Genomic DNA, 72,089 nt, shown 5'->3' on the forward strand with positions numbered 1-72,089 from the left:
ATATCCCAGGTGTAGACAATTGGGAAGCGGATTATCTCAGTCGCCAAACGTTGCATCCGGGCGAATGGTCTCTTCACCCAGAGGTATTTCTTCAGATTGTTCAAATGTGGGAACTTCCAGAAATAGATCTGATGGCGTCCCATCTAAACAAGAAACTTCCCAGGTATCTGTCCAGATCCCGGGATCCTCAGGCGGAGGCAGTGGATGCATTATCACTTCCTTGGAAGTATCATCCTGCCTATATCTTTCCGCCTCTAGTTCTTCTTCCAAGAGTAATCTCCAAGATTCTGAAGGAATGCTCGTTTGTTCTGCTGGTAGCTCCGGCATGGCCTCACAGGTTTTGGTATGCGGATCTTGTCCGGATGGCCTCTTGCCAACCGTGGACTCTTCCGTTAAGACCAGACCTTCTGTCACAAGGTCCTTTTTTCCATCAGGATCTGAAATCCTTAAATTTAAAGGTATGGAGATTGAACGCTTGATTCTTGGTCAAAGAGGTTTCTCTGACTCTGTGATTAATACTATGTTACAGGCTCGTAAATCTGTATCTCGAGAGATATATTATAGAGTCTGGAAGACTTATATTTCTTGGTGTCTTTCTCATCATTTTTCCTGGCATTCTTTTAGAATACCGAGAATTTTACAGTTCCTTCAGGATGGTTTAGATAAGGGTTTGTCCGCAAGTTCTTTGAAAGGACAAATCTCTGCTCTTTCTGTTCTTTTTCACAGAAAGATTGCTATTCTTCCTGATATTCATTGTTTTGTACAAGCTTTGGTTCGTATAAAACCTGTCATTAAGTCAATTTCTCCTCCTTGGAGTTTGAATTTGGTTCTGGGAGCTCTTCAAGCTCCTCCGTTTGAACCTATGCATTCATTGGACATTAAATTACTTTCTTGGAAAGTTTTGTTCCTTTTGGCCATCTCTTCTGCCAGAAGAGTTTCTGAATTATCTGCTCTTTCTTGTGAGTCTCCTTTTCTGATTTTTCATCAGGATAAGGCGGTGTTGCGAACTTCTTTTGAATTTTTACCTAAAGTTGTGAATTCCAACAACATTAGTAGAGAAATTGTGGTTCCTTCATTATGTCCTAATCCTAAGAATTCTAAGGAGAAATCGTTGCATTCTTTGGATGTTGTTAGAGCTTTGAAATATTATGTTGAAGCTACGAAATCTTTTCGTAAGACTTCTAGTCTATTTGTTATCTTTTCCGGTTCTAGAAAAGGCCAGAAAGCTTCTGCCATTTCTTTGGCATCTTGGTTGAAATCTTTAATTCATCTTGCCTATGTTGAGTCGGGTAAAATTCCGCCTCAGAGGATTACAGCTCATTCTACTAGGTCAGTTTCTACTTCCTGGGCGTTTAGGAATGAAGCTTCGGTTGACCAGATATGCAAAGCAGCGACTTGGTCCTCTTTGCATACTTTTACTAAATTCTACCATTTTGATGTATTTTCTTCTTCTGAAGCAGTTTTTGGTAGAAAAGTACTTCAGGCAGCGGTTTCAGTTTGAATCTTCTGCTTATGTTTTTCGTTAAACTTTATTTTGGGTGTGGATTATTTTCAGCAGGAATTGGCTGTCTTTATTTTATCCCTCCCTCTCTAGTGACTCTTGTGTGGAAAGATCCACTTCTTGGGTAGTCATTATCCCATACGTCACTAGCTCATGGACTCTTGCTAATTACATGAAAGAAAACATAATTTATGTAAGAACTTACCTGATAAATTCATTTCTTTCATATTAGCAAGAGTCCATGAGGCCCGCCCTTTTTTTGTGGTGGTTATGATTTTGTATAAAGCACAATTATTCCAATTCCTTATTTTATATGCTTTTGCACTTTTTTATCACCCCACTTCTTGGCTATCCGTTAAACTGAATTGTGGGTGTGGTGAGGGGTGTATTTGTAGGCATTTTGAGGTTTGGGAAACTTTGCCCCTCCTGGTAGGAATGTATATCCCATACGTCACTAGCTCATGGACTCTTGCTAATATGAAAGAAATGAATTTATCAGGTAAGTTCTTACATAAATTATGTTTTTTCTAGAACGGGAACTATAATGTTTAGCCTTATATGTGGACTTTGCAAATTCCCATTTGAGGATGCAGGTTTATCAAAATGGGCGTTTTTAACACTATGTGCCAGGGTATATGAAGACCTGAATGTGAAGCAAGACTGAAACTTTGCAGTACTTTGCGGCTGCAATATACACTCACCTTTTAACATGCTCTTACAAGTGTATAGTTTAATATTCAGGCAAAGGTATCGTGCAAGTATAGCAAAACAAAAGTTTTAGACTTTAGAACAACTGATTTTTCTTACATGGGAAGATACCTAAATAATGGCTAGATTATGAGTTTTGCGTTATGGGTGAAAAAGCCTCATAACGCTGCTTTTTTACTACCACTGCTATTACGAGTCTTGCAGGTATAGCTGTACCGCACACTTTTTTGTCCATCACGCAACGTAAGTACCGCAGCTTTCAAAAAGTCCTTTTTCAATAGGACTTCCATAGCGCCAGTATTAAGAGTTTGGCTGTCCGTCAAAAAAGTGAGCGGTTTAGCCTATAACTACAAGATCCGTACCGTAAACTGAAAGTCAGTAGTTATGGCTTTTATGTTACAGAGCTGTAACATAAAACTCATAACTAAAGTGCTAAAAAGTACACTAACACCCATAAACTACCTATTAATCCCTAAACCGATGCCCTCCCGCATCGCAATCATAAATAAAATTATTAACCCCTAATCTGCCGCTCCGACATTGCCATCACTATAATAAATATATTAACCCCTAAACCGCTGTACTCCCGCATTGCAAACACTAGTTAAATATTATTAACCCCTAATCTACTGTCCCTAACATCGCCGCAACCTACATTACTGTTATTAACCCCTAATCTGCTGTCCCTAACATCGCCACAACCTACATTACCGTTATTAACCCCTAATCTGCTGCCCCCAAAATCGCCACCACTATACTAAAGTTATTAACCCCTAAACCTAACCCTAAGTGTAACCCTAACAGCCACTAACTTTAATATAATTAAAATGAATCTAAATAAAAATTACTATCATTAACTAAACTATTCCTATTTAAAACTAAATACTTACCTATAAAATAAACCCTAAGCTAGCTACAATATAACTAATAGTTACATTGTATCTATCTTAGGTTTTATTTTTATTTCACAGGCAAGTTTGTCTTTATTTTAACTAGGTAGACTAGTTACTAAATAGTTATTAAATAGTTACTAGCTACCTAGTTAAAATAAATACAAATTTACCTGTAAAATAAAACCTAACCTGTCTTACACTAGCACCTAACCTTACACTACAATTAAATAAATTACATTGATTAAATACAATTGAAGGGCCATAATACCCAAATGCTTAAACACTTGAAAGTGATGCAGCATAGCTGTAAAAAGCTGACTAGAAAATATCTCCTGAATATCTCTATGTAAAAAAGAAAGATATTTTACCTCAAAAGTTCCTCAGTAGCCACCTCCCATTGTAAAGGATTTCTAAGCAGCATTTTAGTGTGTCTGTCCTGGGACATCTTAGGGGCTGAGCATCGTGCACTCTCATATTATTTCACCAATCAGGTAAAGGAAGCTTACTATGAAATCTCATGAGAGTTAAGTCAAATCTCATGAGATCACAGTAAGAGTTCATGACCTCAGCACTGCTGATGCTGATTGGCTGCTGTTCATTTCTTAATTTTTATTTTATTTTTACCTGCAGCTGGCTGCAGCTGAGTATAACTTTTTACACAGGACTTACTCTGCTGAGCTGTGGAAATTGTGAGGTAAAATATCTTCCTTTTTTACATAGAGATGCTCAGATGATATTTTCCTGTCAGCTTTTTACAGTTATACTGCATCAGTTTCAAGTGATTTAGCATATGAGTATTATGTCCCTTTAACTAAATTACAAAAAAAAAAAACCCCCACTAAATTACACAAAATAAAAAAATGATCAAATATTTAAACTAATTACACCAAATCTAATAGCCCTATCAAAAAAATAAAGCCCCCCCCAAAATAAAAAAACCTAGCCTAAATTAAATTGCCAATAGCCCTTAAAAGGGCCTTTTGCTGGGCATTGCCCCGAAGAAATCAGCTCTTTTACCTGTAAAAAAAAAATACAAACAACCCCCAACAGTAAAACCCACCACCCACACAACCAAACCCCCAAATAAAATCATATCTAAAAAACCTAAGCTCCTGTAGGATTGCACCTCAATCCTATTGGCTGATTGCATCAGCCAATAGGAATTTTTCTACCTTAATTCCGATTGACAGTCAATCGGAATATAAGGGACGCCATCTTGGATGACGTCACTTAAAGGAACCTTCATTCGTCGGGTAGTCGTTGGCAGAAGAGGATGCTCGGCGTCGGATGTCTTGAAGATGGACCCGCTCCGCGCCGGATGGATGAAGATAGAAGATGCCGTCTTCTAAGACTTCTAAGACGGTAAGTCGATCTTCAGGGGGTTAGTTTTAGGTTTTTTAAGGGTGTATTGGGTGGGTTTTATTTTTAGGTTAGGGCTTTGGGCCGCAAAAGAGCTAACTGCCCTTTTAAGGGCAATGCCCATCCAAATGCCCTTTTCAGGGCAATGGGGAGCTTAGGTTTTTTTAGTTAGTTTTTTTTTTATAGGAATTTTATTTAGATTTATTTAAATTAGATTTGTTAGGGGTGTTAGGGTTAGACTTAGGTTTAGGGGTTAATAAATTTAATATAGTGGCGGCGACGTTGGGGATGGCAGATTAGGGGTTAATAAGTATAATGTAGGTGGCGGTGGTGTCGTGGGGCAGATTGAGGGTTAATAACATAATGTAGGTGGCGGCGGTGTAGGGGGGCAGATTAGGGGTTAATACATTTATTAGAGTGGCGGTGGGCTCCAGGAGCGGCAGTTTAGGGGTTAATAACTTTATTTAGTTGCTGCGGGGTCCGGGAGCAGCGGGATAGGGGTTAAAACAGTATAGTATAGTGTGGGTGTTTAGTGACAGTATACCAATAAAGCTGGGAAAAAGCCGAAGAGCAGCGAGATCGATGACTGTTAGTTAACAACAGTCCGCTACTCATCGCCCCGTACTTGGTCCACGTTTTTTTTAACAGCTTTTTTGGTAACTTTGGAGAGCGTATTCAGGTCCGCTGGAAAGGGATGTTAGCCGATCTTAGGTGAGCGTATTGGTGCCGTCGAATGCAAGTAAGTTGACGGCTTGATAAGTAGGCCTCATGGAATAAACTTCCATTTGAGGTGGTAAACACAAAGACTGTAAAGGAATTCAAAAATGTCTGGGACATGCATAAGGCTATCCTAAGGAAAAAGTAATGTAATATGGGTAGACTTGATGGGCCTTTTTGGTTCTTATCTACCGTCAGTTTCTATATTTCTATGTTTTACCCAGTTTTATTAATATACTACACATACCTGCTATCCGTTTTGTTCTCTCCTTTTTATCTCTACTGAGCACCATAATTAATAGAATGAGAAGGAGATAGAGGGAACGAGAGTTATAATTTTACATGATTATTTAATCCCTTAAGGACACAGCTTCAGTTTGCTCAATTGTCATTGGTCATTAATGGGTTCAAAAAATATATTTTTTTAAAATGTACCCATTGTGGGCTAGATTGAGATTGGAGCGCAATTTATCGCTGCCACTTACACATTAACTTTGCTAGACGGAGGCTTTTTGCATGCAAAATATTTTCACTACATACACAGTTAAACACTTTATTAAAGGGACAGTCTAGTCCAAAATAAACCTTAATGATTCAGATAGGGCATGTAATTTTAAACAACTTTCCAATTCACTATTATCACCAGTTTTGCTTTGTTCTCTTAGTATTTTTAGTTGAAAGCTAAACCTAGGAGGTTCATATGCTAATTTCTTAGACCTTAAGGCCGCCTCTGATCTGAATACATTTTGACAGTTTTTCACCAGTAGATGGTGTTAGTTAATGTGTGTCATATAGATAACATTGTACTCACGCATGTGGAGTTACCTAGGAGTCAGCACTGATTGGCTTAAATGCAAATCTGTCAAAAGAACTGAAATAAGGGGGCAGTTTGCAGAGGCTTAGATACAAGGTAATCACAGAGGTAAAAAGTGTATTAATAAAATTGCGTTGGTAATGCAAAACTAGGGAACGGGTAATAAAGAGATAATCTATATTTTAAAATAATAAAAATTCTGGTGTAGACTGTCCCTTTAAATATGAACATTGCAAAAGTATGATTTTCATATTTTGAGATATATATATATATATATATATATATATATATATATGTCTATATACAGTATGTGTATACATGTGTACATATGTATTTATGTTAATACATATATAAACATATAAATGCATAAATGCATTGGTATACACACATATATATATATAAATAAATGTGTGTGTGTGTGTAAAAATGCATTTATGTATTTATATGTGTATATACAGTATGTATTTATATGTGTATATACAGTATGTATTTATATGTGTAAAATATACAGTATGTATTTATATGTGTATATACAGTATGTATTTATATGTGTATATACAGTATGTATTTATATGTGTAAATATACAGTATGTATTTATATGTGTATATACAGTATGTATTTATATGTGTATATACAGTATGTATTTATATGTGTATATACAGTATGTATTTATATGTGTATATACAGTATGTATTTATATGTGTATATACAGTATGTATTTTCAATAAATATCATATCTTTGAGCTCATAACTTTTTGTGCAATATTTATCAGACAGTGTTATAATGAGTGTAACTGTTCTGTACAATGTATTTTTTATGTGTTTTGTGCTACTTGTTTGTGTTGCATAACAGTGCGCCACTCGTGGTCTAGTATGTGCAGATTGCATTAGTCTCATTAAATCATATTACCCTTTTGTAGCTGCTTTTACATGGTGATGCTTTCTGCTGCAACACATGACTGAACGTCCATGCCACTATATAATTGGGACGGTTTACACATCCTTTTTATCCGCGCGTTTGTCTCATTAATAACATGGAGCCAGCTCCTCTCCGTGCTCACTGCTAATGGTGGGAGGGCACAACACATTTGCAGAAGGTGCTGTGATATAAACAGTGACGTTATTGGGATGTCAGGCTTTCCTGCAGGAATCAGTGTATAACCAGTGTTTATAGTTATGTGCATGTAATGCCAGCTGTAAATATATCAATGAGCTCCCAGAGTGTCCATTTGCTGTGAATGTCACAAGGACCTTCACTAACACTGCTGCTGAGCCGCATATCCTGTGAACATGAATAGCATAAAACATATAACAGATGTGAGGTTAGTAGAAGGAAATTCCATTCCTTGTTGGGTTTAATTATTGTTGTGCAATGCTTTAATTTGATATAACTTGTTTTTAACTCTCCACTGTGAAGAGTTTACATGGTTTAACTCCTGCAAAGGGTTTAAAGACATAGATAAAGTCCTAATAAAGAGCATCGAAAGTTGAAGCTTAGGGGCTGAACACAGCCGGTGATTGGCAGGGTATGGAGACTGTGCTACCAGTTTTCTCACCAGCTGTATCCTGCTTAGGACTAGCAGTTCACTGCATCTCCTGAGTGGAACTTTATGTGTTGAATCAATTTGTGGGGGTTAAATACATAGGGGTCTATTTAAGAAGCAGCGGATGCTGCCTCTGACCCACTCTGCTTCAGTTCCGACTGAAGCGGAAGTTAAGAAGCAGCGGTCCTAAGACCGCTGCTCCTTAACTCGTCCGCCACCTCTCGATGTGCGGTGGACATGATACGCTATATTGGATCATGTCCATGCACACATTAATAAATGGACCCCCTAGAACTCAATTTATCAAGCTGCAAGGGCAACCCTACAGTGCATGTCTGTTTGCAAGTGTGTACCCTGTTGCAGTTGTTTGTTCACATTACTATGTTATCATTTATTAGGCACCGTGACCTCACACAACTATAGATATTCCTGGCTGGGGACTTTATCCGCCCACATTTAAGTACATATGGCCCATGATCCTGTCTTTGCAGGGCCCCTCAGTAACCTCACAAACTTGTGCAAATCTAGACCAATCAAACAGCGGCGCTATTCACATGTGAATGCTGAAGGACGGCAGTAAGTTACAAACAGTTAATAACTACCATTAGTCTTGCTTGTATACAATCACAACAGAAATGACATGCAGATAATGCTTTCCATGCATAACCAATTGACTCTATACTCTGATATTCTGTATATTTTATTTTTCCCTGTATAATCTTTAAATATATTTCAATAATATTCAGCATTGCCCAAATGTCTCTTTTGTTCTGCAAATTGGTTTTATTCTTAATCCCAGAAGTTTTTTGCTTTAATAGTGAAATTTTTCTGTCCAAACTATTTTTTTTTTTCTAAAATGGTCTAACGTTTTCTTTTAAAGGACATTAAAGTCAGATAAAAAAGCAAAAAGAGAATGTTTTAATGTGTCGAATGTATTGCACTATTGTTTGCATAATTAACTATGAGGTTGGTCATCTTTGGGAATAAAACATTTACTTGTGGATTGTGATAGACCCCTGTGCGTTTAACCCACAGGGGCCGATTAATCAATGTCTGTCCGACACGATATGCTGTAGCGTATCATGTCCACCAGACATTGATGAATGTTGACAGCATATGCTGTCGGCATTTAACATTGCACAAGCAGTTCACTAGAACTGCTTGTGCAATGCCGCCCCCCTGCAGCATAGGAGCCAGCCCATTTTTGGTTCAGCACCTGGGTAGCCCTTTCTGATTGGTGTCTAACTGTAGCCACAAATCACCAAGCACTACCCAGGTGCTGAACCAAAAATGGGCCGACTCCTAAGCTTAAATTCAAATAAAGATAACAAGAGAACAAGGAAGAATTGATAATAGGAGTAAATTAGAAAGTTGCTTAAAATTGCTGCTCTATCTGAATCACGAAAGTATATTTTTGACTTGACTATTCTTTTAAGATATAATAACAGCATTAACTTTTTCTCTGCACGCTTTAAAAACAAACAAAAAGAAAAACATTTATCGCTCCTGTGCTAACCTGGCACCGCATTAGACCTGCAGCACTAAACCCGAAGGTAGTTATTCATTTTCTACATTCCAATTTCTTCACATTGAAGAAAATGTTCTTTTATATATATATATATGTATCACCTGCCCCAACAACACACCTGCAGTTTTTAACCCCTTAATGACCAACGACGTGCAGGGTACGTCCTCCAAAAAAGGGCGTACTGTGTACGTCGTTGGTATTTGAAAGCGGTGGAAGCGATCCTGATTGCTTCTAGCTGCTTTCATGTTATTGCAGTGATGCCTCAATATAGAGGCATCCTGCAATAACTGTTTTAAGCAGTCCGCTGCAGAGAGAGCCACTCTGTGGCCGTCTCTGCATCGGCTATTGATGGCTATGATCGTTGGTGGGTGGGAGCATGTCCAGGGAGGCAAGTGGGCGGCTATCAGTAGAGGAGGGGGGTGGGATTGCGTGTGCGTGTACGTGCACGGGAGCACGTGTGAAAACCGGCCCAAAACATTGAACAAGTGGAAGAGGCACAAGGTGGGACTCAGTGGGAGAGAGGGTGGGAATAAATAATATTAATGATCTGGGAGAGGGTGGGGGGTTCGGTGTTGAGGGGGGGGCAGCTACACTACAGAAAAACTTAAACAAGTTTTTATAAAAATAAACATTTGATTTCAAACTGGGTACTGACAGACAGCTGCCAGTACCCAATATGGTGCACAATAAGGCGGGGGGGGGGGGGTAGAGAGGTGTTTCGTGGGGGGATCAGGGAGGTTGGGGCTAAGGGGGGATCCTACACAGCAGAATTATTATTTAAAAAAAAAAAAAAAAAACTTTTATTTTAGTACGGGCAGACTTTCTGCCAGTACTTAAGATGGCAGGGACAATTGTGGGGTGGGGGAGGGAAGACAGCTGTTTGGGAGGGATCAGGGGGTGTGATGTGTCAGGTGGGAGGCTGATTTCGACACTAAAGCTAAAATTAACTCGGCAAGCTCCCTATAAGCTACCTAATTAACCCCTTAACTGCTAGCCATAATACACGTGTGATGCGCAGCGGCATTTAGCTGCCTTCTAATTACCAAAAAGCAATGCCAAAGCCATATATGTCTGCTATTTCTGAACAAAGGGGATCCTAGAGAAGCATTTACAACCATTTGTGCCATAATTGCACAAGCTGTTTGTAAATGATTTCAGTGAGAAACCTAAAATTGTGAAAAATGTTGTGTTTTTTTTTAATTTGATCGCATTTGGTGGTGAAATGGTGGCATGAAATATATCAGAATTGGCCTAGATCAATACTTGGGGTTGTCTACTGCACTACACTAAAGCTAAAATTGACCCTACAAGCTCCCTACATGCTCCCAAATTAACCCCTTCACTGCTGGGCATAATACAAGTGTGGTGCGCAGCGGCATTTAGCGGCCTTCTAATTACCAAAAAGCAATGCCAAAGCCATATATGTCTCTATTTCTGAACAAAGGGGATCCCAGAGAAGCATTTACAACAATTTAAGCCATAATTGCACAAGTTGTTTGTAAATAATTTCAGTGAGAAACCTAAAGTTTGTGAAAAAATTTGTGAAAAAGTGAACGATTTTTTTTATTTTATCGCATTTGGCGGTGAAATGGTGGCATGAAATATACCAAAATGGGCCTGGATCAATACTTTGGGATGTCTTCAAAAAAAAATATATACATGTCAAGGGATGTCCCAATGTAACTAGCGCTTTGAAAAAAGGGGTTTGGAAATAGCAAAGTACTACTTGTATTTATGGCCCTATAACTTGCAAAAAAGTAAAGAACATGTAAACATTGGGTATTTCTAAACTCAGGACAAAATTTAGAAACTATTTAGCATGGGTGTTTTTTGGTAGTTGTAGATGTGTAACAGATTTTGGGGGTCAAAGTAAGAAAAAGTGTGTTTTTTTCCATTTTTTCCTCATATTTTATAAATCTTTTTATAGTAAATTATAAGATATGAAGAAAATAATGGTATCTTTAGAAAGTCCATTTAATGGCGAGAAAAACGGTATATAATATGTGTGGGTACAGTAAATGAGTAAGAGGAAAGTTATAGCTAAACTCAAACACCGCAAAAATGTAAAAATAGCCTTGGTCCCAAACGGACAAAAAATGGAAAAGTGCTGTGGTCATTAAGGGGTTAAATCCACCAGTTTGTAGAGGTGTTCTCCATTTTTTTTTTGTGATGTTTAGATTAGGAATGAAAATTAATGGGAGAAATAGGTGAACGTAAAGATACAACATTTTGTTAAAAAAAACATATATAGGGGCCGATTTATCAAGCTCAGTGTGCAACTTGATGCCCCTGTTTCCACGAGAGCCTTCAGGCTCGCCGGAAACAGTAGTTATGAAGCAGGGGTCTAAAGACCGCTGATCCATAACTTATCCGCTGCTCTGAGGCCGCGGACAGAAATCAACCTGATTGAATACGACTGGGTTAATTGACACCTCCCGGCCAGTGGCCGATTGGCCGCAAATCTGCAGGGGGCGGTATTGCAATGGTGCAATGATAAATGCTGTCTGCATTTATTGATGTGCAGCTGACATGATAAGCAACATCGTATCATGTACGCTCACATTATGATAAATCTACCCCATAGAATGATTTTTGGTGTAACTATTTATGTGACATTTTGTTAGGTATTTTTGCTGCACTGAGTGAGTTTGCACAAAGTAGGAACTTGCATACATTGCCAAAAAGGGATTAAGCCATCCCTCTGATGAGCAAGGTGAGAATTGCCCCTCCCTGCTGCTGTCCTTCTATGTTTAGCCACGTCTCTGGATCATTTAGCTACACCCAGTCCAACTCATGCACCTGGACAATCTAGTCTTGCCCACAGAACAACACTGACTCCTGCCTCTACTCACCCTGACTCTGTCCAATGGGGCCGTATTATCAAGCTCCGAACAGAGCTTGATGCCCCTGTTTCTCGCACGAGCCTTCAGGTTCATGAAACAGCAGTTATGAAGCAGCAGTCTAAATACCACTGCTCAATAACTTGTCCACCTGCTCTGAGGCTGCGGACATCGATCCGCCCGATCCTTATATGATCGGGCTGATTGACACATTGGCTGCAAATCTGCAGTGGGGTATTGCACAAGCAGTTCACAAAAACTGCTTGTGCAATGATAAATGATAAATGCCGACAGCGTAATTATCAATGTGCGGCGAACATGATACACTACATCGTATCATGTCTCACTAGCACTTTAATAAATCGGCCCCAATTTTCTCCATATTTGGGCCTCCCTCCACTTAGCCCCCAGTTTCCTTGTGGAGCTTTACAGTGTTTGCCCACAAAAAACTGAATTTGTAAAAGCATGAAGCCGTCTTCAGGATGTTTTATATTTCTAGCTTACTGAATTCAGCAATAGCACCACTTCAAATTCCCTAAACCTTTAAAATCCCCATCAATGCCAGAGAGGTTTGAACCTAATTGTAAACAAGAAGCTCTTATACAAATATTAAGGTATCATTGACTTTTATTTAATAGCCAAGGTATGGAAATCATTAAAAAATTAAAAAAATAAAAATAAATTCTGAGAATAGCCATAATTACAGTGAGACCACATTCTTTCCACATTGGTTTTCCTCAATTAATGATTTCATAACATCCCCTATATTTTCTCAATGTTGCTATTATTACACACCTGTCAGAATCAGTTTCCAGCACCCTCTTGCATGCTCCGAAGAGCGACAGCTCCCCTTTTTTAATCAGTTTTTCTAATTATTGGATTTTCTCCATTATCATAAACAACACAGAATGTCTCAAAGGCTTTCAGTGCGTGTAACTGAGACAATTTGCAGCACAAAATTACATACTCTGGTTTATTAAAATATTATAGTACTACATTTAATTTAACGGATGTCTATCCATCTATCTGTTTATGTCCTCAGAAGGAACTGTGCAACATCATCAATACATGACAAAGCACTTGAAGGCACAAGAGGCACCAAAGTTATGCAGTGCATCTCCAAGATCGAGGGCTTTTACAGCGAGTCGTTTCATTATTTGATAACTGGAGAATGATTTATGATGTTGTCAGAAATTAAATTCATAATTCTATGTTGTCTTGTCACATGACAATAAAAAGGCATAGCAAAACTGTTTTCATTGCACAGTGGTTTATGTTTATCCTTCTGTTTAATGTTACTTTTTTTTTTGCTAATACTTTAGAATTCAGCAAAAAAAAAAAAAAAAATTATATATAAATATATATATATATATATATATATATATATATATATATATATATATACAGTATCTCACAAAAGTGAGTACACCCCTCAACATTTTTGTAAATATTTTATTATATCTTTCCATGTGACAACACTGGAGAAATTAAACGTTGCTAGACATGTAAGGTAGGGGAGTAGACAGCATGTAAAACAGTGTAAAATTTACTATCCCCTCAAAATAACTCAACCACAGAATTAATGTCTAAACAAAAGAGAGGTACACCCCTAAGTGAAATGTCCAAGATTGGGCCCAAATTGAGCCATTTTCCCTCCCCTGTGTCACACCTCCAGACGACCACTGCCTTGCTAAAGAAGCTGAGAGTAAAGGTGGATGGACTTGGTCAAGCATGTCTCCAGACTTAAACCCTATTGAGCATCTGTGGGGCATCCTCAAATGGAAGGGCGGGGGACTGCCATGTCTCTAACATCCACCAGCTTTGTGATGTCGTCATGGAGGAGTGGAAGGAGGACAATTTGAAGCTCTGGGTGAGATTCCATGCCCAAGGAGAGGGTTAAGGCAGGTGCTGGAAAATAATGGTTGGCTACACAAAATATTTGACACTTTGAGCCCAATTGGACATTCCACTTAGGGGGTGTACTCACGTTTTGTTGCCAACGGTTTAGACAATTGAATGGCTGTGTTGTTGAGTTATTTTGAGGGACAGAAAATGTACATCGTGTACCAGGCTGTACACTCACTACTTTACATGTAGCAAAGTGTCATTTCTTCAGTGTTGTCACATGAAAAGATATAATAAAATATTACAAAATAGTGAGGGTGGTACTCACTTTTGTGAGATTACTGAAAATGAAGCGTCTAAGTTACATAAAATATACTTTTTTATTGCTAAAGTGATGTAATGAATGACAACGCACAGAAATTGGCTGTCCAACACGCATTTCACAAATAATACATTTTCTCCCCAACACATGTTCAGTTAGCGCATGCATGCACAACTTATTCCTGAAGTCTCCTGCCAGTTTTTCACAACTTCTGATAGCAACTAACCTTGCCACCTAACTTATTGGTAAAACCTCTAGGTTTGATGTCACTTTACCATTAAATTACACCCTCTTTTTAGCAATCATCGCTTGTTCAATTTGTTTGAGTAAGCTCCCATGCTGTAGTTCACAGCTTGGTTTCTTATGACCAGCATTCATAAACAATTTTATACACCTGGGCTCTCTTCAAACTTTAACCTAAAGACAGCATTGGATTGTAAACCTAAAACTTACCTGTCAGCTCACACTGTGGCCTCTAGTTATCAACGTGTCTACTTTACCTGTCTTCGCCGACCCAATACCCCGCCTAGAGCTCGCCTAGCCATCGCCGCCGCAGGACCTGAAAAATCTCGCCAAAGTTATCAATAAATCTTCAAAAAGCCGTGCACCAGTATGGGGCGATGAGCAGCGGAATGTGGAAAGTTATTACTCATCCGATCTCACTGCTCTTCGCTTTTTTGACAGCTTTATGAGAAGCTGTCCTCTAGAGCACCCACACTAACTACACTGTTCTAACCCCCAATAACCGGCGCCCACCGGAGCCCCCAGCCGCAACTAATTAAAGTTATTAACCCCTAACCCCACCGCTCCTAGACCCACCTGCCGCAACTATATATAAATGTATTAACCCCTAAACCGCCGCTCCCGGACATGGCCGCCACCTAGATTATACCTAGTAACCCCTATCCTGCCCCCCTATACCGCCGCCACCTATAATAAAGTTATTAACCCCTATCCTGCGGATCCCGGACCTCGCCGCAACTAAATAAATAGTTTAACCCCTAAACCGCCGCTCCCGGACCCCGCCACAACCTATATTAAACTTATTAACTCCTAATCGGATGGAAAACTTCTTCAGCGCCCCTTGGATGATGACTTCTGCTGCTCCGGATCTCTTCTTCAGTTCCATCGGTGGGTCGTCTGGCTGAAGACGGCTAAAGGTAGGATGCTCTTCAGGGCGGTTGTAATTTTATTTTACAGGCAAAAGTGCTGTTTTCTTTGGGGCATGCCCCGCAAAAGGCCCTTTTAAGGGCTGGTAAGGTAATAGAGCTGGTAATTTTTTAATGTAGAATAGGGTATGGAATTTTTTTATTTTGGGGGGCTTTGTTATTTTATTAGGGGGCTTAGATTAGGTGTAATTAGCTTAAAATTGTTGTAATATTTTTTAAATGTTTGTAACTTATTTTTTTTATTTTCTGTAACTTAGCTTTTTTATTTGTTTGTACTTTAGTTAGTTTATTTAATTGAATTTAATTGTAGTTATTTGTAGGTAATTTATTTAATTAATTTAATGATAGTGTAGTTTTAGGTTAAATGTAACTTAGGTTAGGATTTATTTTACAGGTAATTTTGTATTTCTTTTAGCTAGGTAGTTTTTAAATAGTTAATAACTATTTAATAACAATTCTAACTAGCTAAATAAATACAAAGTTACCTGCAAAATAATTATAAATCCTAAAATAGCTACAATGTAATTATTAATTACATTGTAGCTATCTAGGGTTTATTTTACAGGTAAGTATTTAGTTTTAAATAGGAATAATTATTAAAGTATAGTATAGTGTAGGGTGTACATTGTAACTTAGGTTAGTATTTTATTTTACAGGTAAATTTTCTCTTTATTTTTAACTAGTAGCTATTAAATAGTTAATAACTATTTAATAGCTATTGTACCTAGTTAAAATAAATTGAAAGTTGCCTGTAAAATAAAAATAAATCCTAAGATAGCTACAATATAATTATTATTATTATTATTATAGCTATATTAGGGTTTATTTTAAAGGTAAGTATTTAGTTTTAAATAGGATTTATTTAGTTAATAAGATAAATATTATTTAGATTTATTTAATTAATATTTAATTTGGTGGGTGTTAGGGTTAGTGTTAGACTTAGGTTTTAAAGGGTTAATAATTTTATTACAGTGGCGGCGGTGTAGGGGGGGGCAGGATAGTGGTTAATAAATTTATTATAGGTGGGCGGATGGTGTAGAGGGGGCAGATTAGGGGGTTAATACGTTAATATAGGTGCGGCAGTGTCCGGGAGCGGCAGTTTAGGGGGTTAAACAATTTATTTCGTTGCAGCGGGGTCCGGGATCGGCAGGATAGGGGTTTAATAAATTATTATAGGTGGCGGCGGTATAGGGGGGGCAGGATAGGGGTTAAAAGGTATTATGTAGGTGGCGGCAGGGTCCGGGAGCGGCGGTTTAGGGGTTAATACATATATTATAGTTGCGGCGGGGACCGGGAGCGGCGGTTTAGGGGTTAACATATTTATTATAGAGGCGGTGGGCTTCGGGAGCGGAGGTTTAGGGGGTAATACATTTATTTAGTTGCGGCGGTGTAGGGGGGGACAGATTAGGGGTGTTTAGACTTGGGGTACATGTTAGGGTGTTAGGTGTAGACAGCTCCCATAGGAATCAATGGGATGTCTGGCAGCAGTGAACATGAACTTTCGCTCCCATTGATTCCTATGGGATCCACCACCTCCAGGGCGGCGGTTTGAAAACCAGGTACGCTGGGCCGGAAAAGTGCCGAGCGTACCTGCTAGTTTTTTGATAACTAGCAAAAGTAGTCAGATTGTGCCGAACTTGTGTGCGGAACATCTGGAGTGACGTAAGAATCAATCTGTGTCGGACTGAGTCCTGCGGATCGAAGCTTACGTCACTAAATTCTACTTTTGCCGGTGTCTAGGGCTTGATAACTAAGGCGAACCAGCCTCGCCACAAATACGCTGCAGAATTCCAGCGTATTTGAGGTTGACAACTTGATAACTAGAGGCCTGTGTCTTTGTGACTGCCTTCAATCAAGGATTCCAGTTTCTGCACACTGCCCTCCTCCTCCCAGATCTGAAACAGCATTCCACTAGCTACAGTGTGAAGAATAGCAGGATAGCAGGGGTAAGGATACATGGTAACTGTATTCTATACTGTTACTTGCATATAACACTTTATAGATTAGGTAAACTGGGTTTAGCACACTCCGCTCCACATTAACTGCATTACTCCTTGTATAGCTCTATACTTCTGTTAGAGTTAAAGGAACGATGATGCTACATGTAAAAGTTTATAGTTAACAAAATCTCACAAACTGTTAAGCTGATTCATCAACTATCCATCAGCAGTGGTGGCTCACCATATCATAAGGGGTCTTTGTTACACATAGGTCTTTGGAAGTAACCAGAGTATGTGCCTATGATCCACAGTTTCACAGGCTTTATTTTACGTTACTGCTGCGCTCGCTGAACCTCTTCACTACTGTGGAATCCACTCCAGCTGTTGCGTGTCAGAACTGCAATGGGAGGGGCACATACAAGGCATTTAGTTAAGAGAGACAAACCCAGGTCTCCCACCGTGATTGGACTAATGAGTCCCCACGGTGAGTTGGGAAGGGGGTTGGATTTTATACGAAGATTGGGCGAACAGAAACAAGGATGAAACAAGAAGGTATTTGAGCATTTCTCACACTATACTGAAGTCAGCATTGCTGGGGGAAAATTGCCTTCATATCCCTTTTTTCAGTCCATATAACTTGAAATATGGAGATAAGAGTAGGGGGCTGACAACACACACTTCATTTATTGTGCACTCTTCCATATACACACACACAAAAAAATAACAACAGGTAATGAAAGTTCATAAAACGCCACTAATTTCGACTTAGCACTTGATTGCTATCTGACATAATTTTAGAGTTGGTCCCTCATGGGAAATCAATTATCTTAGGGAAGCAATTCACTTGCGCTATCTAATATTATTTTAGTGCATATTAATTTACCGCTGTCACCTGATAAATTTAAACCATAGGGACTTTTTGATACTAGGAGCATAAATGTAAGCAGTATAGATTGCGCTTCTTTGATATATTAATGTTCCATACTGCTTATATTTTACCACTCCACTGGGTAATATGGCCCTAAGAAGGGTAGACATATCCTTTCTGCATATAATCTAATTTACCAGAGTTATAAAGCTCCATGAGTTAAACTTATAAGGTCTTAGAGGCTCCATTTACCTTCCGTATACATTTACATATGACACACTCCTTGAATACCACCATTTACCAACTTTGCCCTTATGGCGACCTGAAATAATGACGCAACACAATAGGTTTGGCTAAATATGGAAAGGTCACATTTAATAATGTAATTAAATTTCTCATTGGGTAATAACCATACACCAAGATTCAACAAAACTCAAAATGCACCAGCATTTGCACAACCTAAACCTGGATCCCATGTGTCAGGGGGGGAGACCACACCCCCGCCCCCCCCCGTGGCAGAGCCAAAGGGGAGGAGGAGAACCGGCAGCATATACCAACCATTAGATAGACCACCGAATCACTAACTTAGAAGGCTGGGTGATGCGTACAGGATCCCCTCCGCCCCTCGCGTGCCCCGCCTACGTGCCAGATCCCAATTTCACTGCAACATCTATAAAGACTTTTCCTTATTATGGGCTGCTTGCTTCTCTTAACACCTTCAGCTAGCTTAGACGGCTCGAGTCACCCACTAGCTTTCCAGCTGCAGCATTCTTGATCCCTTTATTAGGTGCACGGGCGTCTTACTGCAATCCAACTAAGTAGCGTGGGACATCGTGCCCATAACCGTGTGCCCAAATTCTCTCCATATCTCTGATTGTGACCTCTCCGCGTAGTTGTCTCTACTTGCTTGTTTGAATCTAGGGATGGTGGGAGGGAAACAAAAAAGGTTAGTAATAATACCACTTCCTGCTGTCCTACCTATATATACTCTTTCCACACCCCTTCTTATCAGTTATCCCTTCAATCCCTCCTCTCACTCTTATCTATCACTTCCCTATTTTTTCTAACTCCTAATCCCCTTCCCCCTTTTTATCTCCCCGTCACATTTCCGGCTAGGAGCCCAGCCCTTAAGCCGCTCCAGTCATATTCATTCCTTCTGCTATTTTAAGGTCTTAGAGGCTCCATTTACCTTCTGTATACATTTACATATGACACACTACTTGAATACCACCATTTACCAACCTTGCCCTTATGGCGACCTGAAATAATGACGCAACACAATAGTTTGGCTAAATATGGAAAGGCCACATTTAATAATTTAATTAAATTTCTCATTGGGTAATAACATACCCCAAATTCAACACAACAACTCAAAATGCACAAGCATTTGCACAACCTGAACTTGGATCCCACGTGTCAGGGGGGAGACCACAACCCCCCCCCCCCCTGTGGCAGAGCCAAAGGGGAGGAGAGAACCTGCAGCATATACCAGCCATTAGATAGACCACCGAATCACGACTTAGGCTGGGTATGCTACAGGATCCCCTCCGCCCCTTGCGTGCCCCGCCTATGTGCCAGATCCCAATTTTACCACAACATTTATAAAACTTTTCCTTATTTATGGCTGCTTGCTTCTCTTAACGCCTTCAGCTAGCTTAGACCGCTCAAGTCACTCGCTAGCTTCCAGCTTTCTTGATTCCTTTATTAGGGTGGCACTGGGCAGTCTTACTGCAATCCAACTAAGTGAGCTGACATCGTGCCCATGAACCGTGGCCAAATTCTCTTCCATATCTCTGATTGTGACCTCTCCGTGTAGTTGTCTCTACTTGCTTGTTTGAAACTGAGGGACGGTGGGAGGGAAACAAAAAAGGGGTTAGTAATAATACCACTTCCTGCTGTCCTAGCCTATATATACTCTCTTCCACAGCCCTTCTTATCAGTTATCCCTTCATCCCTCCTCTCACTCTTATCGATCACTCCCTATTTTTTCTAACTCCTAACCCCCTTCCCCCTTTTTTATCTCCCCGTCACCCTTCCGCGAGGAGCCCAGGGCCCTTAAGCCGCTCCAGTCATATTCATTCCCTCTGCTATTTTAAGGGTCTTAGAGGCTCCATTTGACCTTCCGTATACATTTACATATGTACACACTACTTGAATACCACCATTTACCAACCTTGGCCCTTATGGGCGACCTGAAATAATGACGCAACACAATATTTGGCTAAATATGGAAAGGCCAGATTTAATAAATTAATTAAATTTCTCATTTGGGTAATAACATACCCCAAATTCAACACAACAACTCAAAAGTGCACAAGCCATTTGCACAACCTGAACTTGGATCCCACATGTCAGGGGGGAGACCACAAACCCCCCCCTGTGGCAGAGCCGAAGGGGAGGAGATAACCTGCAGCATATACCAGCCATTAGCTAGACCACCGAATCACGACTTAGGCTGGGTATGCTACAGGATCCCATCCGCCCCTCGCGTGCCCCGCCTAAGTGCCAGATCCCAATTTCACGGCCAACAAAGAAATACTCTTTCCGCCAATCACCACTTAGCCTTTCCCGTGACCTTTCCTTACCTTTATCATTTCCTCCAACATCCTCCTGATGTCCTTCAGGAACTGGCCATTACCCTCCTTGTTCGGGTGAACTCCGTCTTGCCTGAATATCTCTTCGCTTTTTGCTGCTTTTAACGGATGCTCCAGCACTACTCCTCCTATCTCCCTTACTGCTTTGGCCGCCACCAGATTAATATTTCGCCTGGCTCTATAGCCCGCCCTTTGTGTGTCAGTATTCCTCCAAACCAATCTTGATATTATGTTTGACCATACTATTTTTACTCCTTGCCATACTATCACCAGCCACCCCATTACACTTTTTATCTTTTCTTCCAATTCCTTTAGCGGGTATTTACCAATATCGTTCCCCCCCCAAGTGTATTATCAATACGTCGGGCGCTCCCATCTTTGCCTTGCCTGCTGTATGGTGCCTACCAACTCTTCCCACCTCATTCCCCTCTTTCCTATCCATCTAACACTGGCTTCAGTGTGCTTAAAACCTAGGTGCGCCCCTTTTGCCAATTCCGTAGCCCTAACTTGTGCCCAGTACACGTATGAGTGTCCCACCACCCATATACTTAAAGCTCTTCCTGTAACAAGATGGAGAAAAACAAACAATTTCATTTAGGTTGGTACATTATTCCAAGATGATTCCTCACCTTTACTAGCAATTAAAGCCCCCTTTTGGTCTGACGTAATACTTGTATGCTGCTGATTTCCACCTCCCCATTTTTTTAATTTGCTCTACTGAGCACCCACTGCTTGCTGCGCTGGCTGCTGCCCCTATTCTGAATGAATGTGGGGCATAGTATGCGTTCGACCAACCTAGCCTTTCTACCACCCTTTCCAATACCTTCCAAAACTGAAAGAACCGTACGCTGGGTAACGTCCTTATGTCTAACGAATTGCAGGCCTACTGCCCACTCTGCTAATATATACTCCTTTACGGCTGCGTACTGGGGCAGGACGCACCTCTTGATAGTCCCATTGACATCCCTAGACTCCGTTACCCTCTGTATCCGTCTTTGATTTTTCTGATCAAAACGAGCACTGGCCTTGCTCCCCATCTTACATCCGCTTTGTCTTACACCACTGTCTGAATCTTTCTTATTCCTCACCAGCAATTCCCTATGCGGCAATACTCCATGAAAAGCCAGAGAGAACGCCAACCTAAATATCAATGCCTCATCCTTATTGAAACATACTTCTTTAAGCATCGCTATCATTTCCGCAAGTCTATCCTCCGTTATTGGTTCCCTTCTATCTCCTTGCTTCCTTTCTCCTGCACCCCATCCTTTTAATACCTTCTTCACGACAAATCTCTTTGTCACATCTTTTTTCCCATATAGCTGCGCAAAATACGACACTCCTGCAATTACTGTACCCAACTGCCCCTTCTTCATGCCTCCCTGTTTTAATACCCATAACCATTCTAGAAAACTTGTTTCCTCCTCCCGACCTACAGTCCTGTTAAATTCATGCCACCGCTCCCAATATTTCTTGTATACGGCCCACATTTTTGGCGCCACGGACTTCTCTACCATTTCCCTGATTCTGTCTATTTGCTGCCAATCTGCCAAAGAAGAACAGGGCAGGGGTCACCTTCCTTTCTTGCCCCTGGAGTGACTTTTCTAAATATTTCCCATTTAAATCGTGAAAGTGCGTCAGCTACAATATTTCTATACCCTAGTTGAAACAAATATTGCACTTCAATACAAAATATCTCAAATATTTAATTACCGGGCCAGATGATGATGACAAATTATTCATTACGTCCACTACTGCCTTGTTATCAGACCAGCATATGATCCTTTTTTTCTCCAATTTTTGGCCCCATAGTTGTATTGCCACTATGATGGGAAATAATTCTAGCAAAATCATGTTCCGTATCCATCCCCTCTCCTTCCATTCAGGAGGCCATTCGCCTGCACTCCACCTACCCTGCAGATATGCCCCAAAACCTGCGCTACCTGCCGCATCCTCCACTGATTTTACCTCCTCCCATATCCTGACCCCATTAAATTTGACTAAAAATTACTCCCACACTCTGAGGTCGTCTTTCATTTCTCTATTCACTCGCACCATATGCTCAGGCAGCTTGGCCCCTTTTGTCCCCATCTCCAACCTTCTTTTAAATAATCTACCTACTGGTATCACTCTGCACGCGAAATTCAAAACTCCCAGCAGTCTCTGCATCTCCCTAAGTATCACTTTACTTCTTTTCAACATTATATTAATCATATGCCTCGCCTTATCAATCTTGTTAGCCGGCAGCTCGCATTGGCCCCGCACCGAATCTATCATGATTCCCAGAAAAACAAGCCTTTTACCCGGCCCTTTTCTGCTGCTACTGGCACCCCCAATTCTTTGAACATAACTTCCAGCTCCCTCTTCCATATTCCACATTCGTCTGCCCCTTTCCTGCCCACAACCAGAAAATCATCTAAGTAATGCGCTATACTCTCGCATCCTGTCTTTTCCGTAAACAACCTATGTAAAAATAAACTAAACTTTTCAAAAACTGAACAAGAAACCGAACACCCCATGGGCAAACACTTATCTATATAGTAACAACCATCAAACTTACAACCCATCAAATGAAAAGGCAACAACCTAAAAGCGGTATCCACGTCAATTTTGGCCATCAACGTTTCCTTCCCTAGCCGCTTTACTATATTCACTGCACTATCAAAGGATTGATACTGCACTGAAGAATCCATTTTATCGATTGCGTCATTGACTGAGTTCCCCCTCGGGTAAGACAGGTGTTGCATCATCCTGTATTTTCCTTTATCTTTTTTAGGTACTACCCCAAGGGGGGACACAATCAAATCAACACAATAAGTGGTCCCGCCATTCTACCCAGCTTTACCTCCTTCTCCAATTTCTCTGCTAACACTTCTGGAAATTCTACTGTGGATTTAAGGTTTCTCACCTGCATTGCCCCTTTAACCTCTGTTTTTACTGGAACCATTAAACCTTCACGCAAACCCTTTGGTCAATAAATTTCTTTCCTCCCTCAGCGGATATAATTCTAATTCCTTAACAATTCTTATCTGTTATCAGTGGTTTTTTGGCCATTCCCACCACTCAATGGCCCATTACTGTTGCTTTCGTGCCCTTAGAAAGGAAAATGTATTGCTGGCGCCAGCATTACCCTTCTACAATCCTCTCTGGCTGAGCACCCGCGCAGTATCTACATGCGTGCTTATATTTACATGCGTTCCCTCTATCGCATCTTTTGTCGTTGAATGCCCAGCACTCCCTTACTACTGCTCTGCGTATTAGATACCTTCATCAACCTTGTCCACATATCCAGTATTTTAACTCCAAAGTCCTTTCTCCCTTTCCTCCCCAGCTGTAAATTCCCCTTCCTGAATTCCCTATTGTAATCCTTCCAGGTGAAACCGCCATATGTGGCATAGCAGTAGGCTATTAAGTGTATGTACCGCAGTACCCCCTTCGCTGTTATAAGCATTCTGCGTATATTAGTATTCCCCTTCACCCATTCTGGGAATGTTTGCCTTGTACTTTTTTCCTTACCGTCCTCCCTCCTTCTAACACCCAAAAACATCTACATATCTTGCCCCTCTGCGCTTTCCTTATCACTCTCGCTTTTAAATGAATAGGGAGGGGTAAAAGCTTGGGTCCCTGCTACCTTCTTCATCCAGATTCACTTCGCTATCGCTGCTCTCCCCGCCATCAGACCCCTCCTTCTTCATTCTGGTTTTTACCTTGCTTTGGCATATATCCTCCTAACAATTTTCAATATTTTTCTGTGCCCGTTCCCCTTACGCCTATCGTCCTCAGAGTCATAATCAGTAGAACTCTCAGATGAATCTGATTTACTACTCCCATCATAATACATTTTCTTACCTTGTTTCTGTTGCTGCATGGGAAACTCCTTCAGCCATTCCTTGTCCACTGCCATTTCTTGTGATGCCGTGCTGTCTCCTTCCTCTTCTTTGTCCTTTGGTCTTTTTGGATCTGCATGCCCCCTGTCTCCCCAGTCTCCCCCCCCCTGTCTCTCCCGTTAGCATAATCCCCCCTTTTATGGTTGCTCTGCATCCCAGGCTTCCGGCCTGACCCTTTACTGATAAATGCCTTCCTATTTTTGCTCTTATGCCCCCCTTCTCTTCTATCTGACTCCACCATTACATAGGTGTTGCCCTCAACATCTCTAATTACCCTGGACCTCTCTGCTCTGCCCCCTACCTGCCTCGCTCTTTTCTTGGGCCTTACGTTCTCTGTCTCCCTATCATACACCTCTACATAGTTTGGGGGCCCCCTGTACCCCTCCCCTCTCTCTTCTGATGATTCCCTCCTGAACCCTTCATAGAAACCTAGGCCTGGACCACCGGGTCCCCAGCCTGGACTTTCCCTGTGAGACCTTGCCTTGTCTGCGCTTATCCTATCCCCCCTTCTCTAATTGGGCCCCTCTCCTATGCGACCCTCCCCGTCCGCTCCCTCCCGGTACCGTTACTACCTTGCTGCCCCCAGATGCCCCTGCCCCTCGTCATCATCAACGCGCAGATGCCCTTCCGGCGTATGCATGCGCAATAAGGATCTGCCTAGTGACGGATGGGGAGCAACGCTGGGGCCCCACCTACCAAATTGGACTGCGCCATCGACATCCCTCGCAATGGGGCTCCTGGATATCGCCCTGACTTGTGCGCAGCTACCCGCCCAGCCCCTGCATCACGGGCTACCGCTCATTGCCTCCCTCACTTTGCGCCCTTCATTCTGGCCTGCCCCCAGCTGCGCGCTGCTCCCTTTATCCTTGCTAGCTGCCCCCTTTGCTGCTACCGCCCGCCCGCTACTGCCCCCCTGCCCCAGGAGGATTACAGGGCTAGATGAGTGGTCAGAGCCGCTGCTAAATAAGGACACGCCTGTACTTACGTCCAACATGGCCCCTTCGTCTGCATCAAGCCCCCTGTTTATACTTACGGTAACTCGCTCGCTCTCGCAGGTGCTATTACCGCACCCCTGCCGGCCTAGACATTCTTTTGCTGACTTTGATTCTCCTTCTGCCTTTTTTCCAACAGCTTCAACCTCTTCTGCGCCCACATCGCTCATGTCTTCCAGAGGGTCTCATCATCGTTAAGGAAACGCCTGGGAATCTTCCTGTTTCTCGTCGCCATCTTCAATCAACTTCTTCTGCACCGCTCAAAACAGCTCCTGAAACAAAAAAGGTTAGTAATAATACCACTTCCTGCTGTCCTACCTATATATATCCTTTCTACACCCAATCTTATCAGCTACCCCTTTAATCCCTCCTCTCACTCTTATCTTTTACTTCCCTATTTTTCTAACTCCTAATCCCCTTCCCCCTTTTTATCTCCCCCTCACCCTTCCGGCTAGAAGCCCAGCCCTTAGGCCGCTCCAGTCATATCCATTCCCTCTGCTATTTTGATGCTAATATTTTAGTACAGATAAGCTGCAAAAAAAATAATATACGTGATCAAATTGGTTTTTATATTCAGGGTTGTTGAATGGAAATAAAATATGTTAATTTTAGCATTTGTCTAAAGATTAATGCACATGTCTAATCTTCAATATATTGTAGCATTTTGTTCTCAGCCGCGTCTTCAGCGGGAACATATAACCTCTTTGCGTCAGACATTCTTTTGTCATTGATACAGTTGCTCCTGTATTTATGTTGTCTTGTTGCTGTATATGTAACATAGCTCTCAAGAGATATCACCTACTGCTGGCGTAAAAAACTGATTGTGTGAATACTGTATGGTTTAAGTGATGGCAAATAAATGTCATCATGTATTAATTACAACTAAACGAAACACAACATCTTGGGAACAAGCTGTGATGTTCTAGATTATGGAAATGTTAATGCTTTATACAGAGAGATGTTTTCCGTTTGGATGAACAACTATGAACATTTTTACTAATATAGCAATTAATTGGAAAATAATTAAAATATGTGAGCAAGTGGGTTCAAATATTTCTTGGAAAATTGGTGTTTTTAAAGTGATGTTGACAGAGGTTGTATTACAAATGCTGTGACTTTGGTATATTTTTATTAAGTTTTTACTAGTGAGTACCGCATGTATTTTGTAAGATTTTAACACGTTCCAAGTTCTTGGGAACCAAGATGCACTTTCTGTAGAAGTGCTATCATCTACAAACAGGCAGAACTGACAGATTTGGCCCTCTTGTACAACTTTAAAGGGATACTAAATACATTTTAATTTTTTACTTCATGATTTAGATAGAGCAGTAATTTTAAGCAACGTTCTAAGTTACTCCTGTTAACAATTTTTCTTTGTTCTCTTGGTATCTTTATTTGAAAAGCAGGAATGTAAAGCTTAGTAACTGGCCCATTTTTTGTTCAGCAGCCTGGGTAGCGCTTGCTGATTGGGGGGGGGGACTAAACGTAGGCCACCAATCAGCAAGCGCTATCTAGGGTACTGAACCAAAAATGGGCCGGCTCGTAAGCTTTACATTGCCACTTTTTTCAAATAAAGATACCAAGAGAAAGGAAGAGAAAACTGATAATAGGTGTAAAAATAGGGGTAAATTAGAAAGTTGCTTAAAATTGCATGCTCTATCCGAATCATGAAAGAAAAAATGTGGGTTTAGTATCCCTTATCTTTCTCTAAAAGTGACATTCTAAAGTAAAACTTGCATGCTTTAATTTGTTAGAGAATGTCATTTTTGCATTACTCAACTCAATATATAATTAAATGGGCAGTGTACTGTCTATTTGTTTTTGCCTTAATGTGTTTTCCAATGACTTTTTATAACAACTGAAAAGCATAGAATGTATGAGAAATTGCTCCTTTAGGGTTTTTTGAAATTGATACAGTTGTATTTGCTCTTTGAAACCATAACCCATCAAAATAGTTTGGGGCTTGCAGGGAAATCAGGTCTTCTTAAGTTATCACTTTCTGTATGCATATTTTCTTATTTATATTATCTCTGTCTGTAAACCAAAGCCCAATACTTAGGGCCTGATATTCAAAACCTTGCCGCTTAGGTGAGAAGATCTAATTAGTTTTGTCGTACGGCAAGGAGGCCCTTAAAATGTTTTAGGAACACAAAATTTTATCTGAGAAAAAGTTTATGTTGCTATGTAGTGTAACTTTGTGTGAAACAGAGACTCCTACATTACAATACAAGGTCTAAAAAAATTCCTAAACATTATTGCTTATCTCTTCTACCTCTTACTGGGACTATCATTTCTTCTGCTGACTATATTTACACAGCTTTTCTTTAGCCTATACTTAAAGAGAATGTCCTACACCAAAATGTTTATTGTTTAAAAAGATAGGATAATCCCTTTATTGTCCATTCCCAAGTTTTGCTTAAGAACACAGTTATATTAAAGGGACAGTCTACTCCAGAATTGTATTGTTTTAAAAAGATAGATAATCCCTCTATTAACACTTCCCTAGTTTTGCGTAACCAACACAGTTATAATACACATTTACCCTTCTGTGATTACCTTGTATCTAAGCTTTTGCAGACTGCCCCCTTATTTCAGTTTTTTGACAGACTTTCACTTTAGCCAATCACGTGCCCTCTCAACTTGTTAAATCCAGGGGGGGCGTGGTCACAATGTTATCTGTATGGCACACATGAACTTATGCCATCTAGCTGTGGAAAACTGTCAAATGCATTGAAATAAGGGGCGGCCTTCAAGGTTTTAGAAATTAGTATATGAGCCTACCATATGTTTAGCTTTGAACAAAGAATACCAAGAGAACAAAGAAAATTTGATGATAAAAGTTGAATTGGAAAGTTGTTTAAAATTGCCTTCCCTATCTGAATCCTGAAACGTTTAATTTTGACTTAGACTGTCCCTTTAATATCCTTTTTACCTATGTGATTACCTTGGCATCTAAGTTTCTGCAGACTGCTCCACTTTTCTCAGTTCTTTTGACAGAGCATTTTAGCCAATCAGTGCTGAATCCTAAATAACTCACCAGAGTGAGCAAAATGGTTACCTGTATGACACACATGAACTAGCAGTGTCTAAACTGTGAAAAACTGTCAAAATGCACTGGATAGAGGCTTAGAATTTAGCATACACGGTCTACTAGATTGAGCTTTCAACAAAGCCATACTAAGAGAACAAAGCAAATTTTTTTGCCCCCTTATTTTCTGTTCTTTTGACAGACTTGCAGTGGCCCCTCCAGTGCTTATATCCAGCCATGGTATTTTTGTGTCTAAACTATCACTTCTCACACTGTATATTGGAAACTATGTACAAATTCTTAATATACAGAGCAGAATTGTGTAATATATTATAATGAAACGTTTAATATTAATCCCATGTTACTCTACCTCTCCCTTTTGCAACACATTTCAAGTAATTGAATTATGCCAGCTGGAGTTGGGGAAAGGGCGTCTTCCTCATTTCTGTTGTCAAACCAGCATACTATTGTAAAATGCATATGCTATAGAGATAACGTGTGTATATATATATTGTTTATTTCAGTGTTGGTCTGATGAAGGGGTGAACACCCCGAAACGTCACTTAAATAAAAATTGTATTGTACACTTGATAAGGAGAGAGTGCTTCGTCCTTCAGCTCTATCTACTACTCTTAACACCCTGCTTGTTAGTGGGAGTGCACTCTATCTCACAAGTTTATATATATATATTATATACCATGTTCCTTAAAGAAGCTAATCTGTTGGCCACCAAGTGAAAACCTATATGTGGACTATCAGTTAACTATTGAAGAAATAGTATGCTGTAAATCTTTTTTCCTTAATGTGTTTCCAAATGACTCATATACCAGGTGCAGAGTATACAATATGAAAAAAAGAATGAAAACTTGTTTCTTTTGGTTTATTTTTGTATATAAAATTTCTGGTTTTGTTCTTTGAAACCACAACCCAATAGACCCAATAAACTTTTAGCAGTGTTGAGTGGTAACATCGCTCAAGGTAAATCAATAGCGTTCCTGTGTTTGCCCTTTATTAGAAGTTTAATGTAAAACATTTTTGCTTGAAAAAAGAATTCCGGCATTCTATACATGTGGAAGGTTGGATAGCACGACCAACCCTAACTCCCTTTCCCCATAGGACTTTCTATGGGGCATGTCTAAAAAAAGCTTTTTTTTCTCTTTTCGCTCGAGCGCTTACCTGAAGGTTTAACTAGGCCAACCGCGCTAAAGCTGAGGTGTCTTAAGAATACTTCAAATACCTACATTCTTCACTTAGAAGAAACTGTTAGATAAAGGTGGGAAGGTACCACATCCCGCCGTGGGGTGGGGGACAGGACCATGGGATAGGTTCCCAGCAGCGGTTGCGGTGCCCGGTATTGATAATGGAAGACACAGCGTGGCAGCGCCCGGGGAAACAATATTGGAAAAAGGAGCGATCAACTCCACATTTACCTAAACTAATGTTATATTTTGTACCGTGGGAATTACTTCATAAATGTACACTTTACAGTGGGAATTACTTCAGAAATGTACACTTTACCGTGGGAATTACTTCAGAAATGTAAACTTTACCGTGGGAATTAACTTCAGAAAGTAGAAATGCACACTTTCCGTGGGAATTACTTCAGAGAAAGTAGAAATGCAACACTTTAACCGTGGGAATTACTTCAGAAAGTAGAAATGTACACTTTACCATGGGAATTACTTCAGAAAGTAGAAATGTACACTTTACAGTGGGAATTACTTCAGAAATGTACACTTTACCGTGGGAATTACTTCAGAAATGTACACTTTACAGTGGAATTACTTCAGAAATGTACACTTTTACCGTGGGGGAATTACTTCTCGAAAATGTACACTTTACCGTGGAATTACTTCAGAAAGTAGAAATGTACACTTTACAGTGGGAATTACTTCAGAAAGGTAATGTGAGGGCGGGGGCATAGATAGGTTCCCAGTGGCGGTTGCGGCGCCCGGGGCAGGGTATTGGAACAGATCGCTCTTTCCAATATCGTTCCCTGGTGCAGCAACGCTCTGTTTCCAATATCAATGCCGGGTGCCGTAACCCCTTGGAAGAGGATGTGGTACCTTCAAACTGGGCGCTGAAATGTATGAATATATAGCCGCTTTACTATAATTCACTGCCACTATCAAAAGGATTGGATACTGCAGCTGAAGAATCCATTTTATCGATTGCGTCATTGACTGAGTTCCCGCCTCGGGTAAGACAGGTGTTGCATCATCCTGTATTTTCCTTTATCTTTTTTAGGTACTACCCCAAGGGGAACACAATCAAATCAACACAATAAGTGGTCCCGCCATTCTACCCAGCTTTACCTCCTCTCCAATTTCTCTGCTAACTCTTCGGGAAATTCTACTGTGGATTTATGGTTTCTCACCTGCATTGCCCCTTTAACCTCTGTTTTTACTGAACATTAAACCTTCACGCAAACCTTTGTCAATAAATTTCTTTCTCCCTCAGCGGATATAATTCTAATTCCTTAACAATTCTATCTGTTATCAGCGTTTTTTTGGCCATTTCCCACCAATCATGGCCCATTACTGTTGCTTTCGTGCCCTTGAAAGGAAAATGTATTGCTGGCGCCAGCATTACCCCTTCTACAATCCACTCCCTGGCTGAGCACCCGCGCAGTATCTACATGCGTGCTTATATTTACATGCGTTCCCTCTATCGCATCTTTTGTCGTTGAATGCCCAGCACTCCCTTACTACTGCTCTGCGTATTAGATACCTTCATCAACCTTGTCCACATATCCAGTATTTTAACTCCAAAGTCCTTTCTCCCTTTCCTCCCCAGCTGTAATTTCCCCTTCCTGAATTCCCTATCGGTAATCCTTTCCAGGTGAAAGCCGCCATATGGTGGCATAGCAGTAGGCTATTAAGTGTAGTACCGCAGTACCCCCTTCGCTGTTTATAAAGCATTCTGCGTATATTAAGTATTCCCTTCACCCATTCTGGGAATGTTTGCCTTGGTACTTTTTCCTTACCAGTCCTCCCTCCTCTACACCCAAAAACATCTACATATCTGCCCCTCTGCACTTTCCTTATCACTCTCGCTTTAAATGAATAGGGAAAGGGTAAAAGCTTGGTCCCTGCTACCTCTTCATCCAGATTCACTTCGCTATCGCTGCTCTCACCCTCGCATCAGAACCCCTCCTTCTCCATTCTGGTTTTTACCCTTGCTTTGCATATATCCTCCTAACAATTTTCAATATTTTTCTGTGCCCGTTCCCCTTATGCCTATCGTCCTCAGAGTCATAATCAGTAGAACTCTCAGATGAATCTGATTTACTACTCCCATCATAATACATTTTCTTACCTTGTTTCTGTTGCTGCATGGGAAACTCCTTCAGCCATTCCTTGTCCACTGCCATTTCTTGTGATGCCGTGCAGTTCTCCTTCCTCTTCTTTGTCCTTTGGTCTTTTTGGATCTGCATGCCCCCTGTCTCCCCAGTCTCCCCCCCCCTGTCGCTCCCGTTAGCATAATCCCCCCTTTTTATGGTTGCTCTGCATCCCAGGCTTCCGGCCTGACCCTTTACTGATAAATGCCTTCCTATTTTTGCTCTTATGCCCCCCTTCTCTTCTATCTGACTCCCACCATTACATAGGTGTTGCCCTCAACATCTCTAATTACCCTGGGACCTCTCTGCTCTGCCCCCTACCTGCCTCACTCTTTTCTTGGGCCTTACGTTCTCTGTCTCCCAATCATACACCTCTACATAGTTGGGGGCCCCCTGGTACCCCACCCCTCTCTCTTCTGATGATTCCCTCCTGAACCCTTCATAGAAAACCTAGGCTGGACCGCCGGGTCCCCAGCCTGGACTTTCCTGTGAGGCCTTGCCTTGTCTGCGCTTATCCTATCCCCCTTCTCTATTGGGCCCCTCTCCTATGCGACCCTCCCCGTCCGCTCCCTCCCGGTACGTTACTTACCTTGCTGCCCCCCATGACGCCCCTGCCCCTCGTCTCATCAACGCGCAGATGCCCTTCCGGCGTATGCATGCGCAATAAGGATCTGCCTAGTGACGGATGGGGAGCAACGCTGGGGCCCCACCTACCAAATTGGACTGCGCCATCGACATCCCTCGCAATGGGGCTCCTGGTTATCGCCCTGACTTGTGCGCAGCTACCCCCCAGCCCCTGCATCGCGGGCTAACCGCTCATTGCCCTCCCTCACTTTGCGCCCGTTCATTCTGGCCCTGCCCCCAGCTGCGCGCTGCTCACCTTTATCCTTGCTAGGCTGCCCCCTTTGCTGCTACCGCCCGCCCGCTACTGCCCCCCTGCCCAGGAGGATTACAGGGCTAGATGAGTGGTCAGAGCCGCTGCTAAATAAGGACACGGCCTGGTACTTACATCCAACATGGCCCCTTCGTCTGCATCAAGCCCCCCTGTTTATACTTACGGTAACTCGCTCGCTCATCGCAGGTGCTATTACCGCATCCCTGCCGGCCTAGGACAATCCTTTGCTGACTTTGATTCTCCTTCTGCCTTTTTTCAACAGCTTCAACCTCTTCTGCGCCCGCATCGCTCAAGTCTTCCAGAGGGTCTCATCATCGTTAAGGAAACGCCTGGGGAATCTTCCTGTTTCTTGTGCTCCATCTTCAATCAACTTCTTCTGCACCGCTCCAAACAGCTCCTGAAACAAAAAAGGTTAGTAATAATACCACTTCCTGCTGTCCTACCTATATATATAGATAAGTGCTATCATCTTACAAACAGGCAGAACTGACAGATTTGCCCTCTTGTACAACTTTAAAGGGATACTAAATACATTTTTAATTTTTTACTTCATGATTTAGATAGAGCAGTAATTTTAAGCAACGTTCTAATTGACTCCTGTTAACAATTTTTCTTTGTTCTCTTGGTATCTTTATTTGAAAAGCAGGAATGTAAGCTTAGTAGACTGGCCCATATTTTTGTTCAGCACGCTGGGTAGCACTTTGCTTGATTGGTGACTAACGTAGCCACCCAATCAGCAAGCGCTATCTAGGGTACTGAGACCAAAAATGGGCCTGCTCGTAAGCTTACATTCACTTTTTTCAAATAAGATACCAAGAGAAAAGAAGAAAAACTGATAATAGGGGTAAATTAGAAAGGTTGCCTTAAAATTGGCATGCTCTATCCGAATCATGAAAGAAAAAATGTGGGTTTAGTATCCCTTATCTTTCTCTAAAAGTGACCATTTCTAAAGTAAAACTTGCATGCTTTAATTTGTTAAGAGATGTCATTTTTGCATTACTCAACTCAATATATAATTAAATGGGCAGTGTACTGTCAATTTGTTTTTGCCTTAATGTGTTTCCAATGACTTTTTATAACAACTGAAAAGCATAGAATGTATGAGAAATTTCTCCTTTAGGGTTTTTTGAAATTGATACAGTTGTATTTGCTCTTTGAAACCATATACCCATTAAAATAGTTTGGGCTTGCAGGGAAATCAGGTCTTCTTATGTTATCACTTTCTGTATGCATATTTTCTTATTATATTATCTCTGTCTGGTAAACCAAAGCCCAATACTTAGGGCCTGATATTCAAAACCTTGCCGCTTAGGTGAGAGAGATCTAATTAGTTTTTGTCGGTACGGCGAGGCCCTTAAAAATGTTTTAGGGAACACAAATTTTATCTTGAGAAAAGTTTAATGTTGCTATGGTAGTGTACTTTGTGTGAAACAGAGACTCCTACATTACAATACAAGGGTCTAAAAAAATCCTAATACATTATTGCTTATCTCTTCTACCTCTTACTGGGACTATCATTTCTTCTGCTGACTAGATTTACACAGCTTTTCTTTAGCCTATACTTAAAGAGGAATGTCTACACCAAAATGTTTATTGTTTAAAAAGATAGATAATCCCTTTATTGTCCATTCCCAAGTTTTGCTTAAGGAACACAGTTATATTAAAGGGACAGTCTACTCCAGAATTGTTATTGTTTTAAAAGAGTAGATAATCCCTCTATTTAACACTTCCTAGTTTTGCGTAACCAACACAGTTATAATTACACACATGTTTACCTCTGTGATTACCTTGTATCTAAGCTTTTGCAGACATGGCCCCCTCTTATTTCAGTTTTTTGACAGACTTTCACTTTAGCCAGATCAGTGCCCTCTCACTTGTAAATCCAGGGGCATGGTCACAATGTTATCTGTATGGCACACAGTGAACTTATGCCTCTAGCTGTGGAAAACTGTCAAATGCATTGAAATAAGGGGCGGCCTTCAAGGTTTTAGAAATTAGTATATGAGCCTACATATGTTTAGCTTTGGAACAAAGATACCAAGAGAACAAAGAAAATTTGATGATTAAATTGAATTGGAAAGTTGTTTAAAAATTGCGCTTCCTATCTGAATCCTGAACGTTTAATTTTGACTAGACTGTCCTTTAATAACCTTTTTACCTATGTGATTACCTTTGCATCTAAGTTTCTGCAGACTGCTCCCTTTTCTCAGTTTCTTTTGACAGAGCATTTAGCCAATCAGTGCTGAATCCTAAATAACTCACCAGAGTGAGCAAAATGTTACCTGTATGACACACATGAAACTAGCAGGTGTCTAACTGTGAAAAACTGTCCAAAATGCACTGGGATATAAGAGGCTTAGAATTTAGCATACACGTCTACCTAGATTGAGCTTTCAACAAAGCATACTAAGAGAACAAAGCAATTATTTTTTGCCCCCTAGATTTCTGTTTCTTTTGACAGACTTGCAGTGGCCCCCTCCAGTGCTTTATATCCAGCCATGTATTTTTGTGTCTAAACTATCACTTCTCACACTGTATATTGGAACTATGTACAAATTCTTTATATACAGAGCAGGAATTGTGTAATATTATAATGAAACTTTTAATATTAATCCCATGTTACTCTACCTCTCCTGTTTGCAACACATTTCAAGTAATTGAATTATTGCAGCTGAGTTGGGAAAGGGAGTCTCTTCCTCATTTCTGTTGTCAACCAGCATACTATTGTAAAATGCATATGCTATAGAGATACACGTGTTGTATATATATATTGTTTATTTCAGTGTTGGGTCTGATGAAGGGTGTGAACACCCCGAAACGTCACTGTAAATAAATTGCATTGTACACTGATAAGGAGAGAGTGCTTCGTCCTTCAGCTCTATCTACTACTCTTAAACACCCTGGCTTGTTAGTGGGAGTGCACCTATCTCAACATGTTTATATATATATATATATATATATAGATTATAATATAATATATATATATATATATACCATGTACCTTAAAGAAGCTAATCTGTTGGCCACCAAGTGAAAACCTATATTGTGGACTATCAGTTAACTATGAAGAAATAGTATGCTGTAAAATCTTTTTTTCCTTAATGTGTTTCCAAATGACTCAATATACAGGTGCAGAGTAATAAAATATTGAAAAAAAGAATGAAAACTTGTTTCTTTTGGTTTATTTTTGTATATAAAATTTCGTGGTTTTGTTCTTTGAAACCACAACCCAATAGACCCAATAAACTTTTAGCAGTGTTGAGTGGTAACATCGCTCTAGGTAAATCAATAGCGTTCCTGTGTTTGCCCTTTTTATTAGAAGTTGAATGTAAAAACATTTTTGCTTGAAAAAAGATTCCGGCATTCTATACATGTGGAGGTTGGATAGCACGACCACCCTAACTCCTTTCCCCCATAGACCTTCTATGGGGCATGCTAAAAAAAGCTTTTTTTCTCTTTGCGCTCCTCGAGCGCTTACCTGAAGGTTAACTAGGCCAACCGCGCCTAAAGCTGAAGGTGTCTTAAGAATACTTCAAATACCTACATTCTTCACTTAGAAGAAAATGTTAGGTAAAGGTGGAAGGTACCACATCCCGCCGTGGGTGGAGGGACAGGACCATGGATAGGTTCCCAGCAGCGGTGCGGTGCCCGGTATTGATAATGAACACAGCGTGGCACGCGCCCGGGAACAATATTGGAAAAGAGCGATCAACTCCACATTTTACCTAAACTAATGTATATATTTTTTACCGTGGGAATTACTTCATAAATGTATACATTTACAGTGGGAATTACTTCAGAAATGTACACTTTACCGTGGGAATGTACTTCAGAAGAATGTAAACTTTACCGTGGGAATTACTTCAGAAAGTAGAAATGCACACTTTACCGTGGGAATTACTTCAGAAAGTAGAAATGCACACTTTACCGTGGGAATTACTCAGAAAGTAGAAATGTACACTGTTACCATGGGAATTTACTTCAGAAAGTAGAAATGTACACTTTAACAGTGGGAGATTACTTCAGAAATGGTACACTTTACCGTTGAGAATTACTTCAGAAATGTACACTTTACAGTGGGAAATTACTTCAGAAATGTACACTTTACCGTGGGATTACTTCTGAAATGTACACTTTACCGTGGGAATTACTTCAGAAAGTAGAAATGTACACTTTACAGTGGGAATTACTTCAGAAAGGTATGTGAGGGCGTGGGCATAGATAGGTTCCCAGTGGCGGTTGCGGCGCCCGGGGCAGGGTATTGGAACAGATCGCTCTTTTTCCAATATCGTTTCCGGGTGCAGCAACGCTCTGTTCCAATATCAATGCGCGGGTGCCGTAACCCTCTGGAAGGATGTGGTAACCTTCAAACTGGGCGCTGAAATGTATGAATATATAGCCGCATTACTATATTCACTGCACTATCAAAGGATTGATACTGCACTGAAGAATCCATTTTATCGATTGCGTCATTGACTGAGTTCCCCCCTCGGGTAAGGACAGGTGTTGCATCATCCTGTATTTTCCTTTATCTTTTTTAGGTACTACCCCCAAGGGGGGACACAATCAAATCAACACAATAAGTGGTCCCGCCTTCTACCCAGCTTTACCTCCTTCTCCAATTTCTCTGCTAACACTTCTGGAAATTCTACTGTGGATTTAAGGTTTCTCACCTGCATTGCCCCTTTAAACCTCTGTTTTACTGGAACCATTAAACCTTCACGCAAACCCTTTGTCAATAAATTTCTTTCCTCCCTCAGCGGATATAATTCTAATTCCTTAACAATTCTATCTGTTATCAGCGGTTTTTTTGGCATTTCCCACAAATCATGGCCCGATTACTGTTGCTTTCGTGCCCTTGAAAGGAAAATGTATTGCTGGCGCCAGCATTACCCCCCTTCTACAATCCACTCCTGGGCTGAGCACCCGCGGCAGTATCTACTTGCGTGCTTATATTTACATGCGTTCCCTCTATTGCATCTTTTGTCGTTGACATGCCCAGCACTCCCTTACTACTTGCTCTGCGTATCAGATACCTTCATCAACCTTGTCCACATATCCAGTATTTTAACTCCAAAGTCCTTTCTCTCCCTTTCTCCCCAGCTGTAAATTCCCCTTCCTGAATTCCCTATCGTAATCCTTCCAGGTGAAAAACCGCCCATATGTGGGCATAGCAGTAGGCTATTAAGTGTATTGTACCGCAGTACCCCCCTTCGCTGTTATAAAGCATTCTGCGTATATTAGTATTCCCTTCACCCATTCTGGGAATGTTTGCCTTGTACTTTTTTCCTTACCGTCCTCCCTCCTCTACACCCAAAAACATCTACATATCTGCCCCTCGCGCTTTCCTTATCCACTCCTCGCTTTTAAATGAATAGGGAAGGGTAAAAGCTTGGTCCCTGCTACCTCTTCATCCAGATTCACTTCGCTATCGCTGCTCTCCCCGCCATCAGACCCCTCCTTCTCCATTCTGTTTTTACCTTGCTTTGCATATATCCTCCTAACAATTTTCAATATTTTTCTGTGCCCGTTCCCCTTACGCCTATCGTCCTCAGAGTCATAATCAGTAGAACTCTCAGATGAATCTGATTTACTACTCCCATCATAATACATTTTCTTACCTTGTTTCTGTTGCTGCATGGGAAACTCCTTCAGCCATTCCTTGTCCACTGCCATTTCTTGTGATGCCGTGCTGTCTCCTTCCTCTTCTTTGTCCTTTGGTCTTTTTGGATCTGCATGCCCCCTGTCTCCCCAGTCTCCCCCCCCTGTCTCTCCCGTTAGCATAATCCCCCCTTTTATGGTTGCTCTGCATCCCAGGCTTCCGGCCTGACCCTTTACTGATAAATGCCTTCCTATTTTTGCTCTTATGCCCCCCTTCTCTTCTATCTGACTCCACCATTACATAGGTGTTGCCCTCAACATTCTCTAATTACCCCTGGACCTCTCTGCTTCTGCCCCCTACCCTGCTCGCTCTTTTCTTGGGGCCTTACGTTCTCCTGTCTCCCTATCATACACCTCTACATAGTTTGGGGGCCCCCTTGTACCCCTCCCTCTCTCTTCTGATGATTCCCTCCTGAACCCTTCATAGAAAACCTAGGCCTGGACCGCCGGGGTCCCCAGCCTGGACTTTTCCCTGTGAGGCCTTGCCTTGTCTGCGCTTATTCCTATCCCCCCCTTCTCTAATTGGGCCCCTCTCCTATGCGACCCTCCCCGTCCCGCTCCCTCCCGGTACCGTTACTACCTTGCTGCCCCCAGACGCCCCTGCCCTCGTCATCATCAACGCGCAGATGCCCTTCCGGCGTATGCATGCGCAATAAGGATCTGCCTAGTGACGGATGGGGAGCAACGCGGGGCCCCACCTACCAAATTGGACTGCACCATCGACATCCCTCGCAATGGGGGGCTCCTGGATATCGCCCTGACTTGTGCGCAGCTACCCGCCCAGCCCCCTGCATCGCCGGGCTAGCCGCTCATTGCCCTCCCTCACTTTGCGCCCTTCATTCTGGCCTGCCCCCAGCTCGCGCGCTGCTCCCTTTATCCTTGCTAGCTGCCCCCTTTGCTGCTACCGAACCGCCCGCCTGCTACTGCCCCCCTGCTCCAGGAGGATTACAGGGCTAGATGAGTGGTCAGAGCCGCTGCTAATAAGGGACAGCGCCTGTACTTACGGTCCAACATGGCCCCTTCGTCTGCATCAAGCCCCCTGTTTATACTTACGTAACTCGCTCGCCTCTCGCAGGTGCTATTACCGCAATCCCTGCCGGCCTAGACATCTTTTGCTGACTTTGATTCTCCTTCTGCCTTTTTTCCAACAGCTTCAACCTCTTCTGCGCCCCGCATCGCTCATGTCCTTCCAGAGGGTCTCATCATCGTTAAGGAAACGCCTGGAATCTTCCTGTTTTCTTGTCGCCATCTTCAATCAACTTCTTCTGCACCGCTCCAAACAGCTCCTGAAACAAAAAAGGTTAGTATTAATACCACTTCCTGCTGTCCTACCTATATATTATCCTTTCTACACCAAATCTTATCAGCTACGCCCTTTAATCCCTCCTCTCACTCTTATCTTTTACTTCCCTATTTTTTCTAACTCCTAATCCCCTTCCCCCTTTTTATCTGCCCCCTCACCCTTCCGGCTAGGAGGCCCAGCCCTTAGGCCGCTCCCAGTCATAACCATTCCCTCTGCTATTTTTGATGCTAATATTTTTAGTACAGATAGCTGCAAAAAAAAAATAATATACGTGATCAAATTGGTTTTTATATTCAGGGTTGTTGAATGGAAATAAAATATGTTAATTTTAGCATTTGTCTAAAGATTAATGCACATGTCTAATCTTCAATATATTGTAGCATTTTGTTCTCAGCCCGCGTCTTCAGCGGGAACATATAACCTCTTTGCGTCAGGACATTCTTTTGTCATTGATACAGTTGCTCCTGTATTTATGTTGTCTTGTTTGCTGTATATGTAACATAGCTCTCAAGAGATATCACCTACTGCTGGCGGTAAAAAACTGATTGTATGAATACTGTATGGGTTAAGTGATGGCAAATAAATGTCATCATGTATTAATTAACAACTAAACGAAACAACAACATTCTGGGAACAAGCTGTGATGTTGTAGATTATGGAAATGTTAATGCTTTATACAGAGAGATGTTTTCCGTTGGATGAACAACTATGAACATTTTTACTAATATAGCAATTATTGGAAAATAATTAAATAATGTGAGCAAGTGGGTTCAAATATTTCTTGGAAAAATAGGTGTTTTTAAGTGATGTTTGACAGAGGATTGTATTACAAATGCTGTGACATTGGTATATTTTTATTAAGTTTGTACTAGTGATACCGCATGTATTTTGTAAGATTTTAACACGTTCCAAGTTTCTTGGGAACCAAGATGCACTTTCTGTAGAAGTGCTATCATCTACAAACAGGCAAGAACTGACAGGATTTGCCCTCTTGTACAACTTTAAAGGGAATACTAAATACATTTTTAATTTTTTACTTCATGATTTAGATAGAGCAGTAATTTTAAGCAACGTTCTAATTTACTCCTGTTAACAATTTTTCTTTGTTCTCTTGGTATCTTTATTTGAAAAGCAGGAATGTAAGCTTAGTAACTGGCCCATTTTTGGTTCAGCACCTGTGGTAGCGCTTGGCTGATTGGTGACTAAACGTAGCCACCAATCAGCAAGCGCTATCTAGGGTACTGAACCAAAAATGGGCCGGCTCGTAAGCTTACATTCCACTTTTTTCAAATAAAGATACCAAGAGAAAGAAGAAAAAACTGATAATAGGGGTAAATTAGAAAGTTGCTTAAAATTGCATGCTCTATCCGAATCATGAAAGAAAAAATGTGGGTTTAGTATCCCTTATCTTTCTCTAAAAGTGACATTCTAAAGTAAAACTTGAATGCTTTAATGTGGTTAGAGAATGTCATTTTTGCATTACTCAACTCAATATATAATTAAATGGGCAGTGTACTGTCCAATTTGTTTTTGGCCTTAATGTGTTTCCAATGACTTTTTATAACAACTGAAAAGCATAGAATGTATGAGAAATTGCTCCTTTAGGGTTTTTTGAAATTGATACAGTTGTATTTTGCTCTTTGAAACCATAACCCATCAAAATAGTTTGGGGCTTGCAGGGAAATCAGGTCTTCTTATGTTATCACTTTCTGTATGCATATTTTCTTATTTATATTATCCTCTGTCTGTAAACCAAAGCCCAATACTTAGGGCCTGATATTCAAAACCTTGCCGCTTAGGTGAGAAGATCTAATTAGTTTGTCGGTACGGCGAGGCCCTTAAAATGTTTTAGGAACACAAATTTTATCTTGAGAAAAGTTTATGTTGCTATGTAGTGTACTTTGTGTGAAACAGAGACTCCTACATTACTAATACAAGGTCTAAAAAAATCCTAAACATTATTGCTTATCTCTTCTACCTCTTACTGGGACTAATCATTTCTTCTGTGACTATATTTACACAGCTTTTCTTTAGCCTATACTTAAAGAGAATGTCCTACACCAAAATGTTTATTGTTTAAAAAGATAGATAATCCCTTTATTGTCCATTCCCAAGTTTTGCTTAAGGAACACAGTTATATTAAATGACAGTCTACTCCAGAATTGTTATTGTTTTAAAAGATAGATAATTTCCTCTATTAACACTTCCTAGTTTTGCGTAACCAACACAGTTATAATACAGATTTTACCTCTGTGATTACCTTGTATCTAAGCTTTGCAGACTGCCCCTTATTTCAGTTTTTTGACAGACTTTCACTTTAGCCAATCAGTGCCCTCTCACTTGTTAAATCCAGGGGCGTGGTCACAATGTTATCTGTATGGCACACATGAACTTATGCCCTCTAGCTGTGGAAAACTGTCAAAATGCATTGAAATAAGGGGCGGCCTTCAAGGTTTTAGAAATTAGTATATGAGCCTACCTATGTTTAGCTTTGAACAAAGAATACCAAGAGAACAAAGAAAATTTGATGATTAAATTGAATTGGAAAGTTGTTTTAAAATTGCCTTCCCTATCTGAATCCTGAACGTTTAATTTTGACTAGACTGTCCCTTTAATATCCTTTTTACCTATGTGATTACCTTGCATCTAAGTTTCTGCAGACTGCTCCCTTTTCTCAGTTCTTTTGACAGAGCATTTTAGCCAATCAGTGCTGAATCCTAAATAACTCACCAGAGTGAGCAAAATGTTACCTGTATGACCACACATGAACTAGCAGTATCTAACTGTGAAAAAACTGTCAAAATGCACTGGGATAAGAGGCTTAGAATTTAGCATACACGTCTACCTAGATTGAGCTTTCAACAAAGCATTACTAAGAGAACAAAGCAATTTTTTTTGCCCCCTTATTTCTGTTCTTTTGACAGACTTGCAGTGGCCCCCTCCAGTGCTTTATATCCAGCCATGTATTTTTGTGTCTAAACTATCACTTCTCACACTGTATATTGGAAACTATGTACAAATTCTTTATATACAGAGCAGAATTGTGTAATATTATAATGAAAACGTTTAATATTAATCCCATGTTACTCTACCTCTCCCTGTTTGCAACACATTTCAAGTATTTGAATTATGCAGCTGGAATTGGGAAAGGGCGTCTTCCTCATTTCTGTTGGCAACCAGCATACTATTGTAAAATGCATATGCTATAGAGATAACGTGTGTATATATATATTGTTTATTTCAGTGTTGGTCTGATGAAGGGGTGAACACCCCGAAACGTCACTGTAAATAAAATTGTATTGTACACTTGATAAGGAGAGAGTGCTTCGTCCTTCAGCTCTATCTACTACTCTTAACACCCTGGCTTGTTAGTGGGAGTGCACCTATCTCAACATGTTTATATATATATATATATACCCATGTACCTTAAAGAAGCTAATCTGTTGGCCACCAGTGAAAACCTATATTGTGGACTATCAGTTAACTATTGAAGAAATAGTATGCTGTAAAATCTTTTTTCCTTAATGTGTTTCCAAATGACTCAATATACCAGGTGCAGAGTATAAAATATGAAAAAAAAGAATGAAAAACTTGTTTCTTTTGGTTTATTTTTGTATATAAAATTTTCTGGTTTTGTTCTTTGAAACCACAACCCAATAGACCCAATAAACTTTTAGCAGTGTTGAGTGGTAACATCGCTCAAGGTAAATCAATAGCGTTCCTGTGTTTGCCCTTTTATTAGAAGTTGAATGTAAAACATTTTTGCTTGAAAAAAGATTCCGGCATTCTATACATGTGGAGGTTGGATAGCACGACCACCCTAACTCCCCTTTCCCCATAGGACTTCTATGGGGCATGCTAAAAATAGCTTTTTTTCTCTTTCGCTCCTCGAGCGCTTACCTGAAGGTTAACTAGGCCACCGCGCAAAAGCTGAAGGTGTCTTAAGAATACTTCAAATACCTACATTCTTCACTTAGAAGAAACTGTTAGATAAAGGTGGAAGGTACCACATCCCGCCGGTGGGTGGGGGACAGGACCATGGATAGGTTCCCAGCAGCGGTTTGCGGTGCCCGGTATTGATAATGGAACACAGCGTGGCAGCGCCCGGGAACATATTGGGAAAAGAGCGATCAACTCCACATTTACCTAAACTAATGTTATATTTTTACCGTGGGAATTACTTCATAAATGTACACTTTACAGTGGGAATTACTTCAGAAATGTACACTTTACCGTGGGAATTACTTCAGAAATGTAAACTTTACCGTGGGAATTACTTCAGAAAGTAGAAATGCACACTTTACCGTGGGAATTACTTCAGAAAGTAGAAATGCACACTTTACCGTGGGAATTACTTCAGAAAGTAGAAATGTACACTTTACCATGGGGAATTACTTCAGAAAAGTAGAAATGTACACTTTACAGTGGGAATTACTTCAGAAATGTACACTTTACCGTGGGAATTACTTCAGAAATGTACACTTTACAGTGGGAATTACTTCAGAAATGTACACTTTACCGTGGGAATTACTTCTGAAATGTACACTTTACCGTGGGAATTACTTCAGAAAGTAGAAATGTACACTTTACAGTGGGAATTACTTCAGAAAGGTAATGTGAGGGCAGGGGCATAGATAGGTTCCCTGTGGCGGTTGCGGCGCCTGGGGCAGGTATTGGAACAGATCGCTCTTTTCCAATATCGTTCCCGGGTGCAGCAACGCTCTGTTCCAATATCAATGCCGGGTGCCGTAACCCTCTGGAAGGATGTGGTACCTTCAAAACTGGGCGCTGAAATGTATGAATATATATAAATATACTTATTGTGTATGTATAGATATCTATAGCTAGATATATATTTAAAAATGAAAATAAAAAAATTTCCTGAGTGAAGAAAATAAATTATTTTAAGTATTTCTATTAAAAAAACAAAAGAAACCAAACAACATTTGTTTTAAAATGATACTGGATATTTCAAGGTATTTGACTGGGAGGGGCTCAAACTTTTATATTCAATATATATATATATATATAGTGTTAGATAGATAGGTAGATGATATACACACATGTATATATTTGTATACATGTATTTATGTGTGCATATACATATATGCACACATAAACACATAAACCAAGATTTGTTTTGGATTTTTAAAATCGTTTGGTTAGGCCGAATTCTATTTATGCAGGAGTTCGGTTCAGACGTCTATATTAGATTTGGATTTGATAACATTATTTCAGATAGGAACAGCTAATATAGATCATTAATATAAACACAATTTTAAATTATAGGATTTGACCAATTAAAAGAACCTAGTTTTGAATGTTAAAAGTCTCTAGCAACACCTCCTATGCCTATAATCTATTATTTGGTGCCTGGACCGACTGTCCCTAAAACCAGTCATAGTAATACTATAACAGGATTGGACAGGGGACGAAGGACAAATTAATTATAAGACCCCCCTGTATATCATTACAAACAAAAGGCTAGATTACGAGTTTTGCATTATGTGGGGTGCGGTGCTAACTTGCACGTTATTGTCACCGCTCACTTCCCTACAGCGCTGGGATTACAGGTTTAAAAAAACCCGGCGTTATCAGGCAAGAAGTGAGCGTAGAGCAAAATTGTGCTCCATACTGCACTCCAATACTAGCGCTGCTAAAAGGTGCGATGAGCTGGTTTTACGTGCTCGTGCACGATTTCCCCATGAACATCAATGGGGAGAGCTGGCTGAAAAAAAGTCTAACACCTGCAAAAAAGCAGCATAAAGCTCCGTAACGCAGCCCCATTGAATCCTATGGGGAAACTAAATTTATGTTTACACCTAACACCCTAACATGAACCCCGAGTCTAAACACCCCTAATCTTACACTTATTTACCCCTAATCTGCCGCCCCCGACATCGCCGACACCTACATTATACTTATTAACATCTAATCTGCCGCTCCCGACATCGCCGCCACTATAATAAACATATTAACCCCTTAACTGCTGCACTCCCACATCACAAACACTAGTTAAATATTATTTACCCCAAATCTGCTGCCCCTAACATCGCCGCAACCTACCTACATTTATTAACCTATAATCTGCCGCCCTCAACGTCGCCGCCACTATACTAAATTTATTAACCTCTAAACCTAAGTCTAACCCTAACCCTAACACCCCCTAACTTAAATATAATTAAAATTACCTAAAATATTCCTATTTAAAACTAAATACTTATCTATAAAATAAACCCTAAGCTAGCTACAATATAACTAATAGTTACATTGTAGCTAGCTTAGGGTTTATTTTTATTTTACAGGCAAGTTTGTATTTATTTTAACTAGGTAGAATAGTTACTAAATAGTTATTAAATATTTACTTACTACCTAGCTAAAATAAATACAAATTTACCTGTAAAATAAAACCTAACCTGTCTTACACTAACACCTAACCTTACACAACAATTAAATAAATTACCTAAATTAAATACAATTACCTTAATTACAAAAAACAAACACTAAATTACACAAAATAAAAAAGAAATTATAAGATATTTAAACTAATTACACCTAATAGCCCTATCAAAATAAAAAAGCCCCCCCAAAATAAAAAACCCTAGCCTAAACTAAACTACCAATAACCCTTAAAAGGACCCTTTGCGGGGCATTGCCCCAAAGAAATCAGCTCTTTTACCTGTAAAAAACATACAAACACCCCTCCAACAGTAAAACGCACCACCCATACAACCAAACACCCAAAAAAATCCTAACTAAAAAAACCTAAGCTCCCCATTGCCCTGAAAAGGGCATTTGGATGGGCATTGCCCTTAAAAGGGCATTTATCTCTTTTTCAATTGCCCAAACCCTAATCTAAAAATAAAACCCACCCAATAAACCCTTAAAGGTAAAAAAATCCTATTGGCTGATTCAATCAGCCAATAGGATTGAGCTTCAATCCTATTGGCTGATCCAATCAGCCAATAGAATGCAAGCTCAATGATTGGATCAGCCAATAGGATTGAAGCTCAATCCTATTGGCTGATTGAATCAGCCAAACGGAATTCAAGGGACGCCATCTTGGATGATGTCACTTAAAGGAACCTTCATTCGGGAAGAAGACTTCGATTGAAGAGGATGCTCCGCACTGGATGTCTTGAAGATGGACCCGCTTCGCGCTTGATGGATGAAGATAGAAGATGATGTCTGGATGAAGACTTCTGCCCGTCTGGAGGACCACTTCTGCCGGCTTGGATGAAGACTTCTCCCGGCTTCATTGAGGACTTCTTGCCACTTGGATGAAGACTTCTCCTGACTTCGTTTAGGATGGATGTCCGGTCTTCAAAACTGTAAGTGGATCTTCAGGGGTTAGTGTTAGGTTTTTTTAAGGGTTTATTTAGTGGGTTTTATTTTTAGATTAGGGTTTGGGCAATTGAAAAAGAGCTAAATGCCCTTTTAAGGGCAATGCCCATCCAAATGCCCTTTTCAGGGCAATGGGGAGCTTAGGTGTTTTTAGTTAGGATTTTTTTTGGGTGTTTGGTTGTATGGGTGGTGGGTTTTGCTGTGGGGGGGGGGGTTGTATTTTGTTTACAGATAAAAGAGCTGATTTCTTTGGGGCAATGCCCCGCAAAAGACCCTTTTAAGGGCTATTGGTAGTTTAGTTTAGGCTAGGGTTTTTTTTTTTATTTTAGGGGGGCTTTTTTATTTTGTTAGGGCTATTAGATTAGGTGTAATAAGTTTAAATATCTGATAATTTCTTTTTTTATTTTGTGTAATTTAATGCTTTTTTTTGTAATTTAGGTAATTGTATTTAATTTAGGTAATTTATTTAAGTGTAGTGTAAGGTTAGGTGTTAGTGTAACTCAGGTTAGGTTTATTTTACAGGTAAATTTGTATTTATTTTAGCTAGGTAGTTAGTAAATAGTTAATAACTATTTACTAACTATTCTACCTAGTTAAAATAAATACAAACTTAACTGTAAAATATAAATAAACCCTAAGCTAGATACAATCATGTAACTATTAGTTACATTGTAGCTTGCTTAGGGTTTATTTTACAGGTAAGTATTTAGTTTTAAATAGGAATTATTTAGTTATTAATAGTAGGTTTTATTTAGATTTATTTTAATTATATTTAAGTTAGGGGGTGTTAGGGTTAGGGTTAGACTTAGGTTTAGGGGTTAATAAATTTAGTAAAGTGGCGGTGACGTTGGGGGCGGCAGATTAGGGGTTAATAAATGTAGGTAGGTGGCGGCGATGTTAGGGGCAGCAGATTAGGGGTTAATAATATTTAACTAGTGTTTGCGATGCAGGAGTGCGGCAGTTTAGGGGTTAATATGTTTATTATAGTGGCGGCCTCGGTTTAGGGGTTAATAGGTAGTTTATGGGTGTTAGTGTACTTTTAAACACTTTAGTTATGAGTTTTATGCTACAGCTTTGTAGCGTAAAACTCATAACTACTGACTTTTTATTGCGTTATGAATCTTGCAGGATAGGCTGTACCTCTCACTTTTTGGCCTCCCAGAAAAAGCTTGTAATATCGGCGCTATGGAAGTCCCATTGAAAAAAGACTTTACGCAAATTGCATAAGTTAATTTGCGTTACGACCAAAAAAAGTGTGCGATACAGCTGTACTTACAATACTTGTAATAGTAGCGGTAGTGAAAAAGCAGCGTTATAACCCATAACGCTGCTTTTTCATTAATAACGCAAAACTCGTAATCTAGCCGAAAGTAACTTATTAACCAAACAATATTACTCCTTCCTCCCACCCGTGCACCTTTTTGGCATGTACGAATCTATTTCATCACGCCCGGCATTGCAAAATTCAGACAGCATGCGCTGTCGGCATTTAACATTACATAAGCATTTCACAAGAAATGCTTGTGTAATGCTACCCCCTGCACATTCACGGCCAATCGGCCACTAGCAGGTGGTGTCAATCATGTTGTTCGTATCTGATTGGGATGATTGCAGTTCGCCAACCTAAAAGGTGGCGGACAAGTAAATGAGCAGCGGTCCTACGAACGCTGCTTCTTAACTTAGGTTTCAGGCGGACCTGAAACCTCGGGGCAGAGCAAGTAGCATTGGTTGCTTGATAAATATCCTCCTTTGTATCAAATGACTCAATGAATCAACAAAATATTGACAAAAAAATTATAATTGTATATATATATATATATTAGGGCTGTGCAATATTGGAAAAAATATTGTGATTGCAATTGCGATTTTAATTGCGATTTTATTAAAATATTTTTTATACATTTTGCATTTAAAAATGAATTAAACTGTTGTACTAATAAAATATTAATACATAGGGCTCCATTTATCATTGCAATTCTCCTACATTTGCGCCTATTAATAAGCCGTCATAAATTATCTACTATTTATGAAACTGAAATACGACCAAAAAAAATGAAATCCGACCTTAAAATCCGACCACTCTATTCGATCTCGCCAAGGCGCACATGTGCGCCAAATGAAACTTAAAACTGCGCTTTTTGAGTTGTATTTTTAGCAAATCAACTGAATGATTGCCAAATTTCCTATTTATCATTATTTTGCGCCATCGGAGAACCTAATGTTCTCCTAGAATTACGACTTTCAAAGTTCTTCATATCCACTGTGGAGAACATTGCATTTACTCAAGTTTTTTAGTTAGAGAAGATCGAATATTTTTTACTGTTGGTTGCTATTTCTTTGGCAAGGGGCCATGAAAATCATTTTGCTGATGGTAATATGCCCTTACGAAGACACCAAAGAGTGCCAAGAGTGTTTCTACCCCGATGTGGACTACAAGCATTGTCCAATAAGGAGATTAAGCAAAGATTTTCTATTAATAGGGAGAGTATAATCAATCTTCACTCCCTGATACAAAATGACATTGACCCTAGGACAAGAAGAACAAGGGCTTAAAATTATTGGCTGTTTTGCATTTCATGGCAACCGGGTCATTTCAGGCAGTCTCTAGTGCTGTGGTGGGCATGAGCCAGCCTTCATTTTGCAGACATCTAATGATTGTTTTAAAATCAATTTTGAAACATCTTAATAAGTTTATTTTCGTGCCTAGGAATGTGCAAGAATGGCACACAGTAAAGGCCTCATTTTATCAAGTAGCTGGTATGTCTAATGTTCTCGGTGCCATTGATTGCACCCATATAGCTTTAAGACCACCATCTTTAAGGGAGGAGCAATACAGGAATCGAAAAATCTTCCATTCATTGAATGTTCAGGCCATGTGATGACAACCTAAAAATTTGGGCTGTGCATTCTGGATTTCCTGGTTCCTTCCATGATTACCACATTCTCAAACAATCTGCATTATTTACATTGTTTGAACGTGGAGACATGCCACATGGTTGGCTATTGGGTGAATCTAACATTATTTTATTTGTGTGTTATTGTAACATTTTTTTTTATTAATTAATCTATGTATTTAATCAAAATGGATATTATAATATCCATTTATTTTTGTTTTTATTTTTCAAAATTTGAAGGACATTAACTTTTTTTCAATGTATATACCTTATATCAATGAATAAACACAAGGTAATATTGATTATTGAAACTTATTTTTCATTTTGAAATTGTTTTATTTTATTTTTTTAATTTTATTTTTTAATTTTTATTCCTAAAAGTAAATTTAGATTTCATAATTCCTTTTTTAAATATTGATTACATGTAATGTTTTTTTTTTTTCTTTTAGGTGACAGTGGTTATCCGTGTAGGCCATGGCTTTTGACCCCAGTACCATCACCTCATACACGTGCAGAGTTAAAATTTAATGAGTCGCACCATAGCACAAGAAGTGCTATAAAGAGAACTTTCATGTTTTAAAGATGCGATTTAGGGTGCTGGACCGTTCAGGAGGAGACCTGCAATACTCACCGGAGAAGTGCAATGACATAATTCTTGTCTGCTGCATGTTGCATAACATTGCCATTTCTCAAGGAAACCTAGAGGAATTGTGTCCAGAGGATCCTATAGATGATATTTATGTCCCCCAAGACATATTAAACAGGAACACTACTAGGGCCGGTGTTCAAAACCATATTGAAATTATTGAAAGATATTTCTCATGTAAGTGTTGATTTTTTAAAAAACAAGACAAAGCAGGGTCAATAACCCTATAGGAGGCGCTATATATGAAGCCCCAATATCTTAAATGGATAGGCAGACTCTCATAACATTAGAGGTGAATATATACAAACATAAATTAATACAAATGTATATCTCTTTAACAAACCCAATGTCTCTTTAGCACCAGGCCAAACGATAGGCCAAACAGTAGATGTTTAAGTATAGTCACCCAGTCCCAAGGACAGTCCTTGTAATATGATGGATATCCTGAATATAGTAGATAGAAAGGAGGAGTAATAATCTGTGGAAGGGAGTCCAGCACTCTAACTTCACCACAAAGGGTCAGCAGCTCTGTAAACAACATAGGAAAGGAGAGAGGCGCCATATGTGTGAATCAGTCACCCACTAGGTATAAGCACAAAGGTGATGCAGGGTACTCACATGCTGTAAAGGGACCCCAGTGTGCCAGTGGATGCAGGCTGGTTTTCAACAGCAGACCAACTAGCAGAACCAAGGCAATCACTGGAATAACAGGTATGGTTAGGCCCAGAGAGAAGATTCGGTCCAGGTGCTGTATTAACTTATAGTGATGTCGCGAACAGTTCGCCGGAGAACAGTTCCCGGCGAATCATTAGCTTGTTCACGTTCGCCGCGGTGGGCGAACATATGCAATGTTTGATCCGCCCCCTATTCGTCATCATTGAGTAAACTTTGACCCTGTATCTCACAGTCTGCAGGCACATTTCAGCCAATCAGCAGCAGACACTCCCCTCCCAAACCCCTCCCCAGCTCCTGGCCAGCAGCCATTTTAGATTCATTCTGATCCTGCATTCTTAGTGAGAGGAGTGATAGTGCTGCTGCTGATGATTTTATAGGGAAATTGATAGCTAGGCTAGTGTAATTCAGTGTCCACTACAGTCCTGAAGGACTCATCTGATCTCTGCTGTAAGGACAGCACCCCAAAAAGCCCTTTTTAGGGCTAGAACTTCAGTCGTTTTTTTTTTTGTTGTAATCTAATTGCATTTGCCTGCCTGTCAGCCTGTGTGTCAGGCTCACATCATATACTGTGCCTACTTGCTCACTGCCACCACTCATATCTGGTGTAACATTAGTGTAAATTTGAAAAAAAAAAAACTTTTACATCAGTCTGCTAGTGTAATCTAATTTCAGTTGCCAGCAGGCCTGTGTGTCAGGCTCACAGCATATACTGTGACTAATTGCTCAGTGCCAACACTCATATCTGGTGTAACATTAGTGTAATTTTTTTTTTTTTTTTTTAAACTTTTACATCAGTCTGCTAGTGTAATCTAATTTCAGTTGCCAGGCCAGCCTGCCACTGCCAGCCTCAGTGCCACCACTCATATCTGGTGTAACATTAGTGTAAATTAAAAAAAAAAATTTTTTACATCAGTCTGCTAGTGTTATTTAATTTTAGTTGCCAGGCCAGCCTGCCACTGCCAGCCTGTGTGTCAGGCTCACAGCATATACTGTGCCTGCATCCTCAGTGCCACCACTCATATCTGTTGTAACATTAGTGTAAATTAAAAAAAAAAAAAAACTTTTACATCAGTCTGCTAGTGTTATTTAATTTTAGTTGCCAGGCCAGCCTGCCACTGCCAGCCTGTGTGTCAGGCTCACAGCATATACTGTGCCTACTTCCTCAGTGCCACCACTCATATCTGTTGTAACATTAGTGTATTTTAAAAAAAAAAAAAAAAACTTTTACATCAGTCTGCTAGTGTTATTTAATTTTAGTTGCCAGGCCAGCCTGCCACTGCGAGCCTGTGTGTCAGGCTCACAACATATACTGTGCCTACTTCCTCAGTGCCACCACTCATATCTGTTGTAACATTAGTGTAAAATTTTTTAAAAAAACCCTTTACATCAGTCTGCTAGTGTTATTTAATTGAAGTTGCCTGCCTGCCAGAGTGTGTGCCAGGCCCTCTTGCCAACTAGTGCCACCAATCATATTTGTTATAACAGTAGAGTAAATATTAAAAAAAAAAACTTTTTTGACTGTGAAACATCAGTCTGCTAGTGTAATCTAATTGAAGTTGCCTGCCATCGTGTGTGCCAGGCCCACTTGCCAAGTTAGTGGCACCACTCATATTTGTTGTAACAGTAGTGTAAATATTTAAAAAAACAACTTTATTGACTGTGAAACATCAGTCTGCTAGTGCAATCTAATTGCAGTTGCCTGCCTGCCAGCGTGTGTGCCAGGCCCACTTGCCAACTAGTGCCACCAATCATATTTTTTATAACAGTAGTGTAAATATTTAAAAAAAAAAAAATTTTGACTGTGAAACATCAGTCTCCTAGGGTAATCTAATTGAAGTTGCCTGCCTGCCAGCATGTGTGCCAGGCCCACTTGCCAAGTTAGTACCACCATTCATATTTGTTATAGGAGTAGTATAAATATTTAAAAAACAACAACTTTTTTGACTGTGAAACATCAGTCTGCTAGTGTAATCTAATTGCAGTTGCCTGCCTGTCAGCGTGTGTGCCAGGCCCACTTGCCAACTAGTGCCACCAATCATATTTGTTATAACAGTAGTGTAAATATTTTTTTAAAAAAATTTAACTGTGAAACATCAGTCTGCTAGTGTAATCTAATTGAAGTTGCCTGCCTGCCAGCGTGTGTGCCAGGCCCACTTGCCAAGTTAGTGGCACCACTCATATTTGTTGTAACAGTAGTGTAAATATTTAAAAAAAAAAAATCTTTTTTGACTGTGAAACATCAGTCAGCCACTGTAATCTAATTGCAGTTGCCTGCCTGCCAGCGTGTGTGCCAGGCCCACTTGCCAACTAGTGCCACCAATCATATTTGTTATAACAGTAGTGTAAATATTTAAAAAAAAAAACTTTTTTGACTGTGAAACATCAGTCTGCTAGTGTAATCTCATTGAAGTTGCCTGCCTGCCAGCGTGTGTGCCAGGCCCACTTGCCAAGTTAGTGGCACCACTCATATTTGTTGTAACAGTAGTGTAAATATTTAAAAAAATAAAAAAAAATTACTGTGAAACATCAGTCAGCTAGTGTAATCTAATTGCAGTTGCCTGCCTGCCAGCGTGTGTGCCAGGCCCACTTGCCAACTAGTGCCACCAATCATATTTGTTATAACAGTAGTGTAAATATTTAAAAAAAAACTTTTTTGACTGTGAAACATCAGTCTGCTAGTGTAATCTAATTGAAGTTGCCTGCCTGCCAGCGTGTGTGCCAGGCCCACTTGCCAAGTTAGTGGCACCACTCATATTTGTTGTAACAGTAGTGTAAATATTTAAAAAAAACTTTTTTGACTGCGAAACATCAGTCTGCTAGTACAATCTAATTGCAGTTGTCTGCCTGCCAGCGTGTGTGCCAGGCCCACTTGCCAACTAGTGCCACCAATCATATTTGTTATAACAGTAGTGTAAATATTTAAAAAAAAAACTTTTTTGACTGTGAAACATCAGTCTGCTAGTGTAATCTAATTGAAGTTTCCTGCCTGCCAGCGTGTGTGCCAGGCCCACTTGTCAAGTTAGTGCCACCACTCATATTTGTTGTAACAGTAGTGTAAATATTTAAAAAAAAAACATTTTTGACTGTGAAACATCAGTCTGCTAGTGTAATCTAATTGCAGTTGCCTGCCTGCCAGCGTGTGTGCCAGGCCCACTTGCTTAGTTAGTGCCACCACTCATATTTGTTGTAACAGTAGTGTAAATATTTAAAAAAAAAACTTTTTTGACTGTGAAACATCAGTCTGCTAGTGTAATCTAATTGCAGTTGCCTGCCTGCCTGCCAGTGTGTGTGTCAGGCCCACTTCTCTAGTTAGTGGCAACACTCATATTTGTTGTAACAGTAGTGTAAATATTTAAAAAAAAAAAACTTTTTTGACTGTGAAACATCAGTCTGCCTAGTGCAATCTAATTGCAGTTGCCTGCCTGCCAGCGTGTGTGCCAGGCCCACTTGCCAAGTAGTGCCACCAATCATATTTGTTATAACATTAGTGTAAATATCTAAAAAATAAACTTTTTTGACTGTGAAACATCAGTCTGCTAGTGTAATCTAATTGAAGTTGCCTGCATGCCAGCGTGTGTGCCAGGCCCACTTGCCAAGTTAGTGCCACCACTCATATTTGTTGTAACAGTAAAGTAAATATTTAAAAAAAAAAACTTTTTTGACTGTGAAACATCAGTCTGCTAGTGTAATCTAATTGCAGTTGCCTGCCTGCCTGCCAGCGTGTGTGCCAGGTCCACTTGCCAACTAGTGCCACCAATCATATTTGTTGTAACAGTAGTGTAAATATTTAAAAAAAAAAACTTTTTTCACTGTGAAACATCAGTCTGCTAGTGTAATCAAATTGAAGTTGCCTGCCTGCCAGCGTGTGTGCCAGGCCCACTTGCCAAGTTAGTGGCACCACTCATATTTGTTGTAACAGTAGTGTAAATATTTTTTAAAAATACTTTTTTGACTGTGAAACATCAGTCAGCTAGTATAATCTAATTGCAGTTGCCTGCCTGCCAGCGTGTGTGCCAGGCTCACTTGCCAACTAGTGCCACTAATCATATTTGTTATAACAGTAGTGTAAATATTTTTTTTAAAAAACTTTTTTGACTGTGAAACATCAGTCTGCTAGTGTAATCTAATTAAAGTTGCCTGCCTGCCAGCGTGTGTGCCAGACCCACTTGCCAAGTTAGTGGCACCACTCATATTTGTTGTAACAGTAGTGTAAATATCTAAAAAAAAAAATTTTGACTGTGAAACATCAGTCAGCTAGTGTAATCTAATTGCAGTTGCCTGCCTGCCTGCCAGCGTGTGTGCCAAGCCCACTTGCCAACTAGTGCCACCAATCATATTTGTTATAACAGTAGTGTAAATATTTTTTTAAAAAACTTTTTTGACTGTGAAACATCAGTCTGCTAGTGTAATCAAATTGAAGTTGCCTGCCTGCCAGCGTGTGTGCCAGGCCCACTTGCCAAGTTAGTGGCACCACTCATATTTGTTATGACAATAGTGTAAATATTTAAAAAAAAACTTTTTTGACTCTGAAACATCAGTCTGCTAGTGTAATCTAATTGAAGTTTCCTGCCTGCCAGTGTGTGTGCCAGGCCCACTTGCCAAGTTAGTGCCACCAATAATATTTGTTGTAACAATAGTGTAAATATTTAAAAAAAAAAAAACATTTTTGACTGTGAAACATCAGTCTGCTAGTGTAATCCAATTGAAGTTGCCTGCCTGCCAGCGTGTGTGCCAGGCCCAATTGCCAAGTTAGTGGCACCACTCATATTTGTTGTAACAGTAGTGTAAATATTTAAAAAAAAAACTTTTTTGACTGTGAAACATCAGTCTGCTAGTGCAATCTAATTGCAGTTGCCTGCCTGCCAGCGTGTGTGCCAGGCCCACTTGCCAACTAGTGCCACCAATCATATTTGTTATAACGGTAGTGTAAATATTTAAAAAAAAAACCTTTTTTGACTGTGAAACATCAGTCTGCTAGTGTAATCTAATTGAAGTTGCCTGCCTGCCAGCGTGTGTGCCAGGCCCACTTGCCAAGTTAGTGCCACCACTCATATTTGTTGTAACAGTAGTGTAAATATTTAAAAAAAAACTTTTTTGACTGTGAAACATCAGTCTGCTAGAGTAATCTAATTGAAGTTGCCTGCCTGCCAGCGTGTGTGTCAGGCCCACTTGCCAAGTTAGTGGCACCACTCATATTTGTTGTAACAGTAGTGTAAATATTTTAAAAAAACTTTTTTGACTGTGAAACATCAGTCTGCTAGTATAATCTAATTGCAGTTGCCTGCCTGCCAGCGTGTGTGCCAGGCCCACTTGCCAAGTTAGTGCCACTACTCATATTTGTTGTAACAGTAGTGTAAATATTTTAAAAAAAAACTTTTTTGACTGTGAAACATCAGTCTGCTAGTGTAATCTCATTGAAGTTGCCTGCCTGCCAGCGTGTGTGCCAGGCCCACTTGCCAAGTTAGTGGCACCACTCATATTTGTTGTAACAGTAATGTAAATATTTAAAAAAAAAAAAATTTGACTGTGAAACATCAGTCTGCTAGTGCAATCTAATTGCAGTTGTCTGCCTGCCAGCGTGTGTGCCAGGCCCACTTGCCAACTAGTGCCACCAATCATATTTGTTATAACAGTAGTGTAAATATTTTAAAAAAAACTTTTTTTGACTGTGAAACATCAGTCTGCTAGTGCAATCTAATTGCAGTTGTCTGCCTGCCAGCGTGTGTGCCAGGCCCACTTGCCAACTAGTGCCACCAATCATATTTGTTATAACAGTAGTGTAAATATTTAAAAAAAAACTTTTTTGACTGTGAAACATCAGTCTGCTAGTGTAATCTAATTGAAGTTTCCTGCCTGCCAGCGTGTGTGCCAGGCCCACTTGTCAAGTTAGTGCCACCACTCATATTTGTTGTAACAGTAGTGTAAATATTTAAAAAAAACATTTTTGACTGTGAAACATCAGTCTGCTAGTGTAATCTAATTGCAGTTGCCTGCCTGCCTGCCAGCGTGTGTGCCAGGCCCACTTGCCAAGTTAGTGGCACCACTCATATTTGTTGTAACAGTAGTGTAAATATTTAAAAAAAAAACTTTTTTGACTGTGAAACATCAGTCTGCTAGTGCAATCTAATTGCAGTTGCCTGCCTGCCAGCATGTGTGCCAGGCCCACTTGCCAACTAGTGCCACCAATCATATTTGTTATAACGGTAGTGTAAATATTTAAAAAAAAGTTTTTTTTTACTGTGAAACATCAGTCTGCTAGTGTAATCTAATTGAAGTTGCCTGCCTGCCAGCATGTGTGCCAGGCCCACTTGCCAAGTTAGTGCCACCACTCATATTTGTTGTAACAGTAGTGTAAATATTTAAAAAAAAAACTTTTTTGACTGTGAAACATCAGTCTGCTAGTGCAATCTAATTGAAGTTGCCTGCCTGCCAGCGTGTGTGCCAGGCCCACTTGCCAAGTTAGTGGCACCACTCATATTTGTTGTAACAGTAGTGTAAATATTTTAAAAAAAACTTTTTTGACTGTGAAACATCAGTCTGCTAGTGCAATCTAATTGAAGTTGCCTGCCTGCCAGCGTGTGTGCCAGGCCCACTTGCCAACTAGTGCCACCAATCATATTTGTTATAACGGTAGTGTAAATATTAAAAAAAAAAACTTTTTTGACTGTGAAACATCAGTCTGCTAGTGTAATCTAATTGAAGTTGCCTGCCTGCCAGCGTGTGTGCCAGGCCCACTTGCCAAGTTAGTGCCACCACTCATATTTGTTGTAACAGTAGTGTAAATATTTTAAAAAAAACTTTTTTGACTGTGAAACATCAGTCTGCTAGTGTAATCTAATTGAAGTTGCCTGCCTGCCAGCGTGTGTGCCAGGCCCACTTGCCAAGTTAGTGGCACCACTCATATTTGTTGTAACAGTAGTGTAAATATTTAAAAAAAAAAATTTGACTGTGAAACATCAGTCTGCTAGTGTAATCTAATTGAAGTTGCCTGCCTGCCTGCCAGCGTGTGTGCCAGGCCCACTTGCTAAGTGCCACCACTCATATTTGTTGTAACAGTAGTGTAAATATTTAAAAAAAAAAATTTGACTGTGAAACATCAGTCTGCTAGTGTAATCTAATTGAAGTTGCCTGCATTTTTGGATTGTGAAACATCAGTCTGCTTTTTTATGTTAGGCTCACAGTGTATACTGTGCCCACTTGCCTATTGGCACCACTCATATTTTGTTTCATAGTAGTGTAAGTCTACATTTTAAAAAAAAAGACAGGCAGAGGCAGGCCACCCCGCAGGTGCCGTCGTGGTCATGGTGCTGTGTTTCCCTTTGACCCTACAATAATGCACAGTGTTCAGAGGCCACGTACCATGAATGCGAAAAGTTCTGAAGAGGACCTAGTTGACTGGCTAACACAGGACACCCAATCTTCTACAGCTTCCGCTCGGAACCTTGACGCACCATCCACCTCCAGCTTAGCTTCGGGCACCTCTCAAGTGACCAGTGCCACTCTCCCGCCTCCTGCCACCACCAACACTAGCACCACAGCCACTTCACTTGATCTGTCAGAGGAGTTATTGACACATCAGTTGGAAGAAATGAGTGATGCGCAACCAAATGAGTGATGCGCAACCATCTTTGACAGAGGATGTAGATAACAGTGATATGTCTCAGTCAGGCAGCATTACAGACATGGACGTACAGTGTGATGATGATGATGATGTTGTACCCGCTGCTGCTTCCTTTGTTGATTTGTCAGATACAAGTGAAGCGGTTGATGATGATGCGTCCGTGGATGTCACGTGGGTGCCTGCTAGAAGAGAAGAAGAAGAGGGGGAAAGTTCAGATGGGGAGACAGAGAGGAGGAGGAGGAGATGAGTTGGAAGCAGGGGGAGGTCGTCACAAGGAGATAGTGGCACAGTCAGACAGCATGCATTGGCACCCGGGGTCAGCCAGACAGCACACCAATCATTGCATGCTGTTGCCACCACCAGAATGCCGTCATCGCAGAGCTCAGCAGTGTGGCATTTTTTTTGTGTGTCTGCCTCTGACAACAGCGATGCCATTTGCAACCTGTGCCAAAAGAAACTGAGTCGTGGGAAGTCCAACACCCACCTAGGTACAACTGCTTTGCGAAGGCACATGATCTCACATCACAAACGCCGATGGGATGAACACATGAGTAGAAGCAGCACACAAACTCAAAGCCGCCATCCTCCTCCTGGTCCAGCATCTTCAGCCACGTCAACCACTGCTGTCCTCCTTGCCCCCTCTCAACCATCCGCCACTCAGTCTCTCTTCCGTAGCAGTTGTCTGTCAAGGACATGTTTGAGTGTAAGAAGCCAATGTCCCAAAGTAACCCCCTTGCCCGGCGTCTGACAGCTAGCTTGTCTGAACTCTTAGCCCGCCAGCTTTTACCATACAAGCTGGTGGAGTCTGAGGCGTTCAAAAAGTTTGTATCTATTGGGACACCGCAGTGGAAGGTACCCAGACGAAAGGAAGTAATGGCATGTCTGGCACACAGTGCTGGGGCAAGGGTCCATCTGACCACTGATAGCTGGTCTGCAAAGCATGGTCAGGGCAGGTATATCACCTACACTGCGCATTGGGTAAACCTGCTGACGGCTGACAAGCATGGAATGCGTGGCTCTGCAGAGGAGTTGGTGACACCGCCACGACTTGCAGGCAGGCCTGCTGCTACCTCCTCTACTCCTCCTACTGCATCCTCTTCCATAACCTCTTCCTCAGCTGAGTCCTCTTCTGCTGCTGCGTCTTGCTCCACATCAACGGCACCCCCCCAGCTCCCCAGGTACTATTCCACATCCCGGATACGGTAGTGTCACGCCGTCTTGGGGTTGACTTGCCTGAAAGCAGAGAGTCACACCGCAGCAGCACTCCTGTCCGCCATGAACGCACAGGTGGATCAGTGGCTGACTCCGCACCATCTGGAGATCGGCAAAGTGGTTTCTGACAACGGAAGTAATTTGGTGGCGGCATTGAAATTGGGCAAGTTGACACATATGCCGTGCATGGCACATGTGTGTAATCTGATTGTACAACGCTTTGTGCATAAGTACCCAGGCTTACAGGATGTCCTGAAGCAGGCCAGGAAGGTGTGTGGCCATTTCAAGTGTTCCTACACGGCCATGGCGCACTTGTCAGATATCCAGCGGCAAAAAAACCTGCCAGTGAGGCGCTTGATTTGCGACAGCCCGACACGTTGGAATTCAACACCCCTAATGTTCGACCGCCTGCTACAACAAGAAAAAGCTGTTAACGAGTATTTGTATGACCGGGGTGCTACGACAGCCTCTGGGAGCTGGGGATTTTTTTGCCACATTACTGGACGCTAATGCGCAATGCCTGTACGCTCATGCATCCTTTTGAGGAGGTGACAAACCTAGTCAGTTGCACCGAAGGCACCATCAGTGACATAATACCATTTGTTTTCTTCCTGGAGCGTGCCCTGCGAAGAGTGCTGGATCAGGCCGTAGATGAGAATGAAGAGGAAGAGGAAGAGTTGTGGTCTCCATCACCACCAGAAACAGCCTTATCAGCATCGCTTGCTGGACCAGCGGCAACGCAGGAAGAGGATTGTGAGAAAGAGGAGTCAGAGGAGGAATGTGGCTTTGAGGAGGAGGAGGAGGAGGAAGACCAAGCACAACAGGCATCCCAGGGTGCTCGTTGTTGTCACCTATCTGGTACCCGTGGTGTTGTACGTGGCTGGGGGGAAGAAGATACCTTCAGTGAGATCAGTGAGGACGAGGAACGGGACATGAGTAGCTCGGCATCCAAGAAACAAATTCCGCAACGGTGGTGTAAAGAAGGACCGGGAGAGATTTGCAGGTAAAATTGTATTTAATACATCTCAAAGCGTGTATAACATAACAGGCACAGCAAACAGACCCCGCTGACGCGTTTCCCGCTTCACAAGCGGTTCATCAGAGCTGGGAGAAAAGGTGTTACAGACAGCTGTTAAATCACAGGTAGACAAAGGTGAGCAGCCAATCAGCATACAGAATCCTCACCTACATCTCAACAATCTCTATACAAGATAGTTTTCACTATCCCTAAAGTTGATATAAATTCATTCTGAACAACACATATATACAAAAGATCATTAAAACAGAACACCAATTCTAAAATGAGTAATAAATCAAAGTACAGAATATTGGAACCCTTTAACAAAAGAACAGTGCAACTGTTATTGCATTAAGGTAACAGTTTCCCGCATTATAGTAGCCACCACTGTATAAAAGTCAAATGCAAGCGAAAATCTTATACGGCAAACGCAGGAATATGTTACAATGCAATAACCATACATGATAGAATTGCACCGTGATCGAACAAGAGATAGAATTATATATTAACAACCCAAAGAGCATATTGATACATTTGATACTGATACTAGGACTGAATGTGTAATGTCAAATAGAAATGTTCCATTATTTAAAACAAAGTATCACATTACTCACATTATTACCTAGTCTTCAAGAATATAGTGAAAACTAGTATTATACTTTCATAAATGTATGGAACATAAAATGAATTTTTAAGCATCAATGAACAGTTTAATATCGCTTATTTTATTGATCCCTAGGGGGGAACCAGTTTTTAAAGTATAGATCCAATAGATCTCTCTCTTACTTAGAGCCTTATACCTGTCACCACCTCTGATATTATTTTTTACTTGTTCAATACCTTGGAAACGAAAATACTTAAATTTGTCAATATGTTCGTAAAAGTGCTTTGCCACTGGTGTTTTTGGTACATCTGCCTCTAGGGACAAAAGATGTTCTCTCATCCTATCTTGTATCTTGTATAGAGATTGTTGAGACGTAGGTAAGGATTCTGTATGCTGATTGGCTGCTCACCTTTGTCTACCTGTGATTTAACAGCTGTCTGTAACATATTTTCTCCCAGCTCTGATGAACCGCTTGTGAAGCGGCAAACGCGTCAGCGGGGTCTGTTTGCTGTGCCTGTTATGTTATACACGCTTTGAGATGTATTAAATACAATTTTACCTGCAAATCTCTCCCGGTCCTTCTTTACACCACTGTTGCGGAATTTGTTTCTTTTCTGTGACTTTTTAATTAGGGGTTTGGAGAGCCCCAGCAGCAGTGGGAGTACACGCCTGTTAAACCGGTATTACGCTGGCACTCAGCAAGGCCCTGGATTGTAGCTCTCTGTGCACACTGTTGCTCGGTGTTTGAAAGTGATAACAGGACTGCCATAATTTCAGCAACTGAAGAATAAGGGATCATTCTACACTGAGAGGGCACCATCTGGGTGAGTCCTTACCTTTTCGTTATTTGTACTTGGAAAATTAAACTGTATTACATAGGTGACATCCGCACGAGTGGGACTCATTGATAGAGTCGGTTTCACCATATGTTCATTACGTATATAATAACAAGTTGTGTATACTGCATCAATGCTGAGAAGTCTCTCTGTGTGATTAATATTTGTTATAAAGTTCTCCAATAGAGACTAACATCAGTTCATTTTTGCTACAAACTTTTTCCAAGTCAGTATTACATTATAATGGCCGCTGTGACTGATACAGCCAGGAGGGAGAGATTTGCTAAATTATTTAAAGGCAAAGCAACATGTGAAAGCAAAGTTGAATTAGGAACCTTATTTGCAAACAAAGAGAAAATACACATCAAAGAATTGAAACTGTGGTGGGATATAGAATTTTTGGAATGCTATTTGGAGGAAAAAAAGATACCGCAAGGTTTGAGAATGAAAAAATTTCCAGCATTCCACAAGGAATTCCCAGAGTTCATGCAGAATTGGAATCAGTCCCTTTCAGAGTGTTCTCTGATCCTTATGGAGAAACTTGTTAAATTTAAAAAAGAACAGAGAGTAACCATCTTAACAGAGATTGAAGATTTGGATAAAGAATTGGTTGTTTTCAAGGATGATGATAGAATGTTACCCTTTCAAAAACAACTTGATGATACTCTAGAGAAATTAAGTATAGAGTTGTCAGATAATAAATACAAGAAATATGAAAGGTATTCTAAAGACTATGAACTGGGGATAGTTTATAGCTGGAGTGCAGACAGGAAACAACGAAGAAATAAACAGAAGACAAACAACAAAAACAAGAATAAAAGTCAACGCAAAGTGACATTTTCCAGTTTTGAGAGTGCAACAGGCCTCAGTGATTCCAGCAATGCATCTTCTTCTATGTCAACCACTTCCATACCAACAAAGTCTCTGCCAACTACTTCCACGCCAGTGAGAGTACCAATGACCGACAGTAGTGAACTGGGAGCAAGGCCAAAAAACGGGCAGTCACCAGACGAGCACTCAAAAAAGGAGAAAAGTACAACAGTAACTGTGGAGGGAGAAGAAACTACCAAGAATGTACCCAGGTATCCAAGTCGAAGGACACAATGGAAGAAGAACAACAACAAGAACATCAAATAATTAATCTATCCTCCAAGAACTTGGGGTCATATGAAAGATCTGTACTATCAAAGGGATTGGGTTTTTCTCCTGCAAGAGACTTTAATCTATTTGATACGATACTGGACGTCAATAGGTTCATACGTAAAATAGCTTTGAAAATGCATTTTGGTGCCACTATTGAACCACAGGTTGTGGAGGAAGATATGAGAGACACGATTGCCATTAGTGATAATTGTAACTTCAAAGAACTATGTGATGTTGTGACACTTTGTGATTTACAGAGTGATGGATCTTGTTCTGGGGCTGTATCGAAACAACAATCAATGTTGAAACCTAAGTCTACCACTTTTTATCCAGTACAGGCACGAAATGATGTGATTGCGTTGTTCCATTCAATTCTAGAACAAGATCTAGTAGAACTATCTATGAAACTGAATAAGGATACTGGTAAGAAAACATTTAAATACAGTAACCTAAATAAAAAAGAAATATCTGCATTAAACCGATTGAGTACCAATTCTGACCTGATGATAGTCAATTCTGATAAGGGAGGGTCCATTGTTGTGTTAGATAAAGCTGACTACAATAAAGAAGTTTTTCGTCAGTTGGGTGACACTAAAACATATAAAAAGCTTACCTTCAATCCCACCATTAAATTTCAGAAGGAGCTTAAACATTTATTAGATTTAGGGACAGAAAATGCTGTTCTTACTAACAAGCTAGTGGATTCAATATTTGTTGAATACCCAAGGATACCAGTGTTTAAGTATTTACCCAAAATACACAAATCCTTGGTCAATCCCCCAGGGAGACCAATTATTTCTGCAATTGGCTCTCTGGGGGAAAGATTGGGTCAGTGGGTTGATGCACAGCTACAGCCAATAGTTCAATCATTACCAGGGTTCTTAAGAGATACCAAACACTTACTAAGGTCCATCGAAGATTTTGAATGGAAGGAAGGTTTTGTATTCTCTACTATAGATGCAGTTTCCCTATACTCATGCATACCGCGTGAGCAGGGATTAAGTGCCATTAGAAGAATGCTCCTTAGGTATTCTGGTTATGATGATAGCTTAATCGAGTTTCTAATAGAAGCTATTTCTTTTCTCTTACATCACAATTATTTTATGTACAATGGTGATTTTTATCTACAACTTAGAGGGACAGCGATGGGGGCAAAATTTGCCCCCTCGTATGTGAATCTATATTTAGCTGATTTTGAAACAAGGAAGATCTTTAGCAATGAAAACCCTTATAAAGATGACATCATGTTATATACCAGGTACATCGACGATATCTTGATAGTCTGGGGGGGTGAAATAAATAATCTAGAGAGATTTGTTGATAATCTGAATCTTAATGATAACAACCTCAGTTTTACCTATAATGTTTCCGGTGATAGTATATCCTATCTGGATGTACTCATAGGACATAATGTGAACTCAATTGTCATTGAAGTCTATAAAAAGGAGACCTCTGGGAACACTATCTTAAGAGCTGATTCTCTACATCCTAAACATCTGAAAAAGGGAATCCCCAAGGGTCAATATATCAGGCTAATGCGTAATTGTAGTACATTGGATAGTTATTGGAAACATGCAAATGAATTAACTACACGTCTGGTTGATAGAGGTTATAATCCAGAAGAATCAGTTAAAATTGCCAATTTAGTCTCTGGTTTTAACAGAGAGAATTTACTCAAAGACAAACAAAAACCTAGAAATAGGAGTGTGAGCCATGACAATATTGGTGTCAATTTTATAACTAAGTTTAGCAACCAATATGATGCTATTTGCAATGTTATTAAAAAAAGGTTACCCCTATTAGAAATGGATGAAGATCTTAAGGTATTATCGAGAAACTGTAAATTTATCTCCTATAGATCTGATACTATAGGGGACAAAATTAATAAGAATTCTAATTCTAGAGCTAATACCAACACTCAGGTGATGGAGGGTAAAACTGGCAATTGGTTGTCTAAAAAATGTGGTTTCTACAAATGTGGAGTGAGACCATGCAAGAGCTGTGATTTTGCTCTTGTTCGAGATACTTTCCATTCAACAAATACTAGCACAACTTATAAGATTAGGGAACGTATCAATTGTAGCTCTACATTTGTGGTGTACCTTATTACCTGCTTACATTGTAATTTTCAATATGTGGGTCTCACCTCTAGGGGCTTAAAGGATAGGATGAGAGAACATCTTTTGTCCCTAGAGGCAGATGTACCAAAAACACCAGTGGCAAAGCACTTTTACGAACATATTGACAAATTTAAGTATTTTCGTTTCCAAGGTATTGAACAAGTAAAAATTAATATCAGAGGTGGTGACAGGTATAAGGCTCTAAGTAAGAGAGAGATATATTGGATCTATACTTTAAAAACTGGTTCCCCCCTAGGGATCAATAAAATAAGCAATATTAAACTGTTCATTGATGCTTAAAAATTCATTTTATGTTCCATACATTTGTGAAAGTATAATACTAGTTTTCACTATATTCTTGAAGACTAGGTAATAATGTGAGTAATGTGATACTTTGTTTTAAATAATGGAACATTTCTATTTGACATTACACATTCAGTCCTAGTATCAGTATCAAATGTATCAATATGCTCTTTGGGTTGTTAATATATAATTCTATCTCTTGTTCGATCACGGTGCAATTCTATCATGTATGGTTATTGCATTGTAACATATTCCTGCGTTTGCCGTATTAGATTTTCGCTTGCATTTGACTTTTATACAGTGGTGGCTACTATAATGAGGGAAACTGTTACCTTAATGCATTAATTCTCTGTCTGGGAAATTATATATCTATCAAATCTATCTATTTATCTATCAAATCTATCTACCTATCAATCGTATTTATCAAATGTATATTGCATCTATTGATCTATGTAATTCGTATCTATCAAATGTATATTGCATCTATTGATCTATGTAATTTGTATCTATCAAATGTATATTGCGTCTATTGATCTATGTAATTCGTGTCTATCAAATGTATATTGCATCTATTGATCTATGTAATTCGTATCTATCAAATGTATATTGCATCTATTGATCTATGTAATTCGTATCTATCAAATATATATTCCATCTACTGATCTATGTAATTCGTATGTATCAAATGTATATTGCATCCATTGATCTTAATCTATGTAATTCGTATCTATCAAATGTATATTGCATCTATTGATCTATGTAATTCGTATCTATCAAATGTATATTGCATCTATTGATCTATGTAATTCGTATCTATCAAATGTATATTGCATCTATTGATCTATGTAATTCGTATCTATCAAATGTATATTGCATCTATTGATCTATGTAATTCATATCTATCAAATGTATATTGCATCTATTGATCTATGTAATTAGTATCTATCAAATGTATATTGCATCTATTGATCTATGTAACTCGTATCTATCATATGTATATTGCATCTTTTGATCTATGTAATTTGTATCTTTCAAATGTATATTGCATCTATTGATCTATGTAATTTGTATCTATCCAATGTATATTGCATCTATTGATCTATGTAATCTATGTATCTATCTATCAAATCTATCTATCTTGTGGCTGGACTGTTTTGTGACAGCCACTTGAGTTTCGGCAAAATTTGAAGTAGGAGGACCGACCAAGCATCTTTTTCCATCTCCCGGTTCATAAAATCCATGCCATATACACCTCCCCCGATAGGGGGAGTAACAGGTATTAAACTGCTAAGAATAGTACTACTTAACACACCACTCATATCTGGTGGCACAATAGATTGCACGCCCAGTGCCCCAAATTTGAAGCAGGAGGACCGACCAAGCATCTTTTTCCATCTCCCGGTTCCGAAAATCGATGCCATATACACGTCCCCTGTCGCCGAAACTGCCTCTGGGAACCTTACCATGGGTCCCAAACCGCACGTCTTGTAATTCTCTGTCTGGGAAATTATATATCTATCAAATCTATCTATCTATCAAATCTATCTAACTATCGATCGTATCTATCAAATATATATTGCATCTATTGATCTATGTAATTCGTATCTATCAAATGTATATTGCATCTATTGATCTATGTAATTCGTATCTATCAAATGTATATTGCGTCTGTTGATCTATGTACTTCGTATCTATCAAATGTATATTGCATCTATTGATCTATGTAATTCGTATCTATCAAATATATATTGCATCTATTGATCTATGTAATTCGTATCTATCAAATGTATATTGCATCTATTGATCTATGTAATTAGTATCTATCAAATGTATATTGAATCTATTGATCTATGCAATTTGTATCTATCCAATGTATATTGCATCTATTTATCTATGTAATTCGTATCTATCAAATCTATATTGCATCTATTGCACTATGTAATTTGTATCTATCATATGTATATTGCATCTATTGATCTATGTAATCTATGTATCTATCTATCAAATCTATCTATCTCGTGGTTGTGCAAATGAACTGTTTGCGGTTGTTTGCGGTGCTTTACATGGGGAGTTTGGTCTGTCACTGTGAAGCGGGCGTAACCCTTACACTACCTGATCGATACAACATCATACCTGATGTTTTAAAGCACGTTATTACAAACAATTTAGGAATGTTAGGTGATTTATGCCCTTTATGGCTTAAAACCAGACTCTGCATCAACTATGTAATTTTCCGTGGGAGTTTTGCCATGGATCCCCCTCCGGCATGCCACAGTCCAGGTGTTAGTCCCCTTGAAACAACTTTTCCATCACTATTGTGGCCAGAAAGAGTCCCTGTTGGTTTTAAAGTTCGCCTGCCTATTGAAGTCAATGGTGGTTCATCCGTTTTTTTAGGTTCGCGACATCACTATTAACTTATTTGGAGGAACCGATACAGACTTATTACTGGAGTAGACAGCCCACTGTTATCGTATTGCTTCTGCTGAGGCGAGTTGGAGACAGATAGGTAGTATGGTTAGACTTGTTAAGTCTGCAGTGTGCACTTCCAATTCTCTCAAATGGAAAAAATATCTACTGTTTAACACTCAGCAGTTCGTCTTTCTTCCGTGTTGGGAAGCGAGGGAGAACACGATCAAGGCTATAACACTGATGGAAGATTTCCAACACGCTAAAATCCCATCGATGTTCCTCGCGACTTAGTTTTGCAGATACTGGAAGTCAGAATCATAGACATTAAAACAAGTTGCAGTGTTCTGTCCAACTCCCAGAATGCTCCACGGCAACCTAGTGGGTGACTGATTCACACATATGGCGCCTCTCTCCTTTCCTTGTTGTTTACAGAAGTGTTGATTTTTAAATGGTATTTTTAAATCAAATTTGAGTATTGTAAATTAATTAATTTTTCTTTTTTATTGTATTACAGAAACCATGGCTAACACTGGAATTGTTTAAAATTGGACATGAATAATCCTCCAAAATCATAATTTAATCTCGTTATGTAATGTGATAGAGAAAAAAAACTTTTTGTTTATTTGTTAATAAAAGAAATTCAATTCTATTCGATTAATAAAGTTTTAAAAAAATCAACAGATTGTATTTTTTGAAATAATTTATTATTATTTATCTTATTTAAATAACAATTATTTATATTTATAATTTTCAAACATTTAACTAGTTTTCAATATAAACTGCAACATTCAATACATTTGAGTGCAAAACTTTTCAAAAAGAAACACATAAAAAAAAATATTTTCTACAGTATAAAGTGCAAAAATAGGAAAATCTAAAATGTATTTATCATTGTTTTGAAAATCTTCAATTCAAAATTTCTAATTTTTTGTTGTATTAATCCCTCTTAAATTCAGAATCTGCTTTTAATATTGCATTTCTTTCTTCTTGCAATCTTAACATTTCTTTAAAAAATTCACTTTGCTCATTCCTAAATGCCAAAGCCATGTCGGTAAGGTTTTGTATGTCATTTCCCCTGCCTGGTACATCTTGTTGGTTTCTCAATTCTTCAGGTCTTTCATCTTCCTCTGATTCATTGACCATTATATTTTGTGGGGTTTCAAAATTAGGTGGAGTTGGTCCCTCTAGTGTGTGTCCCTCTATCTGTGTCTCTTCCTCATCTTCTTGACATACAGAATCCTCAACCAGAGGTTCCAAAGTGATTTCGACCTGATCTTCTGTGTAATACATGTAATATATGTATTAATAATATTTATTTTACATTATATGTTAACAAACTGAAGATAACAATTTAATTATGACATACTTTCGAATAATGACATAGAACTGTCGTGCATAGTCTGTAGTAATACACGAACACCTATAACATTGAAAACACGTAAAACATTAGAATATGAATTTTAAGAACAGTAACTAAGAATAACATTTAGATACAAAAACATTATTTTTATTTTGTCTATTTACTCATTTTCTATAGTATTTAAGACTAACAATTACTATTCAAATTTATATTAAAAAAAGGTAAGAAAGAAAAATATACACATTCACAAATTGTATAAATATATATATATTTTTAAATTTACTATGATTGCTGAATTCATCATAAATTTTAGTTTGTTGAAGTTATAATTAGATGGGTATGGGGAACATGCCAAAAGCACTACATGACAGGAAATAGTAATGACATGTTGTTGTCTTGCTAAGGTATAACATTGTTGCTAAAATACTTAAACATATGTAATAGACCTGTAGAAACGTGCATACTAGAAAAAAGTATATTTGAACCTTTAAAGGGACACTGAACCCAATATTTTTCTTTCGTGATTCAGATAGACCATGCAATTTTAAGCAACTTTCTAATGTACTCCAATTATCAATTTTTCTTTGTTATCTTGATATCTTTATTTGAAAAAGAAGGCATCTAAGCTATTTTTTGGTTCAGCCCTGGACAGCACCTTGTTTATTGGTGGATGAATTTATCCACCAATCAGCAAGAGCAACCCAGGTTGTTCACCAAAAATGGGCCGGCATCTAAACTTACGTTCTTGCATTGCAATTAAAGATACCAAGAGAATGAAGAATATGTGATAATTGGAGTAAATATGAAAGTTGCTTAAAATTGCATGCTCTATCTGAATCACAAAAGAAAAAATATGGGTTCAGTGTCCCTTTAAAAACATTTTAAAAAAACTGAACCATATAAAACTTAAATTTGGCTAACATGTACATTTTATTCTTTCTTTCACTAATATCTGATATATGAACAACGAAAGATATATGGTCTTTTATGTCCTTAAAATCATGTAAAGCTGTGATGTTGAATTCTCAAATTATTGATATTTATAATTTAAAATATTTAAAAATGATGCATAATCTAGTCTATAAAAAGTACATGTTTAATGTACATCTAAAGAGTTTTTAAACAAAATGTAAACATCACTGCTCTAGGCCTGCAGCTTCAGTTCATACATATAACATTCCAATATCAAATTATTAGCTATGATTTCCAAGAAATATGAATCAAATATTATAAATATATATATATTAAAAAGATACAGAAAAATGAACAGCGCTAGGTAATAATCAACATACCCCTTGGAGTAGATAAAAAAACTTTCCGTAATAGAAAACTGGAACAGGACTCCCAGACGAGATGCTGCTGCACACCAACCCGTAGATTCCTCTCTCTCGGATAGACAGACGTAGCTATGAAGACAAAAAGGGACAGCGCAACTCGACTCAAGGAAGTATTTATTGCAATCCGAATGGACACACACATAAAAACACACTTACAAGAAGTAAGGCAATAAAAAGCCCTCAGGATAATATCATAACAGTTCCAAATAAAACTCCGGACACTCCAGGTTCAAGAGTAGCATCTTACAGCAGGCAGTTACTTCCGGCGTCTGTTTAAACTGCCCGGGCAATCGGCACCTGCAAGCTGAATACGCCAAAGGATCTCCACCTGACGTCACTCTCTTTCACCTACGGATGCCCAACAGGATCAAAAAGACTCAACGCGTTTAGCCGGTTTACACACACCGGCTTTTTCAAGAGTGAATGATTCCAGCAAGAAAAGAGTCCCTTTTAAAGGTCCATATTAATTAGGCAATTAGCGCCACTTGAAGAATCCTAAAAAATGTAATACCATTTACGGAACCTTCTTTCCTCGCAACAAACCTATCAATAAAACCATGATAAAATAACACACAAAATTGATCCTGCAAATGCAAATAGTTATATAATAGACATTAAAATAGAAAATATTCATACAATAAAATATACATACTTTATAAATAATACATATAAAAATATCATATATAAAAATTAATATATGTTTAAAAGCATACTTCATGGCAAAAGGATAATATGAACATACACTAGGTAGCAACTCAAGTGGAAATTAAGGTAGAATATTTGATTCAATTCTAACAGATATATTACTATATGACTGAGAG

Source organism: Bombina bombina, chromosome 6 (assembly GCF_027579735.1).
Source record: "Bombina bombina isolate aBomBom1 chromosome 6, aBomBom1.pri, whole genome shotgun sequence".
NCBI lineage: Eukaryota > Metazoa > Chordata > Amphibia > Anura > Bombinatoridae > Bombina > Bombina bombina.